Below are 72,089 nucleotides of genomic sequence, written 5' to 3'. Positions count from 1 at the left end.
ATATATATTGACTAGTAAAATACAAATAAATTTGTATATATAAAGTGAGCTATGCTTTGATGTAGATAACAAAAGTTGGTGAGAAACCTAAAAAATAAAATAAAAAGAGAGTGTTTTTGACTCCTCCTCCTCCTTAGCTTCCGGCGATATCTCTCTATTCTTCGGTGCATCTACTCTTACCAATCAGGTCTCAACTTATTTACACACATCTATCCAAAATTTCATGTTATGTTAGCAAACATAACTTCCACATTAACGTATATAGAATGAGTTTGTTTCATTTGTTCATTTCCTTCTTAAATATTTATTATAATAATACAATATTATATTCAATTTTAATTTCCCTCTTAGATCTTGATTTCTCATTTTTAGATATAATAATAAAAAAATTAAATAATTATCTTGTAGATCCAACGTCCTTTGTTATTATAATGGATCCCCTTACGGTCACAAACATATGCTAAGGTCGACCCTGCCACCGTTACAATCACAACAGAAGCTGCGGTCATCCCTGCTATCATAATGGTCACAACAGAAGTTGAGTTTATCCCTGCTACCGTCATGGTCACAACAGAAGCTAAGGTCATCCCTGCCAAGTGATCAAAGACTACAAGGTTTGTTGATATATAGATGTGGGATTATGGTGTTTTACAAGTGTAATACCGAAAATGTACTATGGGAAGAGGTGCAAATCGTGTCAGGGACCTCGTTGGGTCTCTTAGATTCTTTGATAACTCATGGTCAGTTTCCTAGTTGTCGGATTGATGGTTCATGGAAAGCATCAGACCTTCACTACGGTTTGGGTTTGTGGTGTTGTACTGAGGACGATCAGAATGTTCTGTTGTGAGACAAATGCTGTAGACGTAGCCTTTCTCCCCTCCATTCAGGATTGGAAGTTCTCCTCTGGCTATGGTGTATATTCTTCTTAGTGGTATCGATTGTCAAAGCTTTGAGACAGACAGTGTGGAACTTCTTTCGATGGTGCAGGCTTCTGAAGATTGACCAGCGTTTTCCAACCTCCTTTATGATCTTCACTCTCTTTAGGCTTCCTTTCCACTCTTTACTCAGTCCAAGATTCCTCATTCATCTAATTTGCAGGCGGATATTCTGGCGTGGTTTTCCAGATTCCTTATTTCGGAAACTTCCTTTATAAACTCTTATCCTCCGGTTTGGACTTCTAATCATGGAGTTCTCTTCTAATTAATGTTCGGTTGACAAAAAAATATATAACATCATGTACTATTCAATAAATAGTACGCTAACAAAACTTCAAATTTAACCAGAAAGTAATAGATAAATATTAATATGTAGGCCTCATTTTTCAAGAATTTTAATTTTGGTTCAGTTTTTGAATTTTTATCTACAAAAACATTTAAAAAAAAAATGTTTTGTTTTGTCCCCAAATTTAATAGGACCCGCCCTGAATACAACGTGCTTCGTCCCTGTAGAGAATTGGAAAAATAAGTATTATGTTCTTTGTGAAACACACCTTAGGTGGTTCTGAAGTTGGCTAGAGAAACTAAAATGTTCGTTTCAAAATTTACATTTTCATGTTTAGTTAATATTAGAGTGTATTTATATATATATATATATATATACAAGGAAAATATTAGACACTAAAATGTGGAATTTGGTGTGACACCCGTTTTTCGTACAGGTTTAAAAGAATTGATTTGGACATCTACATTATCAAAGTGTAATTATCTTTTCGGTGAAGGGTGTGAGAGAACTCAAGATTTAGGCGTGCTTATAAGAGATTAGTTTGAGGATGGGTGACCTTCCGGATTGTCGGAACTGTACGAGTGAGGACAAAACATAAGGAAAGATCATGTGGTAATTTATAGGAATGGTAAACAAGTCTTTAAAACCTTTCAGACATAGTAAACCAACCGTCAGATTTAGGTAAGCACACGGACCGAGAGTGGACATGGGGCCCATTAATAGGTGGAAGTCGAGGAATTACATTTGGGAAACCGACTTTTAGTTTAAATATGCAACCGACTATTAACTTACATCAGACTATATTCATACATGTACATATGATGTAGTGTGGTTGATCAAACAAGCTCCAAAGATGAAATAGATGATATAGATGAAATTGACTAGTTTTGTTAGTCGTGGAAGCTGTAGTTGAAGAGGTGATCTCCGTAAAGGCTAAGGTGCTAATGATCACAAATGTCAGGAAGATCATAAAAATCTCATCTAGCCTGGTCTCCAAACACTCTAGGATGAACCTGTGGCAGATCTGTGACTCTGCCACCTCCTCACTGGCCATGCTTTGTGTCACACTTACACTGGCCTTAGGAATCCATCCCCACGACCTCGCCCGCGCCAGCGACCAGCAGCACCATCACCTCTAACCATCTGTACAACCAAGAACAGAAAGCTAAGCAAAAACAAAACAACTCTCACTACACAAAGAAAATAATTCACATTGGAATCACAAAGCAGGCTCGAAGAGGATGTTCTAGGACCCCATGCCACACACAATTGACTAACTCACATAATCAACTCTAGCATGAAATCATAAACACCAACAACAAAAGCTACAGTGAACCCTAGACCTAGAACAGTAAGGGCTATGATGCCAAAATGAAACAAACCTTTTTTTTTTATTATTATAATATAATCTCTAGTGGTCCCATACAAATCAAACGACCCTACCCGTTTTTTTATTAATAATAATTATTATTATTTAATTAACTAGTTGTCTCATACCCACTAGCCATCTAACCACAATCAAACCAAACAGCGGAAATTAATCAACAAATACCATTAAATCAATAAACAATAATTAAATAACAAATAACAATAATAATTCTACCAACTCATAAAACATAACTTCACCAACCTATCAATGCTCTACTGACTCAACTCTAGCAATCTAACTGAATTAGACAACACATCAATGAGCTGCTAGAACATCCTCCTCTTCATCGCCTTGATTCCACGATCACACTTTGCCTTTACCTGCACCACAACACATATGAGTTGCGTGAGTATTTTATAAACACTCAGTGAGGCAATCCTCCCATCTACTGGGCTATACACACAAGCAATTGAGATATCTCTAACCATCAAAAAAACAATCAATAACCAAAAAACAAACCAAAACAACTACATCGACCGACACCAACCCATGCATCGACCGAGACCAACTGGGGTTGCATCGACCGACACAAGCTTGTATTGACCGATACAAGGTTCACAGGCATCGACCGACACTAACACTGAATCGACCGACACATGCTCGACATTGCACAAAATCCCTACTTGCATCGATCGACGCCTCCAAATGGCATCGACCGATGCTCCTAGGTCAAACCGTGTCGCCCTCGCATTGCACCGACCGACACATAATGTGTATCGACCACTGCACATGTCGAGCATCGTTCTTCCTCGAAGCTTCTCGCCTGATCTCCGTCCCTAAACCACCAAAACACCAACCAATGCCATAAAGAAGCTTCCCAAAGTCTCTAGCGACTCAACAACGTTCTAACAAGCCAAATAAAAACATAAACAGACAAATCAGAGAAATCTCAAGCTTAGATAAGCCATGGTCATGCACTCACCTTAGCCAAAGAAGATTCTGACTCTACAACGACAAATCTACACTCCTACCAAGCTCCTACAATGATCCCATCTACAGATCTCTACAGGAACGACCACAAATCACCAAGAACTCTCAAGAATGCTCAAGAACTTCTTTCTCTCCTTCTTTATCTCTAGAAACAACCAACCCTCGAGTTCCTCCTTTTATACACAATTTCAAGATTTTTCTAACCACAAAATGCAACGTCTCACTTAAACTGACCTTGCATCGATCGACACCACTCTTCCATCGATCAATGCACATCCCAAACAAGGATTCCGGTTAGCGGATGTTACAACAACAACGAATAACCAAACAATACCATTAAACCAGTAAAAATCCAACAATGAAATAATCCAATAAACCAATAAATTCCATAACCAAGTTCCAACATCCTACAGTGTTCTATCAACTCAACTCTACCTAACAATAGCTAGATCACAATCAATCAAATCTCTAGAACATCCTCCTCCACATCGCCTGGATTTTACGATCACACTTTGCTTTTACCTGCACTACAAACACAAATTGAGATGCATGAGTATTGTCATAAACAGTGAGGTAATCCTCCCATCTACTGGACTATACACACAAGAGTTTGAGATTCCAATGTTAAGCAAGTACAAACAAACACAACAAACCAAAGAACAAGCATCAGACAAGTGGGTGTTGATCAACACCAGCTTGATGTCAACCAACAGTGACTGCTGGTGTCGACCGACACTGTCTCTCAGTGTCGATCGACACTTCTCCTTGGTGTTGACCGACACCCACCTGGTGTCGATCGACACCGACTCCATAGACACGATCTGCTCGAAGCCAAATGTCGAATCTCCGCTTCTAACCATCTCTAGTCCGTCCAAAACTCGACCAAAAGCTTCAAGAATCTATAGGAACCTTAAAACACCCAACACAAGCAAGAAAACCACCACAAACAACATAGAACAAGCAAAAAGAAAAAGAGACCTCAAGCTTAAATTAGTCATGGTCATGCACTCACCTCTTTTGTAGAAAGATCTGACCCGAAAACGACGAATCCACACCCTAGGAAGCCTCTCCTTCGATCCCAACATTATATCCCACTTCACAGGAACAGATCTCACCCCACAAGCCTAGAACCTCCAAAAATATCTCAAAAACACTCTCTAACGCTTCTCTCCTTTTTCACACTCCCCCTGGTGTCGAGCGACACCCACCCCCAATTAAATTATTTGGTTCGCGGGTGTTACAGTTCTCCATGATAGATCTGGCATCGGGTTACCATCAGATCTCGATAGACGAGGCAGATGTGAGGAAGACTGCATTTAGGACAAGGTATATGTATTATAAGTTCGTGGAGATGTATTTCGGGTTTATTAACGCGCCATGAGCGTTTATGAGATTGATGAACAGTGTCTTCCAGGAGTTTCTGGATGTGTCTGTCATCATTTTATCGACGATATCCTGGTATATTCTAAGAGTTATGAGGTGCATGCAGTGCATTTGAGAGCATTTCTGGAGAAGCTGCGGGAGTAGAACTCGTATCCCAAGCTGAGTAAGTGTACTTTTTGGCAGCGGGAGATTGGTTTTCTGGGTCATATTTTGTTTGCAGGGGAAGTTTCTGTAGATCCGAAGAAGATTTAGGCCATCAAGGATTGGCCTAGACCGCAGAACGCTAGATAGATCATTATAGGAGGTTTGTGCAGGGGTTTGCGAGCAGGACACGGCCGATGACCAAGTTGACAGGGAAGGATGTCTCAATTTTTTGGTGACATGAGTGCGAGGAGGGTTTCAGGGCAGTTGCGAAAACATGAAGACATTTATCCTATGCATGACTTGGAGATGGCTGCTGTAATTTTTGCCCGGAAGATTTGGAGATCTTATCTTTATGGTGCGAAGATACATGTATTTAAAGATCATAAGAGCCTAAAGTATATATTCACTCATCCTGAGCTGAATTTTGAGGCAAAGGCGGTGGATGGAGCTGGTAGCGGATTATGATCTGTAGATACCTTACCGTCCTGGTAAGGCTAACTTGGTTGCAGATGCTCTGAGTCGGAAGCGGGCAGTTTCGGCTCAGGAGCAAGACATGGAGACTTTGGTACGAGAGATTAGTGCATTGAGATTTTGTGCTATGACTCAGGAGCCGTTGGGTTTGGAGGCGGCTGATCGTGCAGATCATATGAGCATCGTGCGGTTGGCTTAGGAGAAGGATGTGGGACTGGTGAATGCCTATAGAGATGTTAATTTGGAGTTGTCTCTACCAACGGTACCATACTTGTGCACGGTCGGATCTGTGTGCCCAAGGATGAGGAGTTGAGGCAAGAGATCCTAAGGGAGGCTCATGCGAGCATGTTCTCTATCCATCCAGGAGCGACCAAGATGTATTGTGATCTCAAGCAGTATTATCACTAGGTTGGGATGAAGAAAGATGTAGCTAGTTGGGTATCAAGGTGTGATGTCTGCCAGCTAGTGAAGGCTGAGCATCAGGTTCCAGACGGCTTGTTGAAGCGTTTGCCCATTCCAGAGTGGAAGTGGGACGTGATCATGATGGATTTCGTGGTAGGGTTGTCGGTGTCTCGGACCTTTGATACGATTTGGGTCATTGTGGACGAGTTAACTAAGTCGGCACATTTTCTGGCCATAAAGAAGACCAATATAGATTCCATGACCCAAATTTAAAGGAGATAGTCATTGTGGACCAATTAACTAAGTCGGCACATGTAAAGGAGATAGTCAGATTGCATGCGGTGCCAGCGAGCATCGTGTCTGATAGAGATTCCAATCTTACTTCGGTGTTCTGGACTGCATTTCAGGCATATGGGCAGTCAAAGAGGATGATTCAGACGTTAGAGGATGACCGGTTGTTGGCTAAGATTTTCGAAGATCTTCAGCCTAACATGACCCCAGAGGCGAGACCAGTGAGGGTTCTCGAGAGGAGAGTCAAGGAACTTCGGAAAAAGAAGATTCCTTTGATTAGAGTCCTATGGGACTGTGATGTTGTTGTAGAGTAGACTTGGGAGCCAGAGGCGAGGATGAAGGCAAGGTTCAAGAAGTGGTTCGAGAAGCAGGCTGCGACTTAAGTTTATCTAGCCTGGTCTTAGTTGTAGTTTGTGGTTGGAGCGAAAATGGAGTATTCCACCCCATCTCTCTTGTTACTTGGTCGCTTAGGGGTGGTTGGTTGTGGGACTAAGTACCAAGATGAGGTGGTCTTTGGGATAGGAGTTTCCGTGAAAGTGGAAGTTTCCTAAAGTGGAAGTTTCTAAAAGAGGAAAGTTTCCTAAAGTGGAAGTTTCTAAAAGTGGAAAGTTGACAGAACTGGAAAGTGCTAAAAATGGAAAGTTTTATGGGAGTTAGAATTTGTTAATTTTCAGAGGTTGTGAGCCTTGGTGGGGCTTGTGTGGCCTTCGTGGCGGACTTTTTAGTTATTGTGTGGCCTGTGATAGACGATCTATTGACACATTGTGTGGTCATTGTGGCCGGCAGTTTAGCCAATTGTGTGGCCTTTGTGTTGGGCTGTTTAGCCAATGTTGCCTGTTTAGGCGGTCCTTCGAGATGTGTGGTCTTCGTGATGGTCCTTCGGGATGTGTGGCCTGTTTAGGCAATCTTTTGGGATGTGTGGTCTTCATGACGGTCCTTCGGGACGAGTGGTCTTTGTGATGGTCCTATTTAGGATATTCGTTTGGCCTTGGTGACGGTCCTTTTTAGGACATTTGTTTGGCCTTGGTGGCGGTCTATTTAGACATTTCGGCCTTGGTGGCGGTCATGTTTAGGACATTTATTGGCTTTTGTGGCTGCTCTTGTGGCATTTTGATGATCCTTGTGCGGTCATGAGGTATTCCAGTGAGGTGATATGTGGTTGCTCGGACATTGTGTTGTTTTACGCGAGTCACGGGAGGGAAGCCTAGTTAGGGATATGGCTCAGACGTGTTCAGAATTTTTGGCTCTAGGGACTGTTGGTCATGAAAAACTCTTGGGAGACTTATTTCTCCTAATACTGCCATATTCTGAGACTTTGTGGCTTGAGAGTATGGTTGGTATATCGATTTCGGTTGACGATCCGGGGGCGCACTGTAAGGTGGTAACCCGAGAGACGAATATTGGACTTCCTTAGATATTATGGCATGTGGACTTAGACCTGATGAGGAGCCAATAAAAACTCAAGGTTGAGACCTATGAGTAAAGGAAAGTCCAAAAGTCGAGAGGAAATACTATATGGAACGTGAGTATATCGCCTAGAGGTGACCTCGTAAATCGGTCGGAGGAAGTGCGGGCCATGGAGACGGTTGCACAGGAGTCCTTGGCCGATGGTAGTTCAAGATTCGAGGATGAATCTATGTTGGTGGGAGAGAATTGTAACATCCGGGAATCAAAATATAGGAACAAAATGAGATTGTAGAACAAGAGCTAAAATGCAATAACAGAGAGAGCAAAAACAAGCTAAACGTGTAGAGACAAAAGAGCAAGCTATTGCAACAAAAACAAAGAACTTGTTTAAAGATGTAGAAACAATCAAATAAGCAAAGGCCTTAAGGATGGGGTTATTGATTTTGGTGGAGTCTCTAAATCTACCTATAATGCCTAACAAAACACAATTAAGCTATCCATAGACAACAAACATCATAGCTTAGCTAATCCAATCTCTTGATAGAAGCTACTTAGACTCAATCACTTCTAAACCTAACTCTCGCTAGAGAAACATGATTAAGCAGACATGAAAAACAAGTTCATTCACATCAATAAACACCCTAGACATCCAATCTCTTAGGCTATGAATGTAAATCTCGGGTTTTAGTTTCTTCAAGCATCTCATCGAACACATTTTGGATGTTGAGATGCTTAAGATCTAATCCCAAATGATTAGTAAGAAATTAGCAGTAAGAACACTAATCCAAAAGGGAAATCAAACAGTTTAAGCTTAGGCATCCTATTAGACTAAGATTCTCCACCTAATCTATCGCATCCTCAAAAACCCTAATTCACTACTCAAGAAAAATCATCACCAAAAACCTAGAAAACACTAAATTAAGCATGACTAGATAGATAAAGATGAGATAAACAACTTTGTAGAGGAAATCGAATGCAAAAACTAAATATATTAAGAGATATCTTGATTACAAACTCAGAAACGTTTTTGGTGGCTACAGAAAAACCCTAGGATAAAAGTCATCTCTTTTGGGTAAATGCATAAGAATCTATTTATAGCAAAATATAAAAAACCCTAAAACATAAAACGAAAAAATAGATAGGCGGTTCAGCAACCCTTCTCGGTCGCGTCTTCAGAACAACAGCAGGATATCGGTTTAAGAGCATCGATCGAGTCGCGTCGTGAGAGTGTCGATCGAGTTGAAATAACTTGTCCGATCGAGTGGGAGCTCTCCTTTGCGTGCAATTCGAATCGGAAATATGGATATACATGCATCTACTAAAACGGTGATAACTCTTGAACCACGCCTCCTATTGGTTTGAAATAAATGGCATTGGAAAGATGACTCAATTCCCTACAATTTTGGTGAAGACGATGAAAGCTGAATCCTGAAATAAAATCTGTTTGAACCAGAATTCATTGGTGTCGATCGACACTCCTCTTGGTGTCGATCGACACCCACCCCCCAAATCCCCAATTTGGTTCGCGGATGTTACAACGAGAGAGAGAGAGAGATAAGAGACAACGTTTTCAAAATAATCTCTTATCTAAGTAAAAGGATTACCATCCTCCGCAACCTCCTTCACAAGTGCTTCTCATTTAGTAACCCCTCTTCTTCTTTTTTGTCCTTTCGAAGAATCTTGTTAATTTTTTTGGATCCAATTGGTTATGTCATGAGAGTGTTTTGCATTTTGTAAATTTCTTGTTTGGTATCAGTTGAGCTTCAATTGTATCATAGTATGAAGATTCGAACAATCAAGTTTTATGGCATTTTGTTTGATTATCGAGTTTGATGAATTCCATTGTTGTTTTTGTTTTACAGATATGAATGAACAATGAAATGTTGCAGATCTTTCGCTATACATACGGAAACCGGTCATGTTATTGAATGAGTATGTTTAAGCCAACACTCACTCTCTCTTCAAATCACTGTATCCTTTTGAAGGAAGAGCAATGGGTTATAGAAGCCAAAATAAGGATAAGGCAGAAGGAAATGCATCATGATGAAGAGAAAATGCAGAAACGTCTGGAATCATGGTCCTCTAGCACAAGCGCAATGACTGGCGAGATGGAATATGGTTCAGCTTCAGGTCGGTTTATTTGCCCTGCCATAACGTATCAGGAACAAATGGTGTCACAAATACAGTTTTGACAGACTATATGGAACGTGAGTATATCGCCTAGAGGTGACCTCGTAAATCGGTCGGAGGAAGTGCGGGCCATGGAGACGGTTGCACAGGAGTCCTTGGCCGATGGTAGTTCAAGATTCGAGGATGAATCTATGTTGGTGGGAGAGAATTGTAACATCCGGGAATCAAAATGTAGGAACAAAATGAGTTTGTAGAACAAGAGCTAAAATGCAATAACGGAGAGAGCAAAAACAAGCTAAACGTGTAGAGACAAAAGAGCAAGCTATTGCAACAAAAACAAAGAACTTGTTTAAAGATGTAGAAACAATCAAATAAGCAAAGGCCTTAAGGATGGGGTTATTGATTTTGGTGGAGTCTCTAAATCTACCTATAATGCCTAACAAAACACAATTAAGCTATCCATAGACAACAAACATCATAGCTTAGCTAATCCAATCTCTTGATAGAAGCTACTTAGACTCAATCACTTCTAAACCTAACTCTCGCTAGAGAAACATGATTAAGCAGACATGAAAAACAAGTTCATTCACATCAATAAACACCCTAGACATCCAATCTCTTAGGCTATGAATGTAAATCTCGGGTTTTAGTTTCTTCAAGCATCTCATCGAACACATTTTGGATGTTGAGATGCTTAAGATCTAATCCCAAATGATTAGTAAGAAATTAGCAGTAAGAACACTAATCCAAAAGGGAAATCAAACAGTTTAAGCTTAGGCATCCTATTAGACTAAGATTCTCCACCTAATCTATCGCATCCTCAAAAACCCTAATTCACTACTCAAGAAAAATCATCACCAAAAACCTAGAAAACACTAAATTAAGCATGACTAGATAGATAAAGATGAGATAAACAACTTTGTAGAGGAAATCGAATGCAAAAACTAAATATATTAAGAGATATCTTGATTACAAACTCAGAAACGTTTTTGGTGGCTACAGAAAAACCCTAGGATAAAAGTCATCTCTTTTGGGTAAATGCATAAGAATCTATTTATAGCAAAATATAAAAAACCCTAAAACATAAAACGAAAAAATAGATAGGCGGTTCAGCAACCCTTCTCGGTCGCGTCTTCAGAACAACAGCAGGATATCGGTTTAAGAGCATCGATCGAGTCGCGTCGTGAGAGTGTCGATCGAGTTGAAATAACTTGTCCGATCGAGTGGGAGCTCTCCTTTGCGTGCAATTCGAATCGGAAATATGGATATACATGCATCTACTAAAACGGTGATAACTCTTGAACCACGCCTCCTATTGGTTTGAAATAAATGGCATTGGAAAGATGACTCAATTCCCTACAACTTTGGTGAAGACGACGAAAGCTGAATCCTAAAATAAAATCTTCACACGACTCGATCAAATACGTGGAAGGTTAGGTCGATGGGTAGTGTAGATCGAGTCGCTGGACTACTTTCATGCTCCATGTTTGCTTTTGATGGTTTGGACATCTCCTAAAACACCTGAAACAATTCCAATATGAAAAATACATGCAAGACCAATGCAAAGACTACCTAGATATGTATATTATGCAAAAGAGTCTAAAAACAATGCAAAAAATTGAGTTAAGAGAACAAAATGAATGAAAAATGCATAATGAAAGAGTGTAAAATATATGCATATCACTTTTGGTTGGTTGTTGGTTCCCATGAGTTTCCATGACCTTTGGGTGAGTTTCAGACGTTATGGAGAATTTGGGAAACAGATCTATGACTTTCGGCTTCGAGCAGAATGTGTGCGAATTCAGTGTCGATCAAAACCAGGTGGATGTCGGTCGACACCAAGGTGTTGACGGTGCAGAGACTTGGCGAGTATCGGATAAAGGGTTTCCGGGTCGAGGAGGGGTGTTTGTCGACACCAAAGAGGAGTGTCGATCGACACTGAGAGTCAGTGTCGGTCAACACCAGGAGCCAATGTCAATCGATACCAGGAGCCAGTGTCGATCGATTCCAGGAGCTAGTGTCGATCGAAACCAGGAGGGTGTTGGTCGACACCAATCCTTTTCAGCAGCGGTTGATACTTGTTTCCCTGGTTTGTTTGTGTTTGTTTGTTGCTTGTTTAACATTGAAATCTCAGTTGCTTGTATGTATAGCCCTGTATATGGGAGGATTGTATCACTGAGTGTTTATAAAATACTTACACATCTCATGTGTATTGTGGTGCAGGTAAGGCAAAGTGTGATCGTGGAATCAAGGCGATGAAGAGGAGGATGATCTAGTGGCTTATTGATGTGTTGTCTGGTTTCGGTTAGGTTTCTAGAGTTGAGTCATTATAATGTTGCTAGGTTGCTGGTTATTTGGTTTATGACCCTGTTTGATTGAATCTTTGGTTTATTGGTTATTAGTTTAATGGTTTTGTTTGGTTATTCCATTGTTGTTTGATTGGGGGTAGGTTCTTAGTGTGTATGGTATCATTAGGTTATTATTTATTATTATTAAAAAAATGGGTTGGGTCTTTTCATGAACTTTTGTACTTCTTGTAATTTACGAAGCTTCTTCTCCACTTTTCTTTTTTTCACTGAGTCCACTTTCTTTGTATTATTTTATACAGACTTAATATGTGAAAAAAAACTTTTTTTAACATAAAATTTGAGAACTTTATCAGTGAATTTGTATCACCCGTGATCCAAATTTTGGAAATTTGGTGAGGGTGTCGATTAACACTAGTGGTGGTGTCGATCGACACCAGATGCGAATGGGTTAATCGGTTCCATTTTCAATTATCTGGTTCGCTTGGTTGGTTTAGGAAAGCCCTAGACTCGAGTTTAAAAGGAAGAACTCGACTTCTTTCGTTCTTTTGAGCCGTGTTCACACTTTTAAAGAACACAAAGAAGAAAAGAGAGTTTCAAGAGGCTGTTCTTGATGTTTTTGGGAGATATTTCGTCCTATGAGTGAGTTTTCTTCCCGGAGGGTGTGGATTTAAGGCTAAGGATGTGGTGGGAAGGTTGCTGTGGTGCTAGCTTCATCGTTCGGGCATAGATCTCGCTTTTTGGCAAAGGTGAGTGCATGACCATGGCTTATATGTGCTAAGATCTCTGTTTCTGTGACTTTGTGTGTTGTTTGGTTGTTTCTCTTGGTTGTTTGGGAGTTTTTCGTGGTTCCTGAGGTTTGGATTTCGTTCATGGGATCGTGTGGGACGAAAAGGAGAAGCTTGGAGACGAGATTCAGAAGTTCTGTTCGAAGGAAATTGATGCTTGACATCAGTGTCGGTCGACACCAACTCGAGGACTTGACGATTGTTGGTCGACTCCATGTGGAGGTGTTGGTCGAAACTGTTAAGGATTTGGCAATATCGAGCATGGTATCGGTCGACACCAGTTGTGGTGTCGGTCGACACCAGATGACCACTGTCAGTCGACATCCTTCTACAGCAACCGGTTACGTCATGTTGCTTTGTGCATTGCCTGGTTTGTTTTTATTGTTTGTTGATTGTGGCATGAGAGATCTTATTGCTTGTGTGTATAGCCTAGTAGATGAAAAGATTATCTCACTAAGTATTTCTAGTAATACTTATGTCTCTCTTTTGTGTTGTGGTGAAGGTAAATGCAAAGTGTGATCGTGGAATCAAGGCTATGAAGAGACGATATTCTAGAGGTTCGGTTGTTTGTTATGTGTCTTTGTTAGGATGCTAGAGTAGAATTTAGTGGTCTAGAACGGATGCTAGGGTTGTTGGTTTTATGATTGGTTATGTTCTGGATTGTTGTTGGAATTAATATTATGTTATTTCTTTAATTATTATTGATTATTCGAGTTAAATTATTTGTTATCCACTATTGTTGTTGATTGGAGGTAGGTTGATGGTGAATATAGAATCATTAATTAGTAGGATAATAAAAAAAAATGGATTGGATTGTTTCATAATCTCATTCTAATATCTTGACACCAACAACAATAATAATAATGTGGATTTGCAAAGTGATAAAACGGTAGAAGAAATCTTCCAATTACTTATCTATAATGTTATTTTCATCGACATCAAGATACGTATAGTCTACGTTTTTGTTTTTGTCAATGTTAGGTTTAAACATTAACAACAAGAAAAAAAAACATTGATGGTATGGATAATGAAAATAACAATTGTATTTTTTTTAGGAGAAAAATACAAATATTTAACTTTTTATATAAAATGGGTAAATGATGAGAATTTTCTAATAAAGGAAATAAATAAAATGGAAAAATATCCTCTAACAAGTGGAATTAATAAATTTCTAATAAAATGAAGAATTAAAATGGAAACTAGCCCACTATAAATTATAGATTAGATTTGGATTTCAAATGTTGACAAAAAAAAAATTATATATAACCAAAGTAGATGTGCACATGGAGACGTGGTCCATAATATAACCATAAAATCCGAACTTTTTAAAGTTTTAGTATCAAAATATGCCTTTTTTTTACGAAATGGTCCAAAATTGTCCTCCCAAAAACTCAAATGTAGAAGAGCCACAAAATAAGGATCCTATTCTATGTGTCCATGTGCATGTGTGTGTGAGTGTTTGTGGTGTCACATTCTACGGCTAACAACCACATCTTCACTTATACTCTTGGTCCGGCGTCGTCACGTTTACTTGGCAATCCCCAAATTGTCTCGTCTCAGTAGTCTTCCCATAGAATAATTTTTGTTTTTATTCTAAAAGCTGTCCAATAGTCCAAATGCATTATCCTATTTTTGTTAGGAAAAAGACTTAATTTTGCTCATTGACATGGTTTTGTTAATTGTTAATATAGTGGTCGATGATAATATTATTAAAATTTGCTAAGAGTTTGTCTTATTATTACAAGGAAAGAACTTAAAACTTAAAAACTGAATTTTACAGACAAATAAGAACTAGAATCGTACGGTGAAGATAAAAGACAAGAGGATGCCAGGTCTCTCTCGCAAGTCTCAATCAACCGAAGTAAGACCATTTCTCATCCTTGCCCTTGCCGTCGCCACCAGCTGCAGCTTCGTCCTGGTAGTAAACACCGAGGTTGTTGATCGCTGCTATGAGAGCGTCTGTGGACGTTTCCATGGAGAGATAAGGCATGTTGTTGAATGAACGAGCAAGACACGTTGCGGCTACTAGTTTGTCGTTTCCCTTATTATCACTACCAGCTTTGTTGTTGTTCCTCTGCTCCTCGGCTCGGTGTTTAAGAGTCTGAAACATGAGTTCAGGCTCGTGCTGCATCGCTCTGAGGACATCTGCAGAGGACTGGCCCATCACAGCACGTGTCACTGCGAATCCGTGAGGTCCATCGCTCTGCAAGACTCGGACTACACTTGGTCCACCAAACAGATTGTGGACTCCACCTAGAGCTTCCTCATATGCCCCGCCCAGGAACATTCCCAAATAGTACCTACCCCCGCTGCAGCCGTTGTTTTCCAGCTCGTGCAATGGCAAGCTCGATTCTCCGCCTATGAACTTGTTGATCTTTCCGTCGCTGTCGCACGTCAAATCTGATAAGATCCCTCTCGCCACAGGCCTCTGATCAAGCCTATGGATTGGAACTATTGGAAACAGCTGATCAATCCCCCAAAAATCAGGGATCGAAGTGAAAACCGATAGATTGACATGGTAAGACAGAACCGGATCCGATGCGCCAATTGCCTTAATCACCCACTCGCATAACCCATCAACACCAGCTAACTGTTCAATGCTCAAGGAACCTTCTTTGAACCGTTTAACACATCTCTGCTTCAGCTGATCAACATAAAGCAAGCAGCTTTCATGATCACCACGCATCGCAGCACCATAAAGATTCTCGTAATCATTTCGGACTTCCTCAGAGTACCCTTCAAGCATAAACTGAACATCAGTTGGGGTTTCATGTTGTTTACTAGCTGAAACAGCTTCAAAGATCAACACCGAGTGATGTGAGACAATAGCTCGACCGCTCTCACTGCATATCACGGGATGCTTCACAGATTTCTGATCACAAACAAACCTCACCGATGCCACAACAGCTGCAGCATACTCGTCAAGAGTATAAGCAACAGAGAGATCCGACTCCCCTGATTTAGACCCGTCGTAATCAATCCCCAATCCACCACCAATATCAATAACTTTCATATGAGCACCAAGACGAACAAGCTCACAGTAAAGCTGCGCAGCCTCAGCCACACCGTCGGATAACAAAGCCGTGGACGGGATCTGTGAACCAATGTGAAAATGCAGAAGCTGGAGACAATCAAGCATACCAACTTGACGAAGCCTCTGAACCACACGAACAATCTGAATCGTAGTCAATCCAAACTTGCCTTTCTCACCAGAAGTAGACCCAAAATGACCAGAATGCTTGGTTCTCAGCTTAGCTCTTAACCCAATCACAGGCCTCACGTTCATCTTCTGACTCAAATCAATAACCAAATCAAGCTCTTCTTCTTGCTCAAGAACAATCACAGTATTCAACTCAAGTTTCCTCCCAAACAAAGCCAACGAGACATACTCAGAGTCTTTAAAACCATTACAGACAAGAAAGGCATCAGTGTTACCTTTACACAAACAACTCATAGCAAGGAGTATCTCAGGCTTCGAACCAGCTTCCAACCCGAATCGAAAACTCGATCCGAACTCAACAATATCTTCGATAACGAACCGATCTTGATTACATTTCACAGGATACACACCTTGGTAATGAGAACCATAGCCTTGAGTCTGAACCGCGTAATCAAACGCTGATTGAAGACACTCGAGACGATTCTTCAGAACATCAGGGAAACGAACGATAAGCGGAAGCTGTAATCCCAAACCACCGGAGGTTTTCGGATCTGTCACCTTCTTCACAACCTTCATCAGATCGATGTCTTGGTGAGGCAAAGTGTTTGAGCCATGAGGACGAACGGAGATGTTCCCGGAGGTATTAGCTGAGAAATACGGAGCTCCCCATCCGTCGATACGGTAAAGAGAGGAGGAGAGCGACGGTGACCAATGGCAAGAACCGTCAACAACCGCGGCGGTGGCAGACGACGGAAGAAAGACGCCGGAGCAATCAACGGAGAAGGCATCGATGGGAGTATCAACACAAGCTAGAGCAGGCATCTTCTTCTTCTTCTTCTTCCTTCAACGAACGGTTACAAATGAATGTTTCGAAAAACAAAATTTTGTGAAATCAAAATTTTTCAACAGAAAAAAAAATGAATCTGTGAATATGTTAGAAGGAATTGGGGGGAATTTGAAACCCGCCGAGGCGAAGAGCCTCGGGGCTAACCCCCTCAAAAGAAGCAGAAGGTGAATCTATCACCACCGTGAAACCCGCCTTTTACAACCCGACCCGACCCGAAATTCCCCACTATGAACGTTCAGAAGGAATTTTTTTTTTTTTTTTTGTGAAAATTTGGTTAAAACAGAAATAGGAAATTTCCAAATCTGAGTTCAACAGCAAAAGAAAATGAGAATGAGGAAATTTTCTCGGGAAAAACTGAGAATGATTCTCGGGAAAATTTCAGGTGGAGACTGGAGAGTCGTGAAAGAAGGAGAGATTGGTGAAGGATGATTTAGCGAGAATTGCATGAGGGAGGAAGCTTCGTTATATAGGAGAGAGTTGGTGGGAGAGAGAGAGCTGAGAGATTCGGATGAGGTTGGATTTGGGCTTGGGCCCTATTTGTGATTGTCTTTATTTTAAAAATAATAATAATAATAACCTCTTTAAAAGAAAATAAAGGTTATTATTACTATTTTAAAAACAAATAGAATAAGAATAACATTTATTTGTATTTTCTTTGAAATCTTTTCCGTTAAGAAAAATATATCATATTTGACCCCAAAAAAAAAAAAAAAGAAAAAGAATTTCATAGCCACCAAAACATAATTTTCAAATATGAAATTTCCTGACTATAATATTACTAAATTAATTATTTGGAAATTGCGTTTTGTTTTAGACTGAAAACATTAATGATTTTAGAAGTTATGATATTAACGATACCTCTTGGAAACAGAATATGTAGTCTGGCTCAATAAACAATTAAATTGCAGAATTGGTTTTGAGATATATATGAGTGAGATTAGTATTTATTCATAGGTGCAGAGTGATTTGTAAATTAAAATGTCATTTATACTCTAAATAATCAACTTTATATTATTTTTTTTTTCTAAACCATTATCTTGTAATATGGTTAAATATTACTTATTTTCGCTACATATTTTATTTTAGTAATTATAAAATAATTAACAGAATATTTATTATTATGTTAAATTATAAATAATGAATTTGACCAGGTTGGTTTAATTTATACTGGATATGTGAAATTCACATCAAATTAAGAACGAATATATAGTGTCATAGTGACATGTGTTACGTCTAACATTAAAGATAAAATCGTAATTAAAATTTAATATTGAAAAATAATCCTCACCTTTAAGATATACCAATCGATGCTTAAGATATACTACTATTTTTGCATGTTAATTTTGTTCAGCAAAAATATAAAAAAAATAAGAATCGTGAAGTAAACATTCTGATTATGTTTTGTTACTCTCAATTTAGTAAAGAATATGAAGCATCGTGTGACAGCCTCTTACGTTGGTGTGCGTTGTCATCTAAAAATCTTAACACTCCTCATCCACTTATTTTAAATTGAAAACATTTTTATTCCAAAAATAAATAATTGTTACCTCATTACGCAATATGTTATCCTTTGATGTTTAATGCATTTGACCAGAGAGTGAGTATAATCAGAATCCGTATGACACTTGCCAAGACATAATTTTTGCATTCAGAATTTTGTCAAACACAATAAATTGTAAGTTGCAAAAATGAAAAAAAAGAATTAATATCAAAATATGATAATGGTAGTGAAAATTGTAAAACTATAATCTGTTACCACCAGTTGGAAGAAAACTGAAAAGTTTCTATAACTTTTTTAAATGTGAAATCGTTAAAGTTTCGGATTTTTAAAATATAATATTTATATTTCTCAACATCCAAAAAAAAAAATTATTTAAAAAAAAAGTTAGATTATGATTTTCATTTTTTGTTGTTATTGGAAACCGTAATATTGTTTATTTGGAATTTGGATAATAATAATGATAATAATAAGTAGAAACAAAATATAAATTATGATTTTTATGGTTGAAATTCTTATTCGTAAAGATTTATATATTTTTTTGATAAATATTAGTAATTCAAGTTGTGATGATCTATAAAAAAAATATAGATATTTTTATTTTTTAATACCATTGTGTTCTTATGTATTTCATACAAATCGTATGATTAATGTTTTCCTATTTATTAACTTTTTATAATTTTAAACGATTATATTATTACTTAAACTAATCACACAAAAAATAGAATAACCAAAAAAACTAAAATGATCTAAAATAATATGGCCATATGGTCGGCTTTAGAAATAACAATAGAATTCATGAGGGGATATAGTAATAAAACGTATAAACTCCTAAATTCACTGAATTTCTTTAGTTTCGTAGAGAAATTTTGTACTCCTCTGTTCTTGCAATCATTTGAATGATGTTTTAACAGTCAGTTTTAAAGACTTGATGCATCATTTTTTAAGAGTAGAAATTTCATCGTCCAAATAAGAGATTCAAACTCTGTGTGGAAAGGAGATATTCGGCGGAATTGATTTTTTGCTTCCCTAAGACTGTGTCCAAAAATTCTGAAGAGAATCCAATCGTTAAAAGATCTTTGTGTTCTGTGGTAAATAGAGGTAAGAGAAGATGAGCTGATCTATTAGGTTGTTAAAAAATCACTTCAAAAGGGATTTTACCATATATATATATCAATAAAATAAAAGATAAAGGTGTTTCTTTCCTATATTGACACATGAGCTTTTTGGTTGAAGTAGGAACTGACACATCAGTTAAAATTGGTTGCCAATCAAATTAAGAGAATTAATACAAGTCAGCCAAGAAATTGCAAGTTGGATCATAAGAAAAAGGGTTTGAGATCTGTGAACACGTCATCTGGAGGAAATGTTTTTTCGTTGGAGATTTGGTGGAATTAGGGGTTTATTTGATTTGATTGATCTGATTACGATTGTGGGGCTGCACGATGAAGGATGAATCTTTAAATATTGTCTACCATGATAAGCATTATGATTTTGAGCAGCAATGAGTTTATTAATTCGATCAAAGTCGCATCTCGTCTCATCCCTTACAAAATTCTCTTCCACACTATCTTAATCCTCGCCTTCTTGTTGCCTTTTATCTCCTTCCTAACCGCTGGTGTCAACAAGTGCTTCTCCTTTTTAACCCTCTCTTTTTTTTTTGTCCTTTCGAAGCATCTTTGTTTTCATCAAATCGAAGCAGAAATAGATAACCAAAGAGACGACTGAACCAACACACCAAATCAAAAGCATTACGAGTGAAACAACCCGACCCATTTTTTTCTAAATATATAATATAATAATAAATACAATATATAAGTATCCCATACTACTTAATTAAACCAACCCAAACCACAACTCAACATTAAACCAACAACAATCATTATGCACAGCGGAAACATACCAATAATATAGAAACAATACATCATCAATACAATAACATTCCTAACCATTCTATCCAACAACCTAAGATAACTCTAACCAAGGTTCCAACATAAATAATATAACCAACATCACACAAACGAGACCCTAGATCATCCTCCTCCTAATCGCCATGATTCCACGTCACATACCTGCACACATCAAACAACAATTGAGATGCGTAAGTATTAACACAAATATTTAGTGAGGCAATCCTCCCATCTATTGGGCTATACACACAAGCATCCGAGAAACCAATGTTTAACAAATAACAACTAAACACAGACAAACCAAGAAAAAACAGACATCAGCGCTGCTGACAGAAATGGGTGTCGACCGACACCACCTTGGTGTCGATCGACACTACCTCCTTGGTGTCGATCGACACGGACTCTGCAACCCATTCTGAACGAAGCCGAAAGTCGAAGAACCGCTTCCCAAATCCTCCAAATCGTTCGGAACTCATCCAAAACTCTTGGAAACTCATAGAAACCCACAACCAACCACAAAGACACAAGAATACAACACAAACAACAATCAAACAAGCCAAAACAAAGGATTCTCAGGCTTAGATCAGCCATGGTCATGCATTCACCTCTTTGCAGGAAGATTCTGACCGAAAGATGACGAATCCCAAACCTTAGGAAGCTTCTCCTTCGTCCTTAGCTCTAGATCTCCACTCCACAGGAACATATCTCCCAAAAATCACCAAGAACAAGCCCAAAAAATCTCAACCCACAATCTCTCTCCCCTTTCTCTCTTTTCCTCACTCAAACGGCGACAAAACACTCAAAACCCTCAACATGGGTCGCTCCTCCGCTTATATACATGGTTTAGAAAACCCAATTAAATCAAACCAAACCAGAATCGACAATTAAAACAATCTGGTCGAACCAGAATTCATTGGTGTCGATTGACACTCCTCTTGGTGTCGATCGACACCCACCCCCCAAATCCCCAATTTGGTTCGTGGATGTTACAACGAGAGAGAGAGAGATAAGAGACAACGTTTTCAAAATAATCTCTTATCTAAGTAAAGGGATTACCATCCTTTTTGTCCTTTCGAAGAATCTTGTTAAGTTGTTTGGATCCAATTGGTTATGTCATGAGAGTGTTTTGCATTTTGTAAATTTCTTGTTTGGTATCAGTTGAGCTTCAGTTGTATCATAGTATGAAGATTCGAACAATCAAGTTTTATGGCATTTTGTTTGATTATCGAGTTTGATGAATTCCATTGTTGTTTTTGTTTTACAGATATGAATGAACAATGAAATGTTGCAGATCTTTCGCTATACATACGGAAACCGGTCATGTTATAGAATGAGTATGTTTAAGCCAACACTCACTCTCTCTTCAAATCACTGTATCCTTTTGCAGGAAGAGCAATGGGTTATAGAAGCCAAAATAAGGATAAGGCAGAAGGAAATGCATCATGATGAAGAGAAAATGCAGAAACGTCTGGAATCATGGTCCTCTAGCACAAGCGCAATGACTGGCGAGATGGAATATGGTTCAGCTTCAGGTCGGTTTATTTGCCCTGCCATAACGTATCAGGAACAAATGGTGTCACAAATACAGTTTTGACAGACTTCATTTTAAATTAGAGAAAGAAGAGATGTTAGTATTAAGGTAGCAATCATTACTATACTTCGCTTCACTATTATATATGTAATTTATTTTTCGTTGCCTTTTTTGTGTAACTTGCTGCGTGCAATTACACCTCAGTACCTATTGAGTTTAGTGATAACCTTCCTCTCTGTAACGAATCCATTGTCGGCATATGCCTTTTCAGATGCAAACAAGTGTTGGCGTGGGGTAAAGTGACCCTTTTGGTGGAATAAATAATACGATCTTCAAGGTCACCCTTTGATGGTAGCGAGAACTCAACTTTTGCTTGATATTATTATTTCAGGGAAAGGTGAACTACAAACATGCTCGCAAAGCTAAACTCAGAATTGTTCTATGGGGTGGTAGGAGGTTTGAGTCAATTTGGAGCCAGAATTGATTTGGACAATCTTCGATACAAAGACACATGTATTTCCAAACCAAAGAAAAACACAAAAATAATAATTTACCCATTAAATTTCCACAATACTAACCAAAATTAAACAAAAATAAAATGCAGGTGAAGATTACCAAGAAAATAAAAAAAATTAAGTCAGGAAAAATAACATCCCAGCTATTCCAAAAAAAATATTTTCCTATTTAAAATCTCATTTCTTGACTGTAATATTATATAAAAAACCCTTCTTTTAAGTACAAGTATGTATTCTACAATACATACACAATACGATTTAGCTGTTCTACCAAATAATAAAAAGCATAATCAATAGAAACCATCAAAGTTGATTTCATTTAAATCAACCAAACATCTAGCAATAATAATGGTCCACCAATGCATCCTAATATAAGAAGAAAAACAAAATTCATTTAAGTTTAAGATTTCGCAAAAATAATTTTTTAAAAAACCACCAAAAATTAATGACAAAAACTTAAAAACAAAAATATTACAAATGAACATTGTTAAAATCAATATTAACAATGATTTTTAGTTTGTTGTTCAAAAACAAAAAATGATTTTTAATTAAAAACGCTATAACAAAAATTAACCACAAAATAATTAAAAATAATAAAACAACAAACAATCCCGCGGCGTAGCGCGGGTACTATCCTAATATATATATATAACTCAATAACACTTATATGGATTTTATTGAAAACCACCAAACTCAATGAAAAGCTTAGCTTATTGGTTACATGTTGTAATACAATACATAAAATCAAATTCTAGTAGATATGTATACATAGTACTATTTGAAAGCCAACTTTTTTCTCCATCAAATCCAAGTGGTGAACGACTGTGATCAACAACCTAAAACTGAGAAATCCGCGTATTCCAATAAATTGGACATTATCAATGGAAAGAGTTTGGAAATGAAAATACCGTGTAAGAGTCAACAATTTTTGGATTGATCTCTTATTATGTGCATTATTGATATGAGACTGAAATGAGATTTATTTAGATTTGATGGAGAAAACAAAATAAAATGATAAAATTACTGATTTCATACTCTAATACAATAGCAAAACAGTCCCCACGAGCTGCGATTGGACGTGGATCCACTAAGCAAAGTGGATCCACAGGTCGGGAATAGAAATGGGGCCCACTAATCAAGGTGACGGTCAGAGCGTTACAAGTAAGGTGGACCCACAGGTTGGGAGTAGAAATTGTGCGAGTGAGAACAAAACACACGAAAATATCATGTGATGATTTTTATGGACGGTAAACAAGTCTTTAAAGCCTCCCGAACATAACAAACCGGCCGTCGTATATGCAAGGACCCACGAGCCGCGATCAAAGGTCGAGAGTGGAAAGAGGGCCCACTAAATAAGATGACGGTCAAGGCGTTACAAATATAAACAATTATCGATAAAAATGAATGATTAGACGAATCAAGGATAAGAGGATTCTCGAAAGATTAAGAGTTATTCGACATCAATCTAATGTACTGGTTGCATTTCAAATTCTTTCTCGGCCTTCTTTTCTTCTATACTAGTTAATATCCTTCGCATATACGCAGTTTTTTGTATTAGTTATGTTAATTCATTTTAGTTTATACACTTTATTTATTCAAATCACACAAAAAAGCTAATGTATTACAAATTTTTTGGAGGTAAGAGAGTTAAAAATTTTGATTTAATAATTCTATTATAATAGTTTATTTTGGTAAAACATTGCATACCTTTAAAAATAAAATAAATATACATGAATAAAAATGATTTCTTTAGCTTGATTCTCTCATTGGGCTTTGATTGAAATTAGTATTGTTGAATTTGCATCGATAATTATTTTTTACAGCCACCAAAATTTTATTATACATAAGTAATTGAAAATTAAAATAATAAAAAGAAAAAGAAGGAAGGATAAAATACATAAAAACAATTATAATTTATAGTGTGTTTGAATGGAAATGAATGGAAAAAATAGTCAATTCATAATTTATGTAATTTCAGTTACAATTTAGTAGAAAAGTGTAGATTTAAAGTATAGATTAATGTACTTTGACGTAAAAAAATGTATAGATTAATGTACATTATTACATTTTTATTTAATTAAAAATAAATATTATTTTTAGAAATTAAATGCTAAATGGACCAATATAGAAAGAATGAAAAATTGTTTTTACAGCCACCAATTAAAAATAATAAGAAGACAAAGATAGAAGGAAAAAATACATAAAAACAAAGAAATAAATTAAACAAAATATAATATAAATTTAACAAAATATATAATCACACTCTTACCATAAGTTTTGAACATGTGCAAGAACATAAACAAAACAAAGAAAATATTTAGAATTTGTGATACGGTGGATGATGATGTGAGAATAATTATTTATAGAATTTCAAGGGATAAAAGTTACATTTCTAAAATAATTTATTATACATATGTAACTGAAAATTAAAAATAATAAGAAGACAAAGAAGGAAGGAAGAAATACATAAAAATAAAGAAATAAAAATTGCACAAAATATAAGATAAATCTAACAAAATATATAATCACACTTTTACCATGAGTTTTGAACTCATTCAAGAACAAAAACAAAACAAACAAAATATTTCGAATTTGAAATATGGTGGATGATGATGTGAGAATGGTTATTAATAGGATTCAAGTGATGAAATCTAACAAAATATATAATTACATTTTTACTATGATTTTTGAATCCATGCAAGAATATAAACAAAACAAAGAAAATATTCAGAATTTGAGATACGATGGATGATGATGTGAGAATGGTTATTTATAGGATTTCAAAAGATGAAAGTTACATTCTAAAATAAATTATTAGAGGAGTTACAATTTTAATTTATAGTGTGTTTGAATGAAATGAATGAAAAAAAAATAGTCAATTCATAATTTATGTAATTTCAGATATAATTTAGTAGTAAAATATAGGTTTAAAGTATAGATTAATATGTATTATCACATTTTTGTTTAATTAAAAATAAATTTTCTTTAAAAAATTAAATGCTAAATGAATCAAGAGTGAAACCTTACTTTTATATATATGACTATAAAATAAATTGTTTTTTTTCTTGTTTCTGTTAACACTATAAAATAATATAAATTACCAAAATTAATATCTAATATCATCCTTTTTAAAAAAAGTTAAATAATTCAATTTTATCTATCTAATTTCAACAATTAAAAGAAAATACGGAATTCTTCGAAATTTTACGAATTCACAAATCACATAAAGGAAACTCGGTGAAGTAAAAAAAATGGAAAAAAATAAATAAATAAAAGAAAACTCGGTATAACATAAGCTTCTTCTATTAACAACACAATACAAGTTCTCTCGCATACGCTCTCATCAAAGCTCTGAGAAAGGTTAGGGTTTTCATCGTTATCAATTCAATGATTTTTCGATTAAATTACTTGGAAATTTGTTAATCGAGTTTCGTGATCTTCTTCTTCTTCTTCTTCTTCTTCTTCTTCTTAGGTTTCTCGATCTGTTCGGTTGCTTTACACATCTGTAACTATGGCGGCAGAACCGAAGGCGGCGACTGCTGAAGTTGTCAAGGTGGATCTGTTCGAGGACGACGATGAGTTCGAGGAATTCGAAATCAACGAAGGTGAAGTTTTATATTTAATTTTCACTCGCTGCTTCTTTGATTTTGAAATTCATGGATGGATGTAATTAGGAATTGATTGGTGATTAGGTTTTGGTGTATAGGTAAAGGCTTCGTATGGCTACGATTTCTTTTGATTTTAACAGATTATGCTTTGCAAGTCCTCAGATTTAACCTAATTTGATAAAGATGGTTCGCTACTGTTATGAAGTTTAGTAGTTCTGATTGTGAAAACGGATCTGTTTGATGTCACTTTGCGGTGTGAAGCTACGATGATGAAGCTACAATCTCTCATAAACTTCACTGATTAAAGACCAGTTCTATCAGCTACTGATTGGTTATTAGGTTTAGTGTTAATAGGGAATTGGGAATTGGGAATTTATTTGGGGGCTTTGAGTAGCTTGGAGAGAGTTGGGATCCTCTAGAGTTTAGCTGAGGCTACGGCTATTTTGATTTTGGTTTTCGGATTCCTTTTGATTCTGCACTATGTCTTGTGCTACTTGATGATCAGGTTCTGAGTTTTAATTGAGTCTTCAGATTTAACTAGTAGTTGTATTGAAAGAACTGATAAAGGAAGTCTCTATTGTATTTGTTTGAGTTGCGTAATTCTGATGTTGAATGGGCCTCACTTAAGCGTCGTTTTTATGGTCTTAAGTGGATATTTTCTTATGTTTGGCAGATTGGCTGGAGAAAGAGGAAGTGAAGGAAGTTAGCCAACAGTGGGAAGATGACTGGGATGATGATGATGTCAGTGACGACTTCTCGCGTCAGTTAAGGAAGGAGCTTGAGAATGGTGGTGAGAAGAAATGAGGTCAGAAGAATGAATGTGAAAAGGGCAGGTCTCCACATTTTGGAAATCTCGTCTTTTTTGTTATGATCCGGTGCTCAGTTTGAATTGCATCCTTGGTTTAATAGTGGCATGTATCAGTATTGGTTTCTCCTTTTACTTTGCACTTTTTTACTCTCCCTTGAATGCAAATTTCTTATCTTTGATGATGATATACTTGAACTGGTAATATTTTAGTAATCGCCATCTTTTCACAAAACACCTGCCGAGTAGAGAATTTTCTCATAAAATCATCTTCTCAATAAATACCGAGCATAAAAGACATTCGAAATGACAAATTAGACCACAAAAGAATCCTTCAAACTTTGTTTTGACAGGAACCTTAAATCCTTTATCCATCAACTGAGATCTATAAACATCACAAAATACGGTAGAGAAAAAACAATCACAGACATAGTTGTTGTATGTCACATGAAAGAAACAATGGAGAACCACTATTGTTTCTTTCTAACACTCATCGTCTCCTTCGTCGTCATGGCATGATCTTGTGTAGGATTGATCGATCAAGGATACAATTTTTAAGAATGATCACAGAGAGTATCCCCCAGTTCCTGTCTTGCTTGAATGGTCTTTGGAAATTTTCTAGATTTCTCAGTTAAATCATTAAATACAAGGGTAGCCAGAACAGGAAGATATGTTCGTGACAAAGTTGTCGGCGATACTCTAATGTCAAATATGGTGTATGATATCTTGGGTGCTCATTGTGCTTACAAGTTCCTTTACTTCTGTTACGGAGATATGTGTACTTGTTTTTGAAGCTGAAGAGTGCCTTTTGAAAGATTTTTTCATTGATAAGAGTGAAACCGTTTCACCTCTGTTTCCTCTCCAACCATCTTTCCAAAAGTGGTGTGGGGTTGCATTGATTCGGATTCATAAAGTGATAAGAGATAAGAGGGCATCCTATTCCCATAATTGGAGATTACTCATTGTGGTTGAAGTGGTAGCAGTTGTCAAGAGCTATATTAAGGTCTTCTTCCGTTTTGTATTGGAGTGGAACTCTGCCCTTACTGTTCCAGAAAGGCAGAAACAAATGGATGACCAGATCTTCTACTGTTTTGGGCAAGTAAACTCCCAGCCAAAGTTAGAGCATAGTTATGATCTGGAGCTTGAGAATGGTGAGAAGAAATGAGGTCAGAAGAATGAATGTAAAAGGACAGGTCTCCACATTTTGGAAATCTCGTATTTTTGTTATGATCTGGTACTTTGTTATGGATTGCATCGTTGGGCATGTATCAGTATTGGTTTTCCTTTTCCTTTGCACCCTTTTACTCTCCCTCGAATGCAAATCTTCTTAGTTCTTACCGTTAATGTAGTTTCTTAAGGGTTTATATTATATTTTTCTTACGTTTTCATTTTATAAATTTTTTATCGGTTAGATATATGCTCTAACAACTCCTCAATGGAAATGGTTTTAGCACTCGATGTTACAAGAGAGGATGACATATTTGTGAGTTCTGCTACTTGCTTAATTGCTTTAGACAAGCCTTATCACTATTTTTAACCCTTCAAACTATGAAATCAGAACTACAATTTAATTAATACGTTTTCATTTTCAGAATCACCATTCAAACAAAAAAGTTTGTGGATTATGGGTGTTGAGATTTATTCAGACTGGTTCACAATAGAATTCAGTATTGAAGAGAAGATGAAAAGGCAAGTGAGGATGCTGGAAGAGGCTATGGAGACAAACTTGTATAATGGTTTGAGTAAGAGGTAAATTGTGTTCCTCGTTCACTTAATTACAACAAGGCAGGTAGTCTGTCATGCCAAAAAAAAAAAAAAAAAAAAAAAAAAAACTCGAGAAAATTGGCTATTCACTACTGAGCAATTTTCCTCAGACAAATGTTTGTCATGATACTTAACAACAATATTTGACAACAGTAGCCATTCATCTACTGAGCAGTCTTCAAATCCTGCAAAAGTTTCATAAAATTGGGAGGAAACGACTTGTTATTACTAATGCATAGTCATGGATGTATTAGATAATTAAAACAAAAAAAAATTGCTAAGTGAGTTACTAAGTGAACATCTTACAGCATAAGTAAATGCTTTAATTCGTAGATATTAAATGGGTCTGAATAGTGACAACGAGTTTGGTAGTGCAGGACATGCGGTTTAATAACGCTGTATGATTTAACTACAGTATGTGGGGAGTATGTGGGGGAGAAAATATTTGTGAAACAATTGCGGTTTATGCAGAATAAGTGGTAAAATCAGTGTTTGACCGATGCAAAATTATTTGTGGTGCGGATACCATATGATTTTATTAATAATTATTAACACCCATTTTTAATATATCATTTTTTATATATCAACTTTTATTCTATTTTTAATCACATTTAATATCAAATTATAAAATCAGTCAGTAATACAACAATCAGGCCATGCATAGGTGATCGGACCTACAAAATACTGTATTTATCAAAGTAACTATGACTTCTTAAAAACTTATGAAAAATCTATAAACTAAAATAAACCGGAATTAAAATGATTAACAAAGATTAAATATGTAAAGTTTGTACTACCAAGTGTACCAATAAGGAGAGAGTGAAACCTTACTTTTATATATATGATTAATTAACGCATGTTCCCAAAAAATATTTGACCCCTCTCAAATAAGTTTAATATATAAATATGTTATTAATTTAGAGATTTATTGACATTCATTTATTATTCTTATTATATAATTAATCTTTTAACAATTTAAGATATTAACATTATTATTGGGCTTTTTGACAAATTGTTGCATGTTTGTGCTTTAAATAATTTTTAGCAAAAACTTAACTGATTTTATTACTAAACTTAAAGTTGATTTAAAAAAATCAATCAACGACGATAGCCTAGTTTCTCTAAAGACATGAGCCTCTTCCTCTTTCTTTGTCACTTTTGCATAGCTAGGTTGAACGGTTGTGAATGATAAGTTTATTTTTCTAATATAATATATTTATTTTTTTAAAAAAGTATAATGACCCTCATGACTAAGTTTTCTGACTCCGCCACTAGATGTGACTCCGCCACTAGATGTGGCAAGAGGTTTGGAATATCTTCATGACTTGTGTGGTCTGCAAAGCTTCACCCACAGAGACGTAAAGCCTCCAAACATATTTCTTGGAGTGATATGACGACAAAGATTGCTAATTTTGGTTTGGTTAGGGTTGCACCAACGACAATTGTTGCTTATCACAACTTGCAGGCACATATGGTTATCTGGATCCAGAGTATGCATATATGTTTTTTTGTCTTAGTCAAGTACATTTCACAATGTGCATATCCTTGATCAATATTTTGTTCTGTTCTTTGATCAAAAGCTTGAAATGGGTTGTGTTATGTTTTGTTCTTGATCAATGTTATGTTCTATTTTGCAAAATAAAATATAAAGCTTGAAATGGTTTGTGTAATGTTCTGTGATCAAAGATCAAGTTCGTGCTGTATACAGTGATTGTTGTGTTATGTTTTTTTTTTTAAGCTTGAAACCGTTTGTGTAATTTTTTGTGATCAAAGATCAAGTTTGTGTTATGTACTATGATGTTTGTGTTGTGTTTTTAAAGCTCCAAACGGTTTGTGTACAAGAGCGGACGTACGTAGTGGTTGGGTGGGGTAGTTACCACGGTTAAAATTTCAGAACCAGTGTTATTTGGTAAGAATTTTTATTTCTACCTCTGTTGATATATGGTTGATTAAAACGAATAAGTTGAGAATATTAAATTGAAAAAGAATGGGTTAAATATCATTCAATCCATTCATCTTCAAAAAAGGTGGATGAACAAATTGAACTCATTTCCTTTATAAATATGGTGGAAATGGTTGCATAGAGAAAAATGAGTTGTAAAAAGATGAGTTGAATAAACTTGGTTGAATAACTATTCATCCACTAAATAGGAGATGAAAGAGTTGGACAAATTTTTTTATTATTTGTTTATTTCTCCAATTTTTTTTGGTTGAATGGATTATGGTAAATGCTTGTTGGAGTTGGGTTTCACAACTCTTGGGCCATCGTTCAGCCCACCCAAAAGCAATAGGCTTAGCGGGCCCTAGGCCCAAGTTTACGGAAGCCCGCAGTTATTCCAAGGACAAGGAGCGATAAGGTCTAGCGGTTGAGCGAATCAAGGGAGATCGGGGCTGAGCAAGGAGAGATCGAGGGAGTATATCTCGGGATCCGAGGAGGAGATTCAAGGGTGTTTAAGTATCGTGAGGAGAAGTGAAAAGAACACACGAAAAGAAAACTCGAGCTCAAAACTTGTTAACTCTCAAGAGCATTTTGATTAATATAAATACAAAATCCAGTTTGCTATTTCTCTTAATTCATATCGATTTCCACTGAAAGCATGCCCAGATTATATCCTCCGTTTGAACACTTTAAATTGTTGTTTCTCATACCAACAAGTTGGCGCCGCCTGTAGGGAGTTAGGTCTTTCTATTCTCGAAAATTGATTACTTCGAAGAAATCTTGGTGAAATGGATCCATCCGCAACCAACACAACCACACCAGAAACAGCTCATGGACACGCTAGCGCGACGTCGCACGTCGGCGCGACCCAACCAGCAACATCGCATCGCCAGTAACACACCAGGGATCCGTGCCTAACAACGCCCCTCTTCAGGGTGAGCAGATTCAAGTTCAGTCCGATCAGGAGGTCCCAAGTACGACCAGACCCAGGGCAGACTCGCTGCTTGGCGACACCCAGACACCAGACCAAAGTTCCTCGGGTGGTTCAGATCTCACCCGCCAGAGACCCGTATCGGTTCGGGACCCCGACAACTCGAGCCAAGGGGTCCCCGTCGGAGTCACGCCCTTGGCCCCCACGATTCTAGTGGGAAACAGGAACCAAACCCGGGTATGGACCCGTTCCGAAAACAACGGAGCGAACCAATCAGGGCAACTTCCAACGCCGTTTTCCCCCTCAGGAACTCCCGGCGGATCTGATCTTTCCGAAATTCGAGGAATGCTCTTTGTTCTAATCGATAAGACTCATAGCCAAGATGCCACAAATCGAGCTCTCATGAGCAGGATCGAACGACACGAGCAAGAGCTCGCATCTCGCGCAAATCCCGACCTCCGTCGAGGCGCCACGTGCCCATCAGAAACAATCTTGACTGATTCTACGGAAAGAGCACTGCCTCAGACGCGCCTCGACTTCGAAGCAGTCCACGTTACCCGTATTCGCATCCTTGAGAAATCCCGAGCTCTGAGTTCATCGAGCTTAAACGACCATACAAGCATGCGACCTACCAACCCGCCATCTGTTGGGTATGTCGGCTCGGGGAATACCTCTGTTGAGGAAACCCCCAATGCCCTCGGGAACCCCCAACGCCCTCGGGAATACCTCTATTGAGGAAAACCCGACATCGACTAAAGAACTCGCAAGCAAAGTGCCGCGTTTTGCGACAAATGGCGGGTTGCGTCTCCCCGGTCCGCCGAGGAGCAGCGCGATAAGCACCCAATTCCTCACCGATTACATGAACAAAGCCAGCTCCGAAATGGCTCAAATCCATTCCTGATATGGCCTCGAGCGCAGCCCCTGATATGGATCGTGTGATCGCAGAAACGAGACATACCCCGTTCACTGACTAAATCGCAAAAGTTCGCCTTCGATACATGGGAAAACTACGTTTACCTGAGTACGCGGGTGCCTCGGATCCCGGGGCACACCCTTGGGTTTTCAGAGTGGCAATAACCAAAGCCTATCTTACCGACGACGAGTGCAAGGCCAGTTACTGCCGCTATTTTGCCGAGAACCTAGTCGGACCGGCGCTAGAGTGGTTCGCTTCTTTGGAATCTAATTCCATCGAGACCTTCGACCTACTCGCCTTAGCATTTTTGAAACAGTATTCGGTCTTCTTCCAAACTAAAGTGACCAAATCAGACCGCGAGTACATCACTCGCTTCAAGTCAACCAAGGCCAGGATAGCTAACTTGAACGACGAGGTCGCCCTAGCAGCCCTCCGACATGGCCGATGGTACACTTCAAAGTTTCGAGAAGAGCTCACTGTCCGACAGCCACTGTCACTCGACGACGTTCACCGGTCAATTAACTTTGCCTGGCCTACATGCTTTTGCGGTCGATTCCGCACCGAGAACCAGGAGCCCGAACTTCGACCCCAAAAAATTATGCAAGTACCACAAGATACGAGGTCACTCAACTGAAGAGTGTAGAACTGTGGGCCGCCTCCTTGCGAGAAAACATGAAGCAAGGGAGCTCGGTGAAATCAACCTCGAAAAAGAGGGATAGAAAGCCAGGGAAGCAAATGCAAACACAAAAGACGTCGCCGCGAAGCGCGATAGAACATATGAGGCAGAAGGGTCATCCCCCCCTCCAGCCCCAAATAAGCGTATCGACCTAGTCTTCAAAGGGCTCACCCTTTGTCGCACCTCTCCTAGGTCAGTCTATACACCACCTCCTGCCCCTCGCAAGCTCGCAAGTCGCCACCCACACATATCCCGATGTCTTCGCTGCGAACCCGATTTTGAAATCACTTTCTCGGAGAGCGAGACCGCTGACTTGGACAAGCCACATGACGACACTCTGATCGTAAGGCTAGACGTTGGAGGGTGCGAGCTATCGCGCATAATGATAGACACAGAAAGCTGGGTCCATCTCATGTTCTATGACGCCTTCAAACGAATGGGTTATCCCGATTCTGAGTTAAAAGGGGGCAAAACCCCACTCACCGGGTTCGCCTGTTATACAACCCTGGCCAAGGGCACCACCCAGCTAATCGTAGAAGCCCGAGGGGAATGACGTTTGGCTGACTTCGTAGTCGTCGACCGTCCCGCTCCCTTCAATGCCATCCTTGGCAGACCATGGCTATACGGGATGAAAGCCGTCTTTTCCACTTACCATTAATGCGTGAAGTTCCCGACCCGGAGTGGGATCGCAACTGTTTATGGAAGCCAACGCGCCTCAAGAAAGTACTACAGAGGCGACTATGACCTAATCAAAAAGTCCAATCAATAGCAATTAATGATCATCGACGAACTCGAAGCTCGTCAGCTCATGGGTCAAAAGGATCCCATCGCCCGCGGACCATTAATGACCAAGGTCGACCAAATACCATTCATGGAAGGTCATTCTGACCGTTGTGTCGGAATCGGAACCTTTTTGAACGCCAGTATAAGGGCCGAGCTGATCCAATCTTAGGACAAAACTGCGGAACCTTCGCCTGGTCCTCATCGGACATGAGAGGTATCGACATTAGCGTTACCTCACATCAGCTCAACGTCGATCCCACCTACAAACCAATAAAGCAAAAGCGTCGCAAGCTAGGCCCCAAAAGGGCCAAAGCAGTAAACGACGAGGTGGACCGATTGAAAAAATACCTCACCGAGCCTCCTGTCCTCTCAAAACTAGTGGACCGAGAACATCTCTTCCTTTACATCGCCGTTTCCGACTCTGCGGTAAACGGGGTACTGGTGCGAGAACACGAAGGAAAGCAGAAACCCATTTACTTAGTTAGTAAAATCCTTGTCGACACCGAAACACGATACCCTGCCATGGAAAAGCTAGCCCTAGCAGTCGTGATGTCGGCCCGCTAGTTACACCCTTATTTTCAGTCGCATACATTCGTGGTGATGACTTCTCAACCTATTTGGTCGATCCTCCATAACCCTAGCCAATCTGGTAGACTAGCCAAATGGGCCATAGAACTTAGTGAGTATGACATAGAGTACCGACCCAGGACCTGCGCCAAGGCGCAAGTCCTCGCCGACTTTGTAATCGAGCTCGTCTCGACCAACGAATGCACCAAGAGCCACTCCAAGAAGTGGTCACTGTACGCGGACGGAACATCATCCAGACAAGGATGCAGGATCGGGGTTCGACTCGTCTCCCCGACCAACAAAATCATGGAACTGGCTGAACAGTTCTCTTCGTTCGAACTTACCAAAATGCCCCGGGGAGAGAACTCAGCCGCCGACGCCCTCGCCGTATTGGCCTCCACCTCCGACCCGTCGGTTAAACGAGTCATACCCGTCGAAGGCATAGATGAGCCCAATATCTCCATCCCCATCAAAGCCAAGAGCGTCCACCAAGTCGAGGGCGACATCAGCCCCGACGAGGAAGCATTCGAGCAGACGACCGACCAGGATGACGTTCTCCTAGACGAACATATCTCGGAGGACGAGCGCGAAGCAAAACAAGAAACAGACTGGAGGGTCCCAATACGTGAGTACATCGTAAATGGAACCACCCCCAAGGACCGATGGCAAGCACATAAGCTCAAAGCACAAAGCGCGAGGTTTGCCTCATCGGTGACGAACTATACAAACGATGCATCTCTGGACCATATCTTAGATGCGTTCACGGAGACGAAACCCAAAGCATCATGGAAGAGGCTCATGAAGGCCCCTGCGGAAACCATTCTGGAGGACGGTCATTGGCCCTCAGAGTAAAATGGCAGGGATACTTCTGGCCAACCATGCTCGCGGACTGCGACGCGCATGCCAAAAAATGCGACAGATGTCAACGTCATACACCCATGATCAATCAGCCCACCGAGCTGATGAGATTGGTCTACGCCCCTTATCCCTTCATGCGGTGGTCGATGGACGCCATCGGACCTCTCGAACTATCGGGAAGACGACCCGCTACTAACCTATTGGTCGTAACAGGCTACTTTACCAAGTGGATTGAAGTCGAGTCCTACCAGTCTATTACGGGGGAACACGTGAAGGATTTCCTTTGAAAAAACGTGGTATGCCGGCATGGCATCCCCTACGAAAGTGTGACCGATAACGGAACCAACCTGACGTCCTCTGCAGTGCAAAAGTTTTGCGATGACTGGGTATTCGGCTGACTCCATTTACTCCTCGATACCCCCAGGGGAACGGGCAGGCCGAGGCCGCCAACAAACTGATCTTGCATGGCCTCAAGCGTCGCTTGGGTGCCATGAAGTCCGGTTGGGATACCCAGCTCTCCGGTGTCCTAAGGGCCACCTGAACTACACCACGTGGCAGTAGCGTGGAAACTGCCTTCTCCTTAGCCTATGGGATTGAAGCTGTAATACGGGCGGAAGTCTTTGTGGGCAGCATCCGCCGAGCTGTTGCTCCCGAAAATGAGGATACAAACAACGAAGCACTGCATGATAACCTCGCCATCATTGACAAAAAAAGAGAGCAAGCCCACGTGCGAGCTCAAAACTACCAAAATGCCATAGCCCGCTTCTACAACATCAAGGTCCGACCTCAAAGTTTTGTTGTCGGAGATCGAGTACTCCGCAAAGTGTTTGATCACAGGAAGGAGAAGAACGCTGGGAAGATGGGGACAAAGTGGGAAGGCCCCTTCTGAATCACCGAGATCGTTCGCAATTGCGTATATCGCCTCGAAGACGAGAGCAACGGGAAAGCCAAGCTCCAACCCTGGAATGTCATGAATTTAAAGAAATACTTCCAATAAGTATTGACAACAATCGAACTATGATCAGGCTTGAGCCCCTTACGGGGTACGTAGGCAGCTCAACTATGCGGGCGCAGCCATCATATCAACCTAGTTTACCTGACTTTAATGTCCCTATTCTATTTCTTGTCTCGCCCCGATAATTTTACGAAGTGTAAAACAAACGTGATATAGTCAAACCACATTGAACACAATGAATCCCTTATTCTTATCGCTGGAAATGGCAAAAAAACAGTACCACCTTGACTTCGAGTATTCTTTTCGGGAGTGCAATGCCCAAACAGGAAGCCAAAAAAAAAAAAGAGGCAACCTCACGCAAGCTCGCGAGGAGCTTCGCTATCAAAACCATCTTTCTTTCATGCGAGCTTTTGCTATCAGGCTATCAAGACCTTTCTTCGCGCGAACTCGAAAAAGAGCTTTGCTATCAATTCATTAAAACTCCTTGTAAACATCAACCTGTTCGTCCGGACATTCGAAATCCCTAAGAACTTCTGAGTAACTTCACGAGAAAATGCTCCAGTTTCAACAAATCCTGCATAACGAATGCCTCTCATGCTTAAAGTCACACATGGGTAACACAGACCAAAAGAAAAAGAAAAAAAGTGGGGCTCGAGTCTAAGGACTTAGATGCGATAAGTAACGTCTAGCCAAAAGGTATCAAATTGAAATAAACTGGTTTTTCAGGCAACAAGTTCAAAACCAAGGATTAAAGCCCTCCCGGGCAAACCAAATCGAAGTCCTAAAAGTAAAAAGGGGAATAACGAACAAAAAAAAAACAGGATCAATTGTCTTCCTCCTCTACTCCTCCAGCTAAGTCCACCTTTGTGCTCACATTACTCCCGTGTTCGTTCAACCCCCGCGGGACTCTGGTACCAGCGTCAACCTCCATTGGAGCAACCGAACCCTCTGAGATCTGTGGAAGAGCAAGCTTACCCACGGAAAAGTCCGAGACCACAATGGAGTTGGATCGAACTATAAGGGCCGCTTTTTGAGCCCCGAGAATCTACAGCTCCTCCTTGACCGTAATCTTTCCCTCGGCGATCTGTTTGATCAACAGGAGGTTCGACTCGATTTCTGCAAGGTCGCTCTCAACATCCGTCTTTTCCTTTTTCTTCACCCATTTGCTCTTGATGGAGTCAAGGATGGCATGATAGTCCTGCGACAGTCAGGTTATGGCGTCGTGGACCGCCTGATGAGTGGCTTCGATATGCTGCTTCTCTGCATCCGCGGCTTTGTCCTTCAACCACCTGTTTTCTTTCAGCAGCAGGTCCCGATCCATGGTGGCCTTCAAATGAGCGGCCTTGGACGATGCTAGCTCATCTTCGAACCAAGCAAGGTTTTCCTGCGCAGACTTCAAGGAGGGTGACGCCAGCTCGAGAAGCGTCACCCTTTCAGTGGCGGCCATTTCCCTCTCCTGCGCAGCCTTCAGCGCTGACGTCAGTTCATGCACCACCTTGGTCGTGCTCTCCAGCTCCGTAGCCTGCGGGATGTCCTTCAACCTTCACTCATAAAGAACCACCAGTTTGTTGTCAGCAGCGACGGCCTGCGGGTAACACACACATAAGGAGGGTTGTTTGCTCAAAATAAAATTTGTATCCGGAAATGGTAACGGAAACTTACCGATGCATGCGCTGCCATCGCCTCGATGTAAGCTTCTCGTTCAGGGAGGTCTGATAACATCATTATTTTACTCATATTAGCCATAGTTTTCATATGCATCTAGGAAGAGTTTGATGAGATTTCAAGTATAAAATGTCTATTATCAAGTATTTCAGGTTTCAATAAGGTTTTACAGGTTTTATAGCAATTTGGACCAAAAGACAAGGAAAATACGTTTTAGGAAAATTACGGAGCTTTACAGTACGGACAAGTTTTGAATAGCTTCTAAAACTCTAAATATATCAAGCTTGGTTTCTATGGAAAGCTAGAAGATTCATCGTTCTCCTAGAAGTGGAATCAAGTCAATCCATCCAGCCATCCGAAAGTTATACATATTTTACCGAGATGTGTTATAAACCGACGTAAGAAGAACGGACCTACGAATGGGCTTTCATTCAAGGCCTGACCAGCGACCACCACTGCGGCCCAGTCCAAGCCTCCTCCACGGTCCAGAAGTCTCTTTTGCCGCCCCTTGTCCTGCACTTAAGAAGAGAAGACGTTTCTACCCTTACAAAACCCTAACCCTAAACAAAACCCTATAAATATTCTTAAGACCTAGGGTTTTGAGGTGTGCTTCCTTTGTGCCTCTAAGTTCTTCATCCACGCCACCAGCAGCCGACCTAGAGACGACCAGAGACTCCTCTACCACCGTCAAAGCTCGTCCTCTCTCACCTCCTCTTAGAAGCCATCGCCGAAGACACCAAATCTCTACTCTTCCTTATTTCTTTCATACTTACATTGCTTTTGGGATCAAGTTACTTTTGTGACAAATAGAGAAGTTTCCTTTGAACCCCTTTTGTTTATTGATTCGTTTTTGATGCTGGTCTATATAATATCAATGTCGTTTTTTTGCATCATGAGCGAGTAGTTTACTTTGTTGGGTTTTATGGGGTGATTCAAGGGGAGTTCATGGTTTGCTTCAATTAGTTTGTTAGATCTTATTTTCGGTTTTATATTAGAGTTCTTTTGGGAAATCTTTATCTTAATGCTTATGCTTGGATTGATCACCAAGTACTGATCTAGAGAACGGGAGCGCTAACCGTGTTATCCTACTTCTCCGAACTAGTGTTATACCGAAACCTTGCTCGTAACCTGCGTAAGTTGAGTTGCGAATTTTGGTGAATGTATCGAACTTGTTTAACTAGCTGGTTGACATGCGTCGTTGCCTGCGAAAGTTGAGTAACGGAGTGTGAAAACTTTAGACTTTCATTCTATGAGAATAGCTTGTTAGTTCATTAGTGTTTCGTAGTTGAGAACCTAGACCGAAAATTAGTATTTACTTGTTAGATCTTACACTTCATATTACTTAGAACCACGAGGACCCTAAGATGACTCCCAAAACACCCAACGCCTTAGTCTTATAGTTTTAAACCGCTTTTATTTACTTTTATTTTCTTGCAATAGTTATTAGGAAAACCAAAACTCCAATCTCTTCTTTAGTCTTAGCCATAGTTCTTTCTCTTATAATTCAATTTGTGTTTGCTATTACTCTCTGTGGGATCGATCCTAAAATATTACAATTGATTAACTGTGCACTTTTAGTCGTCGTGTAGTCTTTTCAGGTAAAAGATTTGAAGTGAAATTCTACACACATCAAAGCTTTTTGGCGCCGTTGCCGGGGAGTACCTAGCTGCCCATTGAATTTGATAAGAACTTTCATCTAAGATACTTTGAATTTTTCAATTTTAGTTTTAATTTTCTTGTTTTTTGATAACCTCTATTTTCCCATTTAGTTTCTGTTTTTGGATTTTATAGTGCATGACTAGGAGTCAACCCTCCGGAACCGTATCTCCAATTCAAGACATTGATCGACTAGAACGTGAAATTAGGAAACTTCGAAGACAACAACTCATGGCCGAAGAAAGGAACCAAAACCAAGGTCTCCTTAACTTCGACTAACCGCTGATACCTCCTGCCCTCAATGAGCAAGGAGAACCGATTCTTGCACAAGGTGGTAACCCCAACCTTGTAGCCGCTGATCCGCAACTCGACCCTGAAGTTGACCGAGACAACCTACAAGCTCCTCGCGATGCTAATCCTTTAGGCGTGGGAGACAACCTCGATGTTCCTCCTCACCAGCCTGCTCTCGTCGTTAATCCACCACTACCTCAAGCTGGTGGAAGACAACCTGCTTATCTGCACCCGCTAAGACGTGCCGCACCTAACCGTACCATAGCCGATTATGATGCTCCTAACCAATTCGTTCAAGACTGCGCTGCTATCCGTATTACTCATCCTCCAAGACGTGATTACGAGATTAAACCTCAAATTATTGGTTTGGTGAAACAAAATCAGTTCCATGGCCTTACTACCGAACATCCGATGGACCACATTGATTTTTTTTGAAGAAATCTGCTCTACAACAAGAACCAATGGAATTCCCGAAGATTACTTGAAATGTAAGCTTTTTACTTTCTCTCTAGCCGACAAGGCTCATAGATGGTTAAAGTCTCTACCTCCTGGATCTATTACTAGCTGGGAAGGATGCAAGTCAGCCTTTCTTAGCCACTTCTACACCAAGTCGAGATCCAACTCTCTTCGCAACAAGCTGCAAAGTTTTCAACAAGGACCGGTCAAAAAATTTTATGAAGCATGGGACCGTTTCAAGGACTATGAACGTGACTGCCCCATCATGGTTTTGCTCAAGGTAACCTCTTAAGTACTTTCTATAGAGGATTACAGCCTAAGTATCAACTTTCACTCGACACGGCCAGCAATGGAGATTTCACTACGAAGACCGTCCAAGAAGGACGAGCTCTCATCGACAACCTTGCCGCAAGTAGTAGCAACACTTGCACCAATTTTGATAGAACCATCCGTTTTAGCAATTCCGACGCTAAGGAGATTGCTGACCTCAAGAACATGATGAACCAAGTTCTAAGGAACTAACAACGCGGAGTAAACTCTTGTGAGATTATTAACAATGGAAACATGGAGCCTTTCCAAGAAGATTCTTATGACCAAGAAGAAGAAGTCTACTATGTTGGTGCTCAAGGATACTACCAAAACCGAGGGTACAACAACAACTTCAACAACAACTTTAGAAATACTTCTAACCTTTCTTATAGGAACACAAATGTCGAGAATCCCCAAGATCAGAACTATCCTCAGCAAGCTAACCGCTTTCAAGGAAACAACTTCGGTGGAAACAACAACAACAACTTCCAGCCTAGACCTCAATTCAACAACAACAAGCCGCCTTTCCAATCCGGAACTGCCCAGGTGCCTACATCTCAAGCCGATGCCAACGTCGACATTAGGATGCAAGAACTCCTTGTTGCTTTTCAAAAGCAATCAAGAGATATCAACTCAAGGATGGACAACATCTATACCAAACTGAATGGGAAGTTTGAAAGCATTTCTATTCATGTTAAGAAGCTTGAAACCCAAGTTGCTCAAACCGCTAATGCCGTTCCACGCCAAGTTGGTGTACTTCCAAAAAAACCCGAAGAGAATCCTAAAGGATATTGCAATGCTATCTCAGCCGTACCAGCCCTCACTTGCCGTGAAGCCAAACCTACGGTACCACTTTTTGACTCTTATGAAGATGTTATTCGTATGACATGTCCATTTGATGAAGAAACTGCAAGCCACTACCCCTTAAGGAGACTACCTAAAACTGAAGACCCTGGACGCTTTGTTTGCTCATGCTCCATAACAGGCATTGAGTTCTCTAACTCTCTTTGTGATTCTGGTCAAGAAGTGTACCTGATACACTAGGATTATGAGATATATCGCCATCCAACCTCAGTTTAGTCTTTGGAGACTCATCACAAAAGGTTCCCGACGGATTTGTTCAAGACCTACAACTTGTAGTAGGAGATTGCATAGTCCCTACCAATTTTCACATCCTAGATATGGAAGACAAGACCGAGAGACCATTGATTTTAGGAAGACCATTCCTAGCTACTGTTGGAGCTATCATCGACCACAATTCAAAGAGGAAAACCTTTGCTAACATCAACAAGAAGAAGTCATATCCGACTATCTCCAAGCCAAAGCCATGGCCGACCAACTCATTACATGAAGAGCCGATGGATCCTAACATAGACAAGATGAAGCAATTCAACCATTCTGCATCCACAAGTACCAACAACCTGCTACCTAAGCCACCTAAACCGCCTAAGCCACCACAAATTTCCAAGATCAAGATCATAGTTCCTCCTGAGCTAAGCAATGAGAGCAAGGAACAGATCCAAGAGATGATAAGGCATACTAAAGAAGTTCTTCTTCCTGCTAAAGTTTTTGAAACTTCTGCAAAAGGACAACTTGTTATTGAAACTAGAGCAGACTATCAAGATATCAAAGGAGCCGAAGGAGCATTGATTCCGAAGCTGACATTTCTCAAGCCTAACTTGGCCGCTAACGTCGAGCCAACGATGTTAAACAAGTGCGCTTCTTGGGAGGCAACCCATGTCTAGTAAGTTTTTATTTTTAGGATTTATTTTCTTTTACTTTTAATATTTTTGCATTTTAGTTTCAGGTTTTCAAAAAAAAAAAAAAACAAAAAAAAATAGAAAACAGAAAAGCCAAAAAAAAAACAGAAGGAAGAAGAAGGACCATGGATTGGCAATTCACACTATGTCTAGTGGCAAGTACCATCTACTGACCGGCCATGTTCAGCGTGACCAAAGCAAGATGAAGGCGATGGATCATCACCATCCTCACGTGATTGATGCCGAGACTCCCCACTAGTTGTACCAACCGTAGCCGATGCCATGTCCTACGTCCCATGTACCGTGTACCATGTCCTACGTACCATGTACCACGCCCCACCGTACCTGCTGCTGTCCGCAACCGCTCATCCGTGTACCGCGCGACAACTCCGAACCACCACCATCCTCACCCATTACCATCACCATTCTTTTACTTAGGTATGTTTTTATTATTTTTGTTTCTCATTATTATTGATGGTTTTAGGTTTTTGTTTCAAGGAGGATGCATTTAGAGATATATCAAACACAATTCGAATGAACTTAGCCTAGTTCAAACTCGATGTCAAGCAACCAAAGGAAGTAGAAACGGTTAGTCACAACATTTTCATTACCATAGCCGACCTCTAGACATCTTTTGGGCAACCATTAAACGTCTAGAGTCGACACAACATCATTCCATCAAGGTGACATTGCTCTTAAACCCTACACTTTTCCTTATGATTTTTAATCCTCAACTCTTTCTTTTTTCCCACCGAGGACGGTGTGATTTAAGTCTGGGGGGAAGGATGTTCCATCCTATACTAATGCTACTTTCTATTTTGTTGACTTGAGACCCTTTTCCACTTTTTACATCAATAATTTTGAAGTTTTTATCGAGTCACATTTTTTTTTATTGAGTCAAAACTAGTAGGGGATTATGATCTTATTCTTACGGTTTATTTGATTTGGATTAACACTCTTATGATTCTTGATTATGCTTGACAACAGAACTCAAGTTTGGAAAGATTGTGAGCCAACTCAACAATCCCCAAAGTCCCTATTTGATGGATATTCAAATGATCTAACGTTGTCTCTAACTTTTATAGGACCTAAACCGGACTTAATTATTAAGCCCTGGGAATTGGTATACATTTGACTAGATCTCTACATTCAAGCCACACAAGACATTGCACTTCTTCAAAAGTATGTTCCCCTCTCTCTTCCCTTCAATACTCTAAAAAAAAAAGAGAGAATAAAAGATAAGATGATTTTGATCAGTTTAGAGAGGTAGGTAAATTACATGTGACCTCATTATTCTACTCTTGAGTTAAATGATCACACAAAGCTTGGAAGCGAGGGGTAGGCAAATTATCGATGACCCCAGTATTCGCCTACACCTTTGATTAAAAAAAAAAAAGGAAAAAAGAAAAAAAAGAAGAAAAGAAGTGAGAAAAGGGAGAGGAAATGAATCATATGAAGAAAGTCTTGACTTGAAGAGAGTCTGCAAGCCATTGATCGATTTTCCCATGGTAAGATTTCACTTTTTATTATTGCTTAATTTATGTAAAGAGATGACAATAGAGATTCTGGAGACTCTAAAGAATTGTGGGATCAAGGAGCGTTGATAACTCTCATGGTGGATTACAAATGGAAGTTCCTAATGTCAAAGCGGAGAAGAAGTGCAAAGACAATATCCCCAAAGATAAGTGAATTCCCATTATTTTCAAAACCTCTTTTCCATGATTTAGTTTGATTATTTGCTTGAGGACAAGCAAAGTCTAAGTCTAGGGGAGTTGATAACATCATTATTTTACTCATATTAGCCATAGTTTTCATATGCATTTAGGAAGAGTTTGATGAGATTTCAAGTATAAAATGTCTATTATCAAGTATTTCAGGTTTCAATAAGGTTTTACAGGTTTTATAGCAATTTGGACCAAAAGACAAGGAAAATACGTTTTAGGAAAATTTCGGATCTTTACAGTACGGACAAGTTTTGAAGCGCTTATAGAACTCTAAATATATCATGCTTGGAATCTATGGAAATCTAGAAGAGTCATCGTTCTCCTAGAAGTGGAATCAAGTCAATCCATCCAGCCATCCGAAAGTTATGCCTATTTTAACGAGATGTGTTATAACCCGATGTAAGAAGAACGGACCTACGAATGGGCTTTCATTCAAGGCCTGACCAGCGACCACCACTGCGGCCCAGTCCAAGCCTCCTCCATGGTCCATAAGCCTCTTTCGCCGCCCCTTGTCCTGCACTTAAGAAGAGAAGACGTTTCTACCCATACAAAACCCTAACCCTAAACAAAACCCTATAAATACTTTTAAGACCTAGGGTTTTGAGGTGTGCTTCCGTTGTGCCTCTAAGTTCTTCATCCACGCCACCAGCAGCCGACCTAGAGACGACCAAAGACTCCTCTACCGCCGTCGAAGCTCGTCCTCTCTCACCTCCTCTTAGAAGCCATCGCCGAAGACACCAAATCTCTACTCTTCCTTATTTCTTTCATACTTACATTGCTTTTGGGATCAAGTTACTTTTGTGACAAATAGAGAAGTTTCCTTTGAACCCCTTTTGTTTATTGATTCGTTTTTGATGCTGGTCTATATAATATCAATGTCGTTTTTTTGCATCATGAGCGAGTAGTTTACTTTGTTGGGTTTTATGGGGTGATTACAGGGGAATTCATGGTTCGCTTCAATTAGGTTGTTAGATCTTATTTTCGGTTTTATATTAGAGTTCTTTTGGGACATCTTCATCTTAATGCTTATGCTTGGATTGATCACCAAGTACTGATCTAGAGAACGGGAGCGCTAACCGCGTTATCATACTTCTCCAAACTAGTGTTATACCGAAACCTTGCTCGTAACCTGCGTAAGTTGAGTTGCAAAGTTTGGTGAATGTATCGAACTTGTTTAACGGAGTTGACATGCGTCGTTGCCTGCGAAAGTTGAGTAACGGAGTGTGAAAACTTTAGACTTTCATTCTATGAGAATAGCTTGTTAGTTCATTAGTGTTTCGTAGTTGAGAACCTAAACCGAAAATTAGTATTTACTTGTTAGATCTTACACTTCATATTGCTTAGAACCATGAAGACCCTAATATGACTCCCAAAAGGCCCAACGCCTTAGTCTTATAGTTTTAAACCGCTTTTATTTACTTTTATTTTCTTGCAATAGTTATTAGGAAACCCAAAACTCCAATCTCTTCTTTAGTCTTAGCCATAGTTCTTTCTCTTATAATTCAATTTGTGTTTGCTATTACTCTCTGTGGGATCGATCCTAAAATACTACAATTGATTAACTGTGCACTTTCAGTCGTCGTGTAGTCTTTTCAGGTAAAAGATTTGAAGTGAAATTCTACACACATCAAGGTTCTTCACCAGCGGAACTTGGCACTTGGCGGTCTTTAGATGCCAGAACAACGTCGCCATCCCAAGGTGGTCTTCGACGGCTGGAGAGTCACGGGAGTGAGCGAATCGCTAGCGAAACGGACGGCTCGTCGACGAGCCGTTCCCCGGATTCAGGGGCTCTCCTGCAGGCGGTTCAGATCGATTAGCCACAGGGCGGCTCCCCCGGCTCTCGCGACCTCTATCCTTGGAGGAATGAGGAACGTCTTCCCGGGCTCTCTTCTGGGAAGGAGGGGGGTTGCTACGGGTCGTTTGCGAGCTAACCAGCATCACTTCTCGGCCCGGTCCGGATGGTCCCGCCGGGGCGGTGGGAAGAACCTAGTTCACTTCCTCGCTTTTCACCCTAGAGGGTTCAGCTTGCACGGCTCACAGAGCGGAAGCCAGTGCGGCATCAACATCCCTGGCACAAACTCGACGAGCTGATTGGGTATGTTCCCTGAGCTCAAGATGGGTCGGCTTCCTGGTCATTTCGCGTAGGGGGTCGAAGTTGAAGAGGATCTTAGCACGCGGGTTTGAACGGGATCGTCTGTCCAAAGCAAAAAATTGGGAACACAGTTAGTTGTGGGAAAGTAACGTCGTAATTCTCATGAAGTGAAGCTGTAAAAAAAACATACAAGATATATATTCTGTTACCTTGACGAGCAGGAGAAAGCTCTGCGCTTTCGCTGCGAGGAAGGACGGCCAAGTCTGGTACATTGAGACCGTCGGGAAGGACAGGAGGAGCCGGTGGAATTATCGGATTAGCAGCTGGGGTTGGAGCGTTTTGACCGATAGGTGCGTTGAGCGCCGTAATAATGCGGGCCCGGGTAAACGAGTCCCAATTAATTTGTCCTCCTTGGAGCCTGTTCGTCAACATCTGGATCGCCGGAGTCAGGGGGTGCTCGCCGGAGTCTGAACGTTAAGAAGTTTAATAGATTTAGTTCGCATGATACAAGCTACTGTTGCACAACAAAATAATGATAAAATGAAAGAAAAGGTTTCTAAGTCCTATGGATATCAAGAGGCCTTCCAATCTGTCATCTTTTTCTTCTCATCTTGGGGTTTAGGGATTCCTTCGGTTACAATTTTCCACAATCCTCTAGACTTAAGTAACACTCTAGTCTTTATTACCCATAGATTGTAAGTGTTCCCATCAAACATTGAAATCACTTGTCCGTTATGCATTTCTACTTCACTATAGATCTGAGTTTCAGATTTACCTGATTCACTTGATTTTTCCTTTTTCACTTGTTGTGCCCAACTGACCAGCTTGTACCTTTGATTTCTTTTGTGCAGATTCTAACTTCCAGGCCACCAAGACCTTGGAGCTCTAATACCATGAAGGTTTTTGTAGGTTTAGCCACTCTAGCTTAGAGCATCTCCAATGATACTCTATTTTTGCCTCTATACTTTATTATAGAGTAATTTTTGCTCCAATGATACTCTATTTTCACCTCTATAATAGAAATTGCTATTTTTTTCTCTATTTATAGAGGATCTCTATTTTTTCCTCTATAAATAGAGGTGAACTATTTTATTTGCAAAGTAGTCCTCTTAATATTTAACTTCTTTTATTTATGACCAAAATAAATAAAATAAGTATTTTTAAAAACTAATAATATAAATTTAAGTATAAATATTTATTCTAAAATATTGAGACTACTATTTGCAAAAGATAATTTTATGAAAGTGTTACAAAATTTAAAGTAAAATGGATTAGTTTGCAATTTAAAAAAATAAAAGGTGTTAATTGTAAAATAAAAATAGAATCTATTGGAAATATTCTTTTATAAAGGAAAAAATAAAGAAAACCATTAGAACAAAACTCATCTCTATTATAGAAATACTCTATTATAGAAGAAAAAATTGAGAAAACCATCTTAAACTCTCATACTTCCTTAGTTACAGATTAAACATATTTATACTAGCTAATAATTGTCTCACATTAACCTAATAAACCAATTAGACCCTTTAACACATATGGGTCCTAATTACTTTTATGGCCCAATAGCCTTTCTACTTTTTTCTTCTTCTTCCTCTTACGACAAAACACTTCTTCTTTTCTTCTTCTCTTTTTACGATTCCTCACTTATTATTCTTCCTTCAACTTCTTCTTCTTGCTTTTGACTCTTTGTGAAGGATTAATCAATGATGAGATTCCAACAAAATCAATATAAGATTTTGAGAATCGATCAACATATGTTTCAAGGGAACAGATTCTCTAATATATACCTTCATGGGAGTGACATTGTATGTCGAGACTCCGGTTATAGGAGATAAACCTCTCTTTGAGGTGGAGTGAATTTCCACTGCATCCCATCTGCAACATCAGCATTGAACTGCACTACAATAATCTCCCTGTTTACGGGTCAAACATGGTAAGCTAGCAAGTTCATCATAAAAATCTATAAAGAAGAAGATTATGATTATATCAATGGTGTTAAGAGACGGAGGAATACACACCTTTCAGTGACGGTACCAGATTCTGAGTGCCTAGCAATCTTCTCCTCAAAAGTCTATAGATACAAATACAAGGCCATACAAAACAACTGAGAAAGAGATAATACAACGAACTGAAACCTCAGAGGATAAAGGGAGAAACAAAAATGATATATACCTCTTTGCGTTGAACAGTACCTCCGTAGCAGAGTGGGAATTCAAGCTTCCCCAAAACACTCTCTTGCTTCGAAGATTATGCTCATTGCCTTTAAAAGCTGCATGAGTGTAATAACGAGAGCATAAAACAGTTGTACAACAACAATTAAGAAACCCCATCAGCATGCATTTCTCACAAACTCCATCCCACGAAAAGGATAGAAATAGAACTTCTTTATCTGAGGAATTTAGACAAACAGCTCATGCGTGTATATCAAGGTGAAATTCAGTTACCTCGAAGGCTGCGATGCTCGATGAAGGTTCTCTAAATATGAAGAAATCCGAGTTCCTCTACAAGCCTTCGACCAAGACATGGCCCGAAGATAAATTCTTTTTCAATCGATCTATAAGTTGATATAATCATATGTGAAATTATAAGTTGTATTCAAAATATTAATTTTATTTCATTTGATTTTTTTAACCGGATCTAGAGTTCACACACTCCATCTTGCAATACAATTTTTTTTGTATTTTACATGATAATAAATTAGATTTTAATTTTATGCACTCAATCGCAATGAGTAACATTTATAATTTTCATATCAAGAAAAATGTGCATTATATCAAATTTATATCTTACTTAATATTTTTAAAAAACTAAAAATTCATAAAACATAATTCTAAAAAAAAAGACTGAAAAATAATTTTATCTCATATTTGAAAAAGTAAAAGTATCTTAAATATATTTGTTTCATATTTTGTACTCTCATACGTAATAGTTTTACTACTTGTCCAACTAATTTTAAATAAAACTATACTAACATTATCATAAATTAATTTAAATTCAAAAACGTTATCATGAGAAAATTATTTGTTTATGTAAAGGTGAATATCTACAATCCTTTTTATTTTAGGATTAATAATTGACAATATAATTTATTTAATTACGGTATTATAATAATTAATTGTATAATATTTTTAATTCTTTTTCTTAATTTAAAATTAAAATTAGTGTAATTTTTTATATACATATATGAACTATCTTTTTTTTATATATGACCTATCTTTTTATATTCATTAAATTGTCTAAATTTTTAATTTCTTATAATTTACAAATATGTTAAAACAAAGCTTTTGTTGTAAAACACTTGGAGTGGATTTCCATAACCGGCCCATACATGTCCAAGACCACAAAGGCCCATCGGCCATATTGTCTTTAGTCTAAGTCGGTTTATGTTTAAGCCTTTGCTTTACTACATATATGTAACCTCTAAACGATTGAATCAATAATAAGAGAGAGAATACAACCCTTGTTTCTCTAACTTTCACAAAACGTTATGCACGACTTGTTCTAAAAGTCCAACTGAGAAAAACCTTAAAAACCCTAAACCGCCGCCGCTCATAAACCCCTAGTTCGTCCAAGTTCCAAACCGGATCTAGTTTGTGATTCAAGCCCGGCGATCAGTACATGTTCGTGATCAATCCCTGTTCGTGGCTAGTACCTGTTCGAAGATCAGTTCGTGTTCGTGAGCAAGCTGTGTTCGTGATCGGTCTGTGTGTTCATCTAGTTCGAGTTTGAGGTTCGTGAATCAACTCAAGGTACATCCGAGGTCTTTAGCTCCCGGATCAATTCCAGTCAACCTCCCAACGGTGGAAGGTAAATAAATTCGAACCCATCAGGACACATATATCGAACTTGAAACTTAAATCTACTTGAACCCTTAAATCTACAAGTAAACAATAAACAAACAAGTTCATATGCTTTGAAACCCTATAACCCTAAAACTTTAAAATCGATTGTTGTGAGGTTTAGGGCTGCTTAGATTATTTGCAATTGAACTGAATATACTATGATTAAAATCCGTTTATGTTGATTGTTTGTTTGAGATTTGGTTGCATGAATCCTTAGAACTAAAACCTAAAATTCATAGAGAAAAATATTAATCTGGTTGTTCTAGGTTGTTTTAAAAAAATCTGCAAAGCTTGATTGCATTATGTCTTGCATGCATCCTTGAAATTAAAATCGAAACTTACATAGGGAGAATATTGAATCGATTGTTGTTAAATTATTTCTGTAAAATTCGATTGCATGAACCCTAAAATCCTAATTAGAATCGGATCATTAGAGAAAAGAGAAATTTGTCTTAATCCTGATTAGAAAAGGAAAAGTTAATAAAAGGAAATTATATCTAGTAAAAGGGAAATTTTCTAAAACATTAAAAGTTATGTGTTCATACTAGAATATAATCTATCTAGGATTGTTGCTTGCATGCATATTAAAACCACGAAAATTGAGTGTAATAGCATGGCATGGTTTGGTCTCAAATACCGCATGTCCCTAAGTGATTGGCATGGTTCGGTCTCAAATACTGCATGGCCTAAATTTTTGTTGCATGATTCGGTCTCAAATACCGCATGACATAACTTGGTGCTTGTTTTTCTATTTTATAGATGGCAAAGCTCAACAACCTCTCCTATGCTGCTCTTACTGTTTCTGGAGATAATTACTTGCAATGGGCATTGGACACTAAGATCAACCTGAAATCAAAGGATCTTTGCGAATGCATTGAGGATGATAATAACTGTTCCGAAAAGAACAAGTACAAGGCGATTATGCATATACGCCATCATCTTGCTGAGAGTCTCAAGAACCAGTACCTCACTATTGAAGATCCTCTTGACCTTTGGACAGAGTTGAAAAACAGATATGGACACCAAAAGACGATGCTCCTACCAAAGGCTCAATTTGATTGGAAAAACCTAAGGATCCAGGATTTTAAATCCGTGGAAGAGTATAACTCAGAGCTATTTAAGATAGTCTCAATTTTAAGGTTATGTGGTACTGAGGTTACTGAGAAGGACTTGCTAGAGAATACATTCTCTACCTTTCACTCCAATAACATACTGCTTCAACAATAGTATCGTGAAAAGGGGTTTAAGACATTTGCAAACCTCATCTCTTGTTTGCTGCTTGCTGAGCAGAACAATGAGCTATTGATGATGAATAGTGCATTGAGACCTCCTGGTGCAGCTCCATTACCAGAAGCCCACAAGGTTGACATGACAAAGAAAAATCCTAAAGAGCCTAAAGAGCCAAAAGAGACTAAAGAGTCTAACTATGTCCATAGGGGCAAGTATGGTTGTGGCCGTGGAGGAAGTGGACGTGGTGGTCCTGGTCGTGGGAATTACCAAGGACACAATTTTGGTGGTCAAGGCCGTGGAAACCGATCAGGCTTTGGCCGTGATTGGGGTAGGGCCGCGGGGTGTTTAAACCTCAACATAAGACCAAGTCCACTTGTCATAGATGTGGTATGGAGAACCATTGGGTAAAGACATGCAGAACTCCTAAGCACCTTGTTGATCTCTATCAAGAGAGTTTGAAAAAGGATCCAGAAGCTAACATGGTTCATCTTGATGGTGAAGGTGATTTCGACCATGAGAAGGATGACCTATTGGATTATGAAACTTCTGATTGTTTGAGAGAGGATGATTAAAACTCAAATGTTGTCTTGAATTAATTTTATATTTTATGCATTGCATTCGATTGGATTATTGTTTGGATTATTATTTTTAGTTTAAATTCAATTATTTTATTTTCCTTCATTATATTTTTGCTTGTTTTATTACTTTAAAGTTTAAAACATAAATTCTTGTCTATATTAGAAATGGCTGAGGACAAGAATATACTTGTGGTTGATAGTGGATCAAGCCACACAATTTTGAAGGACAAGAGATATTTTGTTAATCTCATAATGAAAAATGCCAATATTAGTACAATTGCGGGTATAGCAAGCCTTATTTTAGGCTACGGCCAGCCTCACATTTTATTACCTAATGGCACACATCTTGAAATAAGTGATGCTTTATATTCACCCAGCTCAAAGCGAAGTTTATTGAGCTTTAAGGACATTCGTTTGAATGGTTTCCATGTTGAAACAAAGGGTGAAGGAAACAAAGAGTTCCTATACATTACCGAAATCACCCAAGGACATAAGAAGGTCCTAGAGACTATACCTGCACTAGCCACTGGTCTTTACCATGCTAAGATAAATATGATAGAAGCTAATTTGGCAATGAATAAGATGTTCAATGAACAATTCACTTTATGGCATGACCGGCTTGGCCATCCGGGTTCTAACATGATGCGTAAGCTAATAATGAATTCAAATGGGCACACTCTTAAAGAGATAAAAGTTATCCCTAAACATCTCACGTGTGTAGCATGTGCACAAGGAAAACTTATTATAAGGCCATTACCAGTCAAAGTAACTAAGGAGACTTTGAATTTTCTGGAAAGGATACAAGGAGACATATGTGGACCAATACACCCACCTTGTGGGACGTTTAGATATTTCATTGTTCTTATTGATGCATCGACCAGATGGTTGCATGTTTGTTTATTGTCAACTACAAACCTTGCGTTTTCTAGATTGCTGGCCCAGATCATACTATTGCGAGCCCATTTCCAGATTTTCCACTTAAGACTATACGTCTAGACAATGATGGTGAATTTACATCCCAAGCGTTTAATGAATAATGTATGTCCATGGGGGTGAGTGTGGAACATCCTGTGGCACATGTCCATACACAAAATGGATTAGCTGAATCTTTTATTAAACGTATTCAATTGATTGCTCGGCCATTACTTATGAGGTCGAAGCTTCTTGTGTCGGCTTGGGGACACGCAGCATTACATGCAGCTGAGCTTATACGCATCAGGCCATCTAGTGAACATAAATATTCACCATCCCAATTATTAACAGGTCATGAGCCAAACATATCCCATCTAAAAACATTCGGGTTTGCCGTTTATGTACCGATTGCTCCACCACAGAGAACTAAGATGGGACCTCAAAGGAGGATGGGAATATATGTTGGATATGATTCTCCCACCATTATTAAGTATCTTGAGCCAATTACGGGTGATTTATTTAAGGCCAGATACGCGGATTGTCAGTATGCTGAATCCGAATTTCCTATGTTGGGTGGAGAGAATAACAAGCTGGTCAAGGAATTATCATGGAATCAAACATCTTTAAATTGGCAAGATCCTCGGACTCTAGCATGTCAGGCAGAGGTCCAAAATATTATATATTTGCAAAAGCTAGCTATTCAATTGCCAGATTCCTTTGTTGACCCAAAGCGAGTAACAAAATCGTACATACCAGCTTGTAATGCACCAGTACGTATTGATGTTCACAAGGAACACAATAATCAAGTTGCTACAGAGACTAAGGCCCGTTTGAAACGTGGTATGACCATTAGGTTCCAAAGATAAGAACCCTTGGAAATCTACGAAAGGTGCAAAACAAACCGAGGTTAAGGAAATTATAGACATGGCCGCGGCAAATCCTAAGGTACCAAATGAGGTTTGGGACGCTGAACCTCAAGGACCTGAAGGTATTGATAATAATGAGATCTCAATCAATTATATCATGTCTGGAATACAATGGAACCGTAAAGATGTCGACATCGATGAAGTATTTGCTTATAAAGTAGCACTTGAAATAAATGAGGATCATGAACCCACGTCCATATTAGAGTGCACTCAAAGTAAATAATGGATAAAATGGAAAGAAGCCATTGACGTGGAGTTAAGTTCATTAAAGAAAAGGAATGTGTTTGGTCTGATCTTAAGGACACCATTCGATATAAAGCCAGTTGGACATAAATGGGTCTTTGTAAGAAAGAGAAATGAGAATAATGAAATCGTGAGATATAAGGCACGGCTTGTAGCACAAGGATTCTCTCAAAGACCAGGAATAGATTATGAGGAGACATACTCCCCTGTGATGGATGCAACGACTTTTAGATATTTACTAAGTCTGGCTATAAGAGAAAAATTGGATTTCGGTTAATGGATGTTGTAACCGCATATTTATATGGTCCACTGGATAATGAAATTTATATGAGATTACCAGAGGGTATTGAGCTCAATGATAAGAGTGGTTCTCGAGAACAATACTGCATAAGGCTAAACAAATCCCTTTATGGACTGAAACAAAGTGGGCGAATGTGGTAAAACAGACTAAGTGAGTACCTAGCCAAAGAGGGCTATAAGAATGATCCCATCAGTCCATGTATTTTTATAAAGAAGTTTGCAAACAAAGGGTTTGTAATCATAGAAGTATATGTGGATGATTTGAATATCCTAGGAACCTCTAGGGAAATCGCCCAAACAGTTGAATATCTAAAGAAAGAGTTTGAAATGAAAGACCTAGGTAAAACTAAGTTCTGTTTAGGATTGCAGCTTGAGTACATAGATAATGGAATCCTTGTGCATCAAATGGCATATACTGAAAAGGTACTCAAGAGGTTTAATATGGACCAAGCTCACCCATTTCCTAGCCCAATGGTTCTGAGGAGCTGAAACTGACTTTCTTTGTGGTGTATGAATGAATGATGTATGGAATGATGATGTATGGAATGAATAGAAGTCATGGTGTTTCAATTCCCCTTATGCAGTTGCAGTATAAGAGGTGTCAATCCTATCTGAGTGATTGTGAACAATTAAGATGTGCATATGAGTCTAAGTCAAGCCAATTGTAAAGATTGTTTGTCACTAACAATCCTAAAATGAGATATGAAATGCAGAAAGTAAAAACAACTAGAACAGGATACTAAATGCAAACAGAACAAACAACTTGAAGCTATAATGAAACTAGAACAAAGATATAAACTATGCTAATGAACTAATGCAAGACAAGTAATGAACAGGAAACTACGTGAATGCAATGGAAATGAAACAGGAATGAAACAAGACAATTACAAATCAAAAACACAAGTTTTGGGGATGAACTCGAGCAGCACTCGACCGAGTGTAGGTCGAGTGGGTGGTCGAGCTAGACTTAAACGTGAAAACAGAGAGACACAAGAAAAACAGAGCAATGCTAAAACCAATCAAACAACAAGCAAGCAATGATATTTAGACTAAGATTTCAATAAACAAAGAAGGCCTTGAGGAGGGATTCATGGGCTGAGCTAATCATTGTGGTTATCTAACTTGGTCAACAAATCTCAAGCAAACATTGAGCTGATCTCTAGACATACTATTCTAATACATGTTTAATCCACTCTCATGGCAAGAAACAATCAAACCTATGCAATTCTAGACTTGTTCTCACAAAGAAAATAATCTACACAAGCAGGCATTAAGCAATACATCTCAAACCAAACAAGACTCCTAATCTCTTAGCAAGCCTAATGGTAAGCTCTAGATCTAGCCTTATCTATGCTCCTTAGACATTGGTGTGATGCTAAGATGCTTGAAATCAAACCCTACCCTCTCAGATATAGGATCAGCATTAAGATCATCTAGCCTAGAAGAGATCTACAACAATCAAGCTTGACCAAATCAAACAAACCACAAGATCAACCCAGCCTAACCCATCCTCAAGGTCCTAAGCAAACTACTCACAAGAACACATGGTGAAATATGTCAAAAACCCAGAAAATAATGAAACTTGCATCATTAGAAAGATGAAACAGAGATCTACAATATTGATGAAGGAAATAAACTCGAAATCTTAATACTTTGAAAGTTATGAAACAAACAAAATATAAGAAACTAGTCTTTCTCTCTCAAACAAGTACAAGATCTAAAAATAAAATAAAAGTGCAAAAGGAATAATATCTAAAAAAGGTAAAAACTAGGTTTTAGACTCTCTAAAAAGCTGGATTCTTTTTGTGGCTGCAAGTACAAGGGCCTTATATAGGAGGTGAGGTGGAAGCCCTAAAAAATGCAAAAAGTCAAAGTGGTCAACGGCTCGGTCAACTCGACCAGTGCTCGGTCGAGTGGCTGGTCGAGCTGGCTTCTCTCGTGCATTCTCCACTCGGTCGAGTCCTCCTCAGCACACGATCGAGTGGTGGTCGAGTGGTGCGGTCGAGTTAGACTCCGGACCTTGATTCTACAGCCTTGACTCTCTTGTTTTCTCCTCAGGACAGCTTCACTTCTCCTCAGCATTGCTTCTATGCTCCTTAAGCTCCAAAATCACCTGTTTATGCATGAAAAGATGCAAATGCAATGCAACTATACTCTAATGCATGATTAGTCCTAAAGCTACACAATAATGGCCTAAATGGATAGCAAAAGATGAAAAAGTTGTGAATAAACTAAGGGAAAACAAGGTAAAATATATGAACATCAACACCCCCAAACTTAGTCTTTGCTTGCCCTCAAGCAAATAATCAAGACACAAGAAGGTAGGTGAGGTTTGAAAGTAGGATCTCAGCTCCTAAAGCTTGCAAATAGACTATCTAGAATCAATGTCCAAGTTACTAGTACTATGATGCAAGTTGAATGAGCTATACTTAAAGATTTTAGACAAGCATGTCACAACCTTCACTGATTTGAGCCTTAGACATCCACATGCATTCAAATCAACCATTTCCTTTAACATTCATTAATCAAGAACATGAATCAATTCTATGCAATGCTTAAACTCATTTGGCTTGGCAGTAAAAGGTTTAGAGACAATGATGGTCTCTTTTTAGAGTAGGGCTTATCAATATCAAGGTTCTCTCATAAAAAATGGATTGAGCTTTAGAAGAATGCTAAAGTAAGAACACTTAGACACATACAAGAACAAAACCTTGTCTACCCAAAGGCACCCAAAGTGTTTATCCTATCAATCTAAACCCAATTGGTCCTAGTGCTACCCTTTAACTTCTTTTCTTCTTTTTCACCCTTTTCTCTTTTTGGTTTTAAAGTCTTAGGAGAGGTTTCTTATTTGATCTTTCTAGTGGAATGGGGGATTCTTACTTATTTGCTATGGTTCTCTTTTCTTCTTATTCTTAAGACATATAAGCATTTTGCTAGACTTCTCTTTTCTTTCTTTCTTTTCTTTAACTAGAACCATCTTTAAACCACCTTATTCTTCCCATTCTTTCACTAGACTTTAAATTTTCTTAAACACATTCCCCTCCTAAAGACTCTAACCTTTTCTTTCTCTTTTTCCTCTTTTCTTTTCATAATAGCCAAGTCCCAAACCCAACAAGTGAACCACCTAGTCCTATCTAGTTTGAAAAATGCAAACTAGAACTACACAAGGCTTTACTCTTGTCAGTTCAAAGCTAACACTTTCTACCAAGCTCAATCCCAAAAATAGGCCTCACACACACAAGAACAAACATGGCTTGAAAGAAGGTTTGGTTTAGGGGTAGGGGAACTGATTTTTAATGAGGAAATCAGCTACTTGGATCAACAAGAGTGGTAAAAAGGAAGAAGATGATCCAAATATGTATGTGGTATTCATGAGTTTAAAGCATTGCACACATTGATAATTGAAAGTCAATATTAGGTTCTTATAAATAGGAAATGGTTTCAAATCTCAACATGCTTCAATTTAGACCAAATGCAATGTAGGAATTCAAGGCTTGATTCAATCTTATTCTAACCACTCAACTAGCATCAAAGTACTATTAACTTGGGCATTGATCCTAGTCTAGTGAATAAACAAGCTAATAAGGGAATACTCATCATAGATCCCTAATGCAAGTACTATACAATCCTACATGAAACATGCTAAACAAGATCCTAATGTGCAGTGCAAACTACATGAACACTCTTTTTTTATAAAGATTTTTGCAAAAAAATTCAAATTTTTAGGGTTTTTCTATGCCTTAGATGCTATGCAAGTATTAACATGATTATGCTAAAAATTTGAAATAAGAATCACAAAACACAATGTCAAATGCTATCTCAAACCCTCCCCCAAACTTAAATCACACAGTCCCTGTGTGAAAGAAATTTGATTGAGGATTCAAGATGAAAAACAAAAAACAAAACACAATGTCAAATGCAATGATATCTACAAGGAAAGGTGATAGTGGTACCTTAGGGATTGTGGAAGTAGCTGTCCACATCCATCTGCATGCTATCATAGGAGTAGTTGGGGTCTTGTTGGTGACTTGGAGGTGGAGATTGGGGCAGCTCGACGATGGGGATCGACCGGGACTCGGTCGAGTACGTGCTCGAGTGGGGGGGTCGAGCTGGACCACGAGTGTCAAAATGCGGTCCTTGCTGCTGGTAGAACTGCTGGTAGAGTGCTGGATCCATGAAGTACTGGGGTGGGATGGGAGGGTAACCTTGATATCCTGGATAAGCAGCTGGAGATGGGAAACGATAGGGTGATCTGGGCTGGAATTCGACCGAGTGCATTGGGGGTGCTCGGTCGAGTGGGTGCTCGAGTGACCCGGTCGAGTACCTTGAAAAGGGTTGTTCTCGGGTACTTGAGCTCCTCTTCCTCTGATTTGGCTCACACATTGAAGCCCTAGCTGGTTCCACAGGGTTCGCAACTCTAGAAAGTGCTCTAGTTGAGCTACTCCTCCTCAAAGGGCTTGATGGTGTAGGTGAAGAATTCCCACTCTTCAACTCAGCAATCTCCTTCTTTAAGCCCTTGATGGACTTAGCCATGTTGGTCACCTTCTTCTTCAGCTTATCAAACCTCTTCCCATGCCATTTGTTCCATTTTTGCAGAAGGGTTAATCTCTTGGTAGCCTCCCTCACTCCTCTACTATCTCTTGGGTTGAGCTCATAATCCTCAAAGTAAAATTGCTCCTCCCCATCAGCCATCTGCACATCTCCAGCTTCATCAACTCTAAGTTGAACTATCCCATCAAACAAATGCTCCTCAGCTGGCCAAAAGTCAATGCTGGCTCCTTCTTGAATGGTGGTGAGCTCTTGGTTAGGCAAAATCAGTTGTTTTTTCCCAAGTGTTGGAAGTTCAAAGTTGAAAATGTGATTCCCTTGATGCATCTCCTTGGCTAGGATGAGAGTAGAGGTGAGGTAGCTAGAGTCAATCCATCTTGGTGAAACCCTTTCTCCTCTAAGTGGAACCTTAGCAGCTTGAAGGATTGGAGTAATGATGCCTCCAATGGTTAGTGCTCCTCTTGATCCCTTATTCTCCAACTTTCCTACCCAACTTCTCAAGTTAATCATGTGATCAATGAGCACCATTGCTAGGTCAGTCTCCACAGTGCTCCCAAGAATGATGGTGCCATTTCTTGCTTGGAAGATGACTCCATTGAGAGCCAAATCAATCATTTTTAGCTCCCCCTCATTAATATTCCTAGTTTCCTTCCTAGCAAAGAAGGTGTTGGCAAGAGCTTTGTGGAAGTACCTTAGGACTGGGCTCCTTATCCTTGAACTCTTGGAATTGGAGGATGAGTAGTATTTGTTGTCCCCAATGGTTTCCCACACAGCATAGAGCTCATCTCTTGGAATCATCAAACTCCTATTGCTCCCAACCTCAAAACCAAACACATTGGCTATCTTCTTCATTGAGAGTTCATACCTTTTCCCCTTGATTGTGAAATCAATGTGGCCAGCTCCAAACTCAGCATCCTTCCTTGCATATGTATGCAGCTTGACTGTGGCCAGAAACTCACAACTCTCTTCTTTGTAGCCCTCCATGCAAAGCCCCATAAACTTGGTCAGGTTGCTCTTCTCAAAGAGGTACTCCACATCTTCACCAATGGCTAGCTTCTCCATGGTTTCTTTGTGTGGATATCTTGTCCCTAAGAACTCCATTCTCATGAAAGCATCATAGAGTTGCCTCTTTGACAACCCACAGGACTCAGCTTCTCCATCATCTTCTATCTCTTCTTTTTCACTTTCTTCCTCACTCTCATTCTCACTCTCCTCTTGTTCAACCTCAACTGCTGGCCTCTTCCCTTTGGCCTTGTGTCTCCTCATGAACTCATTGAGAGTTGACTCCCTTTCCTCCTCACTCTCAGTCCTCTCAGGATCTTCCTCAACTCTCTCTCCCCTTGGACGCGGCATCTGGCTCGACCGGCTGCTCGAACCACCACACGGTCGAGTGCATGATCGAGTGGGGCGTCGAGTGGTCCTTCCAGCTTGTCCTCTTGATTCAAGGCTAGCATCATGACGTTCCATGGAGGTTGCAGTGGTTTGTTGAGACTTCCTAGTGATTCTTGAAGACATTTTTTTAAATAGAACTGAAGGGAATAGACTCAAAGCTCAAAGTTAATAGGTTAGTGAACCAAAAATTTGAAAGAACTAAGCTTGAGCAAAAGATAAGCTAAGAGAGAGACTTTAAAACTTGAATTCAATGGTTTTGAGCAAATGAGAGAATGTGAGAGGCATAGTTTCGTGCAAGGTCTATATAAAGAAGCTAAGGGGACAAAGAGACAAGGGTGGAGCATCCATACCATTCAAATTTGAAATGGGAATCTTTGACCTGCTTTTTGCTGCCACTCGACCCCACATTCGACTGTACACGGTCGAGCACCTTGACCAAATTTTGAAATTTCAAAATTTTTCTTCTTGTTCCTCCCTCCACTCGATCGTTCTAGTGATTTGAAGATCAAATGGGCCTCAATTCCTTTCCAGCTCGGTCGAGTACCTCTCGTGGGTAGGTCGAGTGGGCTTGCGAGTCTCCTTCTCCAAGTCTAATTCCCTCCTTACCCAACTACATTCTCACCTAAAGGCCTGTCCAACACAAACAAAAAAAGAAAACATATCAAAACTACAAGGAAAATAAACCATATTTACAAAGGATACCTTAGGGACTTCCTCCCTAGTGAGCTTGTTTAAAGTCACTAAGCTTGACTTTGGTGTCCTTTTTAGACTTGGTTTAGATACCAAGGAGGTGATGAAATCCTCCCTGGAACCTCTTGATCACTGTGAAGTTGATCCTTGATCACCTCACCCTTAACACACAAACCATGTTTCTTCTTGATTTTGAGCCTTGGTCTTGCCTTCCTTAAGGACCTCTTGTTCAGCTTAACTTGAAGATCCTCAACCATACTAGTCAACTCTTGAACTGACCTCTTAAGCTTTTCCACAGAATCATCTTGAAAGGAGAGCTTAGCCTTTGGAGTTGCTTCACCACTTGAACCTTCTTGACCTCCTTTGTCCTTGATAGTAAAAGGTTGATCATCAATGGTAGGAAGGTTGGTTGGGTTATGGATGTTGAACTTCATGGCTATATCTTCAGCAATGTTCAAGGTCACAAGACCCTCTTTGACATCAATAACTGCTCCAACTGTGGCTAGGAATGGCCTTCCAAGAATGATTGGATCTTCAGGTTCCTTGTCCATCTCCAACACCACAAAATCAGTGTGAACCCTTGCCTTCCCTATCTTGACTGGGACATTCTCCAACCTTCCAACTATTTCTTTGTTTGACCCATCAGCTAAACATATATGAAGGTTGGTGGACTTGAAATCAGTTCTCCCAAGCTTTTGTGCTATGGAGTATGGCATCACACTTGTTGAAGCTCCCAAGTCACAAAGGCATTGGTTGTAGTGAAGATAGCTAAGTGTGCAAGGCAGATAGAATGGACCTAGATCCTTAAGCTTGATTGGAATGATAACTCCTCCAAGGTCCTCAAGATCCTTCTCATCTTGAGCTTCAGCCTTCTTCTTTGACAAATCAAGCAAAAAGTCTTTGTAGAGAGGATATGGATCATACTGTTCCAAGGCAGGTCCTCTCTCTTCTTCTTGGTAAGCAATGGTGATCTCTTGTATGGCCAACACTTCCTCAACCACAGCTTCTTCAATCACAACCACTTCCTTCAAAGCCTTCTCTTCCTCTTGTTGCTTAGCCATCATCTCCTTTCTCTCAATGATTTCCCTAAGCTCCTTAATCTTTTGTGCTTTGAAACGTCCTGGGAATGGAAGAGGTGGCTTGTAATCAGGAAGAGTGTACTTAGCAGACTTGACAGCTTCTGAGTCTGCAACTCGATCGACCACTCGAGCATGCGCTCGATCGAGTGGCTGTTCGAGTACTTGGTCGAGCCAGATGCCGGACTCCAGTTGCTTTGCACAAACGTCACTTGGGGCTTCAGTAACTAATGAGTTCCCCCAAACTTGGACTTCACTGTCCTCAGTGACTTCCCCATCAGAGATATGAATGGCTTTTGCAGTGAACTCCCTTGGATTTTGAACAGCTTTTCCAGGGAGTTGGTTGGGTTTAGGAGCTGAAGTAGAGGCAATGTTACTCTCCATATACTTCATTCTGGAGTTGAGACCTTCAAACTTCATGTTCAGATCATTGTACTGTGATGTGAGCCTTTGATTCAACTCAGCAAACTGCTTGGCTTCCTCAATCTTGCCTTGTGTTTGCCCAATCAACAACTGTTGCATCATTGCTCTTAAGTCTTGTTCCTGGCCATGGTTAGTTTGAAACCCTGATGGGGGACACAATTGGGGCTGGAACACTTGGTGTTGCTGCTTGGGGATGTAGTTTTGTTGCTGTTGAGGTTGAGGAGGTGGATAGACCTGGTCTTGAGGGTTGGCCACATTGGTGCTCCTATAAGAGAGATTGTTGTTCTTGAAACCCCCTTGGTTGTAGCCTTTGAATCCTCCCTGGTTCTGCATGTAACACAACTCAGCAAATTCAAGCTCCCCCTCTTGAACTGGGGCTTCCTCTTCACTTATGAAGTGAATGGACTTGGATTGGCTGAGGAGGATCTTGTCAAGCTTCTCATTGACCATCTTCAAATCCTTCTTATACTTGTCCTCTTGATCAGTTGAGGAGCTCCTTATGGTCCTATCATAGTCCTCATTATAATTGCCATCAGATTGAGCAAGATTCTCAACTAACTCCCATCCTTCTTCCACATTCTTGTTGAGGAAGTTGCCATTAGAGGCTGTGTCAAGAAGCATTCTTATCTTGGGAAGCACTCCTCTATACAAGGTGCTTAGAAGTGACTCATTGCTGAAACCATGGTGAGGACACTGAGTTTGGAATCCTTTAAACCTCTCCCAAGCTTCACAAAAGCTCTCATTATTCCTTTGAGCAAATCCAGAAATCTCATTCCTCAGCCTAGCAGTCCTTGCATTGGAGAAGAACTTGGCCAGAAAAGCTTTCTTGCATGCATCCCATGTGGTGATAGCTCCAGTAGGTAGAGTCTTCTCCCAAAGGTGAGCTTTGTCTCCAAGAGAAAATGGGAAGAGTCTTAATTTGAATCCATCTTCACTCACTCCATTGATCTTAGTGAGTCCACATATTCTGTCAAACTCATCAAGGTGATCTAGTGGATCCTCCATTGGCAACCCATGAAACTTGTTTGCTTGTATCATTGAGATCAATCCACTCTTGATCTCAAAGTTATTGTTTACTACTGAAGGTGGCACAATTCCAGCCCTTTGGTTGTGAGTATTGGGTGCATCTCCTGCACCAATGTGCCTTGGTCTTTGCTCATGGACAGCTTGTTGCTCCATGATGTCTTGACCTTGTTGTTGTTGAACTACTTTTCCTTGCTTATGTCTCAAACCCTTTTGTAGCCTGTGGATGTTGTCAATAGGCTGTTGAAGACTATCTTTGCCTTTTGACCTTGTGTGCATCAACAAACTCTACGACGGACTCGAACAGGTACACGGTCGAGCGCAGGCTCGAGTGGGTGGTCGAGTCGACTGGGAAGGAATGGCTAATTTGATCCGGCTTCTGGCTCGATCAAGTGCTCGATCACAGCTCGGTCGAGTGGTGGTCGAGTAGGTGGTCGAGTGGGTACCTGAAACACAAAACAGCCAAGCAAAGGAAGATTCCAGTTCAGTAACGTCACAAGTGTTTAAAACGAACTTAATCTTAGACTAATAATGATCCTAAATGTCACAAAACACACTCAAATGGGCAACGACACCAAATTGAAACTGACTTTCTTTGTGGTGTATGAATGAATGATGTATGGAATGATGATGTATGGAATGAATAGAAGTCAGGGTGTTTCAATTCCCCTTATGCAGTTGCAGTATAAGAGGTGTCAATCCTATCTGAGTGATTGTGAACAATTAAGATGTGCATATGAGTCTAAGTCAAGCCAATTGTAAAGATTGTTTGTCACTAACAATCCTAAAATGAGATATGAAATGCAGAAAGTAAAAACAACTAGAACAGGATACTAAATGCAAACAGAACAAACAACTTGAAGCTATAATGAAACTCGAACAAAGATAGAAACTATGCTAATGAACTAATGCAAGACAAGTAATGAACAGGAAACTACGTGAATGCAATGAAAATGAAACAGGAATGAAACAAGACAATTACAAATCAAAAACACAAGTTCTGGGGATGAACTCGAGCAGCACTCGACCGAGTGTAGGTCGAGTGGGTGGTCGAGCTAGACTTAAACGTGAAAACAGAGCGACACAAGAAAAACAGAGCAATGCTAAAACCAATCAAACAACAAGCAAGCAATGATATTTAGACTAAGATTTCAATAAACAAAGAAGGCCTTGAGGAGGGATTCATGGGCTGAGCTAATCATTGTGGTTATCTAACTTGGTCAACAAATCTCAAGCAAACATTGAGCTGATCTCTAGACATACTATTCTAATACATGTTTAATCCACTCTCATGGCAAGAAACAATCAAACCTATGCAATTCTAGACTTATTCTCACAAAGAAAAGAATCTACACAAGCAGGCATTAAGCAATACATCTCAAACCAAACAAGACTCCTAATCTCTTAGCAAGCCTAATGGTAAGCTCTAGATCTAGCCTTATCTATGCTCCTAAGACATTGGTGTGATGCTAAGATGCTTGAAATCAAACCCTACCCTCTCAGATATAGGATCAGCATTAAGATCATCTAGCCTAGAAGAGATCTACAACAATCAAGCTTGACCAAATCAAACAAACCACAAGATCAACCCAGCCTAACCCATCCTCAAGGTCCTAAGCAAACTACTCACAAGAACACATGGTGAAATATGTCAAAAACCCAGAAAATAATGAAACTTGCATCATTAGAAAGATGAAACAGAGATCTACAATATTGATGAAGGAAATAAACTCGAAATCTTAATACTTTGAAAGTTATGAAACAAACAAAATATAAGAATCTAGTCTTTCTCTCTCAAACAAGTACAAGATCTAAAAATAAAATAAAAGTGCAAAAGGAATAATATCTAAAAAAGGTAAAAACTAGGTTTTAGACTCTCTAAAAAGCTGGATTCTTTTTGTGGCTGCAAGTACAAGGGCCTTATATAGGAGGTGAGGTGGAAGCCCTAAAAAATGCAAAAAGTCAAAGTGGTCAACGGCTCGGTCAACTCGACCAGTGCTCGGTCGAGTGGCTGGTCGAGCTGGCTTCTCTCGTGCATTCTCCACTCGGTCGAGTCCTCCTCAGCACACGGTCGAGTGGTGGTCGAGTGGTGCGGTCGAGTTGGACTCCGGACCTTGATTCTACAGCCTTGACTCTCTTGTTTTCTCCTCAGGACAGCTTCACTTCTCCTCAGCATTGCTTCTATGCTCCTTAAGCTCCAAAATCACCTGTTTATGCATGAAAAGATGCAAATGCAATGCAACTATACTCTAATGCATGATTAGTCCTAAAGCTACACAATAATGGCCTAAATGGATAGCAAAAGATGAAAAGGTTGTGAAAAAACTAAGGGAAGACAAGGTAAAATATATGAACATCAGGAGCCTTGATTTGGATAAAGATCCATTTGGTCCAAAGAAGGACGATGAAGAAGTTCTCGGTCCTGAAGTGTCATACCTCAGTGATATAGGAGCGTTAATGTTCTTAGCTAGCCACACTAGACCAGACATATGTTTTGCCGTGAACCTCCTAGCTAGATTTAGCTCTTGTCCGACCCAAAGGCACTGGAACGGTATCAAACATGTGTTGCGTTACCTACAAGGAACGCTTGATTTGGGTTTATATTATACTAACTATAACAAAGAAGGTTTAGTTGGTTTTGTTGATGCAGGTTATTTATCGGATCCACATAATGCAAGGTCTCAAACCGGCTACGTATTTACGCACGGTGGTACAACAATTTCATGGCGTTCGATGAAACAGACCATTGCGGCCACATCTTCTAATCATGCCGAAATCTTAGCTATGCATGAAGCCAGCCGAGAGTGTGTGTGGTTGAGGTCGATGACTCAACACATCCGATCAGATTGTGGAATGGCCGACGACAAAGAAGCAACCGTTATACATGAGGACAATACGGCCTGCATCGCACAGCTCAAGGAAGGGTACATTAAGGGAGATCGGACGAATCACATTTTACCCAAGTTCTTCTTAACACATGAACTACAAAAGGCCGGAGAAGTTCAAGTGGTGCAAGTTCCGTCCAGCGACAATTCAGCCGATCTCTTCACCAAATCACTACCGACATCAACATTCAAGAAGCTCACGCACCTGATTGGGATGCGGAGACTTAAGGACTTTTAGTGATGCTAATAACAGGGGGAGAAATGCATGTTGTACTCTTTTTCTTTCCCCATGGTTTTGTCCCACTGGGTTTTCATGGTAAGGTTTTAATGAGGCAGCACCCCCAAGTGTATTGCACTGATCCCTTAGCATCTGCACGGTTATGTCATCCAAGGGGGAGTGTTGTAAAACACTTGGAGTGGACTTCCATAACCGGCCCATACATGTCCAAGACCACAAAGGCCCATAAGCTATATTGTCTTTAGTCTAAGTCGGTTTATGTTTAAGCCTTTGCTTTACTATATATATGTAACCTCTAAACGATTGAATCAATAGTAAGAGAGAGAATACAACTCTTGTTGCTTTGTATAACACATGACAAAATCTTTAATTGTTAAAATTGACACATGTCGTGATCACATTTGTTACTAACTTTGAAAAACAAGGTTTATATAACAACATAATATTAAATAAGCTATCAAATCATTCACCGACTGGAAAAATTAAGAAAATTACATTAATTTCTTATTTTTCTTATATTATGTTAATCACTAATTTTAACACATTAAACCTTTTTATACTTTCATCACTTTTCTACATAAATTTCTTTTTACTATATGATTATAATATAATAGTTGTAATTAAATTGCATATATTTTCCTTATTAATTGTGATATGATTCTTGAGGCTCTGATACCACTTGATATGATTCTTGAGGCTCTGATACCACTTGATATGATCCTCCCAAGGATTCGGCACCTTCGAGTTGGTTGATAAAGACATCTTGACTCTAAAGACAATGAAGCCTTAAGAATAAGGATGGTGGAATGAATGGTCGCACAAGAGTTGCGGAAAGACTCTTGATATACCGGTTTGATCTTTCAGCCTCGCACCAAAAAGATCGGATCTCTCAGCCTCGCACCAAAAAAATCGGATCTCTCAGCCTCGCACCAAGGAGATCGGGGTTTTGACTATTGGAATCACAACAAGTAGTCGGTTTTGATTGTTGGAATCACACCAAACAATCGGTTTTGCTCACAAAGAACAGAAGAGAATCACTCTCAAAGAAAAGAAAAGGTTTTATAAAAAAAGTTGGATTTATTATTTCTTTGCTCTTACATTAGTTTATATAGGATAAGAAAATTTGGTAACATAGCCAAGTATTAACTATTTTTGAAACTAAAACAATAAAGATAGATAGTTGAATGAAGATTCAACTCTTGAAGTTTGCCTTCCCAAGGTGAGTTGAACTCCAATTTTCGTCACTTCTCCTTGATCTAACTTTCTAATGAGAAACAACTTGGGCTGTATCATTACTTCATCTTGGGCTAAGTTGAAACAACTCCTGGTTACCAAACATAATTCTGGAAGCTCTTAAACCAACAGGACCTGAAACTTATCAAGTTAAGAACTAGATTCACCTCCTTTGGCAAATGAGACGTAACTCTGTGGTTTTTTGGCCAAATCTTGTTTTATTGAGATTGTTGGAAACATAAGAGATCCATTGACATCCTTCAGTTGATTTCGTGTCGAAATTGATTCTGAGTTGGTTTGTGTAACATGATCTTTGGCTCAGACGCGAAACTAGAACTAGGACAGATCCACTGACTTGAAATATTCATATCTTTCAAGTATGAACTGATTTTAACATGCTTCCAATTCTCAGTGGTTCTAGGATGGATCAAGATTTCAGAACAGTTTTGTTCATAGCTTGAATACTTATGGCTTGGTCGGAATCCTCCTTTGAATGCTCGTAGGTCTAAGTCGCGTAGCCATGAGTTCACCTGATTTGTAAAATGAATAACTCCTTCACCTAAACTCAGATTGGACTGATTCAACTTCGAGATATGCTCTAGATGCAGTAAGAATGTATCCCAAATAGCAGTTTGGCAGGAAGAGTTGATCTTTGACTTCGTTCGTGTTGAGCAAGACTCAAGGGTCGTCTTGGATGGTCTCATGATCATATCAAATTGCACATATTTTCCTATTGAAATTAGTAATTTAATAGATAACTTGCCTATTAGAGTTAGTAATATAATATATTACTTTTGGTTTTATATACTCTCAAAAATATTAATGTTTTACTATATGATTATAATTAATAATAATTGTAATTAAATTGCATATATTTTCCTTATTAATTGCACATATTTTCCCATTGAAATTAGTAATTTAATAGATAATTTTCCTATTAGAATTAGTGATATAATATATTACTTTTGGTTTTATATACAATCAAAAATATTAATTGTAATCCTTTTATTTTTAGAATTTTTTAATTTTCTTATAATTATTAAATATTTTTTTTCACAAATATCAAAATATTATCGATATACTTGACACATGTCGTGATTATATGAATTAGTAACTTTGAAAACTAAGGTTTATATAATAAGATAATTGTTTAATTGACATTGATTCTGTTAAATAGTAATTTCAATACTAGCTAATTTTTTCTATTTTTTTTACAGAGTTTAAATTAGAAATTATGATATGTCTAATTGGTAAAGAATAACAAAATTTTGATTGGATAGATTTTGTCACCTTTTCTGTACTGTATATAAAAGATAGGGAGCTAGGGACAGTAAGTGCAATCATCAAATTAACCGTCTGGTCATAGCAGAATCAGATCTGAACTTTTGTCATGAAGAACTCTGGAGAGACTGCGTCTCCTGCAGCCACTCCCATAGCCGACGGTATGAAGAAGATGAAAAGCTCCTCCCTCGAAAGCTATCTCGCCACCTGCACTACAACGTGTCTATTCTCACCGTAGAAAGAAGTCGACAGAGTCAACCCCATCTCCACCGTCTTCACTGATAGGTCCCAATTTAGGACAATCAATGTTATCAAGAACAAAGGACAAGAACACTTTGGTTCTCAAAGACTTTATAATAAGTTACTGCAATTTTCTCTTCATAACTTCTCTGTTGAAGTACATGTCTTTAAATACAAATAGCATTGATCGCTCACGATTCTACAAACAAGGAAATAAGAAAGTGGGAAGTGGAGACACTACTTCTCCTATTACTAAGGAGATAACTAAAAGAGTAAACTCAATCCTATCATTCACCCCGTACTCCCATTTTACCTCCACGTCCAAAAGCAATACGCGATGAGTAAGTAATCCTAGAAAACCACTAGGTCTTTCTGAATCATATTTTTATATCATATACCGTTCTTCCTTAACCTGAGATATCCTTTTTCATTCGTTTCAGGGACAGGAGGAAGAAGTGGCGTGTATACCTACTACAAGTTCACGGCTTTATCTTCCTGTTTCAAAGTCTGTTGGTTGCGATTGCTGGGAGTAATGTTCGGGAGTGTGGCGCAGTGCACTGTTTGGTATACTTCGTGCTACACCACAAGTTTCTCTCCCAGATACCCTACTTGTTCTCTCTTGCAGTTTATATTCTACTGGGGGTCATATCGTTGACCACGTTTTAAACCTGTGAGCCCGAATCGTCTATTGATCGTTGATATGGCAACCATCTCATCCGGGATCATTATCCTCGACGTTGCTATGTACTACACACTGGGCAAATTTGTCACTATCTGCGCGGGGCTTACAATCCGAGCGATTGTGTTATGGAGCCTCAGTCGTGTCCGAGTCCCATATCTTCAGACCAATTTAAAAAGTATTATAATGAAGAAGAAAAACATTTTGGTTTTTGGAGTTTGGTTTTTAAATTTTTGGATTTTGGTTTTTGGTGTATATTTAAAAATTAATAAATCAAAAAATCAAAAATAAAAACTTACGCTGAAAAAAAAAAGGTTTTGCACCAAATCTCAAAATTATGGTTTTTAGTTTCTCTTTAAAATTTTGAAAAACCACTTAGGTGTTGACTGGTTCTCCCGTTACTTCCCGCAAACGCTGCGTTTGCGGGTGGTAGCGGTTGCTAGCGATTAGTACCAATCACACAAACCGCTTCCAATCGCTCCAAATCTTTCCCAACCGCTTCAAACCACTGAATTCCAAAAGCTGCTTCCCGCAGGCGTTTGTGGCAAGAGGTTTGGAATATCTGCATGACTTGTGTGGTCTGCAAGGCTTCACCCAGAGAGACGTGAAGCCTCTAAACATATTTCTTGGAGTGATATGACGACAAAGATTGCTAATTTCGGTTTGGTTAGGGTTGCACCAACGACAGTTGTTGCTTATCACAACTTGCAGGTACATATGGTTATTTGGGTCCAGAGTATGCATATATGTTTTTTTTTTCTTAGTCAAGTACATTTCACAATGTGCATATCCTTGATCAATATTTTGTTATGTTCTTTGATCAAAAGCTTGAATTGGGTTTTGTTATGTTATGTTCTTGATCAATGTTATGTTCTATTTTGCAAAATAAAATATAAAGCTTGAAATGGTTTGTGTAATGTTCTGTGATCAAAGATCAAGTTCGTGCTGTGTACTGTGATTGTTGTGTTATGATTTTTTTTAAGCTTGACACCGTTTGTGTAATTTTTTGTGATCAAAGATCAAGTTTGTGTTATGTACTATGATGTTTGTGTTGTGTTTTTTTAAAGCTCCAAACGGTTTGTGTACAAGAGCGGACGTACGTAGTGGTTGGGTGGGGTAATTGCCACGGTTAAAATTTCAGAACAAGTGTTATTTGGTAAAAATTTTTATTTCTACCTCTGTTGATATATGCTTGATTAAAACTGAATAAGTTGAGAATATAATTGAATAAAATTGGGTCAAATATCATTCAATCCGTTCATCTTCAAAAAAGGTGGATGAACAAATTGAACTCATTTCTTTTATAAATATGGTGGAAATGGTTGCATAGAGAAAAATGAGTTGTAAAAAGATGAGTTGAATAAAATTGGTTGAATAATTATTCATCCACTAAGGGGGTGTTATTCAACCTTGTATTTTAATGGAGTTGGGTGTATTTCAAAATCCAGCGTTATTCAATTAGGTATTCTAAAAAATACAATAAAATCTGGTGTTATTGGATTAAACATTTGTTGGATGATTTTAAATCACTTGTAAAATTGTTGTTATTCTATTTCCAATGGATTTTGTTTCACTTTAGATTTTAATGTACTTTACATCCAAAACACTAACAAACACAATCCTAACAATTTTTGAAGTATTTCATCTCTCAGACTTCTCATGAGTATCTCACAGACTGTGTCATGCTAAGTGGAGAAACCGCCGCCGGAGCTCACCCTGAAACCGTCGTCCTTACAATGTCAAGGATCTGTAGGGAAGCAGAGGCCTTCCTTGATTACGAGACAATGCACAGTCTATGTTTCCTTGTCGTTGTCCCCTATTGAGAGCTTAGCCGCTTCAGCTGTTTCGACGGCTAGGAGTCTATGTGCGGCTGCGATTGTGGTTCTCACCAAGGGAGGTTACACGGTGGAGATTGTGGCGAAATACAGGCCGAGTGTTCCGATTCTATTTGTTGTTGTGTTCGGAGATTACTTGTATCGATGGACTTCGAACAAGGACTCAACGGAGGAGACGATTAGGTCCGTCATTGAATTCGCAAAGAAGAAGGGGATATGCAAGACGGGAGATTCAGTTGTGGCGTTGCACAAGATCGATGGTTCCTCTGTTGTCAATATTTCATCGTCATCGTGTCATCTTCCTCGTACTCTTCGTCATCCTCCTCATCGTCATCGGCCTCCTCGTCGTTATTTTAATTCACAACCCAATTTATGGATAAGTTCTATTTCTTTTTTATTT

At 39.1% G+C, this 72,089-nt stretch overlaps 3 protein-coding genes, 1 long non-coding RNA gene, 2 other non-coding genes and 2 pseudogenes across 8 annotated transcripts; 6 read left to right on the top strand and 2 right to left on the bottom strand.

Moving 5' to 3' along the window:
• Positions 1-14,572: 14,572 nt before the first annotated feature.
• LOC104766947 (arginine decarboxylase 1, chloroplastic) lies at positions 14,573-17,420 on the bottom strand. The gene has a single exon (XM_010490919.2). The coding sequence runs from the start codon at positions 16,882-16,884 to the stop codon at positions 14,755-14,757; it is 2,130 nt and encodes a 709-aa protein (XP_010489221.1). The 5' UTR covers positions 16,885-17,420; the 3' UTR covers positions 14,573-14,754.
• Positions 17,421-25,555: 8,135 nt separating this feature from the next.
• On the top strand, positions 25,556-27,011 carry LOC104766949 (protein DELETION OF SUV3 SUPPRESSOR 1(I)). The gene is made up of 3 exons (XM_010490921.3): positions 25,556-25,723; positions 25,836-25,968; positions 26,645-27,011. Exons 2-3 carry the CDS (start codon positions 25,875-25,877, stop codon positions 26,773-26,775), a joined length of 225 nt encoding a protein of 74 aa, XP_010489223.1. The 5' UTR covers positions 25,556-25,723; positions 25,836-25,874; the 3' UTR covers positions 26,776-27,011.
• A 784-nt stretch (positions 27,012-27,795) lies between these two features.
• LOC147920687 (uncharacterized) lies at positions 27,796-30,325 on the top strand. Of its 3 annotated transcripts, none has more exons than XR_015591156.1 (3): positions 27,805-28,259; positions 28,369-28,525; positions 29,816-30,325. It is a non-coding gene; the product is annotated as an uncharacterized LOC147920687 (long non-coding RNA). The 3 variants fall into 3 exon arrangements; XR_015591157.1 differs by lacking the exon at positions 29,816-30,325 and adding an exon at positions 28,918-29,041; XR_015591155.1 differs by lacking the exon at positions 29,816-30,325 and having other exon boundaries at positions 27,796-28,259; positions 28,369-28,744.
• Positions 30,326-32,408: 2,083 nt separating this feature from the next.
• Positions 32,409-33,552, top strand: LOC147920686 (uncharacterized). The gene is made up of 2 exons (XM_087501183.1): positions 32,409-32,836; positions 33,192-33,552. Exons 1-2 carry the CDS (start codon positions 32,409-32,411, stop codon positions 33,550-33,552), a joined length of 789 nt encoding a protein of 262 aa, XP_087357309.1.
• A 6,842-nt stretch (positions 33,553-40,394) lies between these two features.
• LOC147920685 (small nucleolar RNA R71) lies at positions 40,395-40,502 on the bottom strand. Its single transcript, XR_015591955.1, has one exon. It is a non-coding gene; the product is annotated as a small nucleolar RNA R71 (small nucleolar RNA).
• A 10,214-nt stretch (positions 40,503-50,716) lies between these two features.
• Positions 50,717-51,759, top strand: LOC147920684 (uncharacterized; annotated as a pseudogene).
• Positions 51,760-62,951: 11,192 nt separating this feature from the next.
• On the top strand, positions 62,952-63,058 carry LOC147920683 (small nucleolar RNA R71). The gene has a single exon (XR_015591828.1). It is a non-coding gene; the product is annotated as a small nucleolar RNA R71 (small nucleolar RNA).
• A 2,697-nt stretch (positions 63,059-65,755) lies between these two features.
• LOC147920682 (secreted RxLR effector protein 161 pseudogene) lies at positions 65,756-66,421 on the top strand (annotated as a pseudogene).
• Positions 66,422-72,089: the final 5,668 nt, after the last annotated feature.

This window comes from Camelina sativa, chromosome 19, assembly GCF_030686135.1.
Source record: "Camelina sativa cultivar CO46 ecotype springtype chromosome 19, ASM3068613v1".
Classification (NCBI taxonomy): domain Eukaryota; kingdom Viridiplantae; phylum Streptophyta; class Magnoliopsida; order Brassicales; family Brassicaceae; genus Camelina; species Camelina sativa.
Note: the sequence above shows the minus strand (reverse complement) of the source record. Positions and strands in the feature narration are given on the sequence as shown.

Excerpts from the sequence above, each read along its gene's own strand:
- LOC104766947 (XM_010490919.2), bottom strand. The coding sequence starts at position 16,884 with ATGCCTGCTCTAGCTTGTGTTGATACTCCCATCGATGCCTTCTCCGTT.
- LOC104766949 (XM_010490921.3), top strand. The coding sequence starts at position 25,875 with ATGGCGGCAGAACCGAAGGCGGCGACTGCTGAAGTTGTCAAGGTGGAT. Across the intron at positions 25,969-26,644 it reads GGAATTCGAAATCAACGAAG|ATTGGCTGGAGAAAGAGGAA; the intron begins GTGAAGTTTTAT and ends TATGTTTGGCAG.
- LOC147920686 (XM_087501183.1), top strand. The coding sequence starts at position 32,409 with ATGGGAAAACTACGTTTACCTGAGTACGCGGGTGCCTCGGATCCCGGG. Across the intron at positions 32,837-33,191 it reads TCACTCGACGACGTTCACCG|GTCAGTCTATACACCACCTC; the intron begins GTCAATTAACTT and ends CACCTCTCCTAG.